The sequence below is a fragment of the Strongylocentrotus purpuratus genome, unplaced genomic scaffold (assembly GCF_000002235.5).
Source record: "Strongylocentrotus purpuratus isolate Spur 01 unplaced genomic scaffold, Spur_5.0 spur5_scaffold_6, whole genome shotgun sequence".
NCBI classification, from domain to species: domain Eukaryota; kingdom Metazoa; phylum Echinodermata; class Echinoidea; order Camarodonta; family Strongylocentrotidae; genus Strongylocentrotus; species Strongylocentrotus purpuratus.
In genome coordinates this window covers 58083436-58143450 of record NW_022145612.1, presented here as the reverse complement: position 1 = coordinate 58143450, position 60015 = coordinate 58083436, and the positions used below count along the sequence as shown (strand labels likewise).

The 60015-nt window shown below is 36.2% G+C and overlaps 3 protein-coding genes across 4 annotated transcripts; all 3 read right to left on the bottom strand.

Moving 5' to 3' along the window:
- Positions 1-2490: 2490 nt before the first annotated feature.
- Positions 2491-6224, bottom strand: LOC115918327 (metalloproteinase inhibitor 1-like). The gene is made up of 4 exons (XM_030973606.1): positions 5884-6224; positions 5238-5459; positions 4650-4774; positions 2491-4321 (listed from the first exon to the last, which is right to left on the bottom strand). The coding sequence occupies exons 1-4, from the start codon at positions 6023-6025 to the stop codon at positions 3764-3766; spliced, it is 1047 nt and encodes a 348-aa protein (XP_030829466.1). The 5' UTR covers positions 6026-6224; the 3' UTR covers positions 2491-3763.
- A 23896-nt stretch (positions 6225-30120) lies between these two features.
- On the bottom strand, positions 30121-34271 carry LOC115929936 (uncharacterized protein K02A2.6-like). Its single transcript, XM_031000093.1, has 2 exons — positions 34062-34271; positions 30121-33618 (listed from the first exon to the last, which is right to left on the bottom strand). The coding sequence occupies exons 1-2, from the start codon at positions 34269-34271 to the stop codon at positions 30121-30123; spliced, it is 3708 nt and encodes a 1235-aa protein (XP_030855953.1).
- A 3014-nt stretch (positions 34272-37285) lies between these two features.
- Positions 37286-53341, bottom strand: LOC100889149 (metalloproteinase inhibitor 3). 2 transcript variants are annotated; one of them, XM_011675275.2, is made up of 4 exons: positions 52847-53341; positions 42531-42773; positions 40431-40558; positions 37286-39244 (listed from the first exon to the last, which is right to left on the bottom strand). In XM_011675275.2, the coding sequence occupies exons 1-4, from the start codon at positions 52923-52925 to the stop codon at positions 39032-39034; spliced, it is 663 nt and encodes a 220-aa protein (XP_011673577.1). In that variant the 5' UTR covers positions 52926-53341; the 3' UTR covers positions 37286-39031. The 2 variants fall into 2 exon arrangements, with proteins under 2 accessions (XP_011673577.1, XP_003725523.1); XM_003725475.3 differs by having other exon boundaries at positions 52851-53340.
- Positions 53342-60015: the final 6674 nt, after the last annotated feature.

Genomic DNA, 60015 nt, shown 5'->3' with positions numbered 1-60015 from the left:
ATTTATAAAGTTGCACAAGTTGCCATTATGTTCTTATAAAATCAAAGAAATTGGTAATTTATCACATGAAATAATAAATATCTTAGATAACCACCATCATGGTACTTTTGACATATATATTTTGTGTGTATATTGCATAGAGTTTAACTACAAACTTGCACTTTTTCTCAATTGATGCACCATCTTGCTATGGTTACTACAGCACTGGCTAGAATAGTTCTGTGAGATAGACAGACACACAAATAGAGATAACAAGAGAGAGAGAGAGAGAGAGAGAGAGAGGGGGGGTGCAGAGGAGGTAATATTTGTGCTGAATGTTTACATGTAAACATGATCAGGATGCCATGCTTTTCCTATGTTTCCAGCACTTGTAACCACAGGATCCCTTGGCTTTCCTGTCCTATTCACACCAGACCAGGCTAGTCAAACGTCTACCAAGGCAAAGCATTGACTTATCGATCAGCTACCTCCCTGCTTCTACCATCAGGGAATGATGCCCACTCAAAATACTATTTTTAAGAATACAACGAAAACTATATTTCCAAGATTTTGTAATCATTTCATGGGTTGGAAAATTGTTTTAACAGATATTCAGTCATGTTGATAATGAGTATACCATCTATTATTTTAGGCAGTGTGCAGGCTTGCTATTAAGCTATAATATTATCGGGCAAGATGCTGTGATTGGCCAGTGATGTCATAGCTTAGGCTCCGCCTCTCTCAGCATGAAAAGGACCCTCCCACTATCGGAGGAATCACATCCCACTCCATATTTCTGTTTTTGATACTTTTTTTTTTACTTTCCTACATCTGTGTCTATTCTTATTTCCCTCTGTCTGTAGTCGTTTCTCTCTGTCTGTTTTTCCTCCATATCTGTTTTTTTGTATGTTACCAACTAACTTTAGATTTGACTCATCCTCTTTACATGCTGCTGTCTACTTTCCTATTTCTGTGTCTCTCCCCCCCCCCCCCCTGTTTTCGTTTCTTTCCTTCAAATTTCCCTGACTTCCTCCCTTGCTTTTCCTTCTTTATCTGACTGTATCTTCTTCAACTATCTATCTATCTCTTGTGCTCTCTTCCTTTCCTGTCCCCCTTTCTCTCTCTCTCTCTCTCTCTCTCTCTCTCCCCTTCTCTCTCTTTTTTCTCTCCCTCACTCAGTACATTTTCTATTCATCATCTTTGTTTTCTTTCTTTCTTTTTTCCAGGCTCCAATTGTACCTTGTATGTTCTTCCTGCTCCCTTTCTTATATTTCTCTCCATCTTTTATATCTCACTCTTTGTTTCATTAAAGGGCAAGTCCATTCCAAAAAAAAACTTACTTTCAATAGAAGCTGAAAATTCAGACAAACCAATCAAAACAAGTTTGAGCAAAATCAGATGACTAGTGAATCTTCAATGACACAAAAAACTTTGGAAATCACAAGACAAAATGGCAACATACCCATGAGTCTGTAACACCATTGCCTCACTATCCACCAATCGTTTTCTTTATATTGATAATATAAATTTCCCATGTTCCCCCTAAGAATCTTATTTCTTCACAACAGCATCCAAGTTATATTTATAGTAATATGTTTTTGTGTGGATGCACTATTTATAGAGCATTTTTTCATTTAAATCATGACAGATTTGAATTTTGATAAACTATTTATATAAAAATCAATAATTATGAATATACAATATTCAGAAAATAGTATCAATTCTTTGATATTCATAAATCATATAACCTGGGCAAAAGCCTGGGGAAATCAAGTTTTGGGGATAAAAATGGAAATTAATGGGATTAAAATATGTAAAGCAATTGATCAAGAGTGAGGCCATAACGTCACTAACTGAAAACCTAAAAAAAAATAATACAAAAATTCTAATATTGGAGCGCTTTGAGCATCTTGCAGGGTGGATATGTACGCTATATTAATATCCAATATTATTATTGGTAGTAGTAGTTATCCAATTTTACTCTGTTTGTTTTCTTTCTGTTTCTCTTGCTTTTTTGTAAAAGCAGATTGTTTTTGGATTGGACTTGGCCTTTAATAGTTTTCATCTGTATATCTCCTCTCTCTATAAATATATATCTCTCTCTATTTCTTTCTATCACTCTCTCCTGATATACTCTTCTTTTACCTGTCTTTCTTTCATTTCCTTTTATATTTATCTCTCATCTCTCTTTCCCTCATCCTCTTTTCTCTCTCTCCCTCTCTCTCTGTTTTGTTCTTCAAGTTCTTATCTTCTATTGTACCAGAATTCTTCATGACCCCTCTGTCTTCCTCTTTTTTTTCCTTCTTTCTCTCTCTCTCTCTCTCTCTCTCTCTCTCTTTTTTCTCTTTTTTTTGCTCTCTCTCTCTTTCTTTCTCTCTTTCACTTTGACATTGCTCATAATTTAGCCTTTCTATTTCTCGGCAAATTCAAGAGGTGTTTTCTCTGCAATTAGTTCACAGAATATATTGTCCCTAACTTTTGCAAATAAAGGAAAGCCCTGCACATAAATGATTTGCATTTCAAAACAAAAAAAATGTACATTTAATCACCTAATTGTATGATGGTTTTGTGAATTAAACCAACATATTACATACAGCTGCCAGTTGGTGAAGTCATAATGATCATAAATAGAACACAGATAAAGAAATATATGAAAAGTTCATGTCCAATGTTTCATTTGGTTAAGAATAACCAATATTTACAGTTTCACTCAAGTTTGAAAGAACACATTGTGTAAATAAACAAAGAAAGACACAAAGTATCGACCCTGAATATCATAGCTAGAGTTACAACATATCTTACAACATACCATTCTCAAACTGATACATATGACAAAGTCATGTGGTATTTGAATAGTGGTTATAACAACATATGAAGCATTCTAAAAATATACAGGTATCAGTGAAAAATCCTGTTTATCTAGTCTCCATTCTCAAAAGATTCATTCTTCCTTTTTTCTGCCATAACACTTTCAAAAGTCATTTAGATGTTAATGTAATATAAAAAATTTTAACAAATAATGTAAACAATTATAACAATTATATTATTTTGTATGCATAATTTTTCAATTTGTATAATATTATTGTTATAAATCCATTAAATATATATAATGTGCATTATAAAGTATCAATGGTGCACAAAATGGATAGATCATATTTACAGATAGTAATCATTAAAAAATGCCTTGTTGCAGTTGTCCTGCTATTTCAGCTTCTTATACTAGGTTTACATAATGTTCCCCGGCAGCCATGACAATCACAGGATTTTTAAACTGTTAAAAAATTTGCCACGGCAGTCAGTCCGGATGAGAAACCTAGTAGCCCGAAGTTAACGCAACAAAACGTGACTGTAGGTAATACAAAAAACTTGGCAAGACCTAACAAACCTTGAATACAGAGAAAAAATGGCCCAAATCCCATGGCGCACTACGTTTCGGACAAACGTGGCCGCCGGGAACTAAACGTAAACCTAGCATCAACATTGTAGAAATGTCTCTCTTTGAAAGTCGTATCAATGTAATCTAATTCCCTTATCATATTTTACACATTAGAATTACTCATATTGGGGGAAAATCATTTAAAGTTGGTAATTGATAATTTTCTTCTAAAATAGCGGTCTACCTGATCCAGATTGCTCATTCTAAGATCATGCTCAGAGCAGAATCCTTGAAATGTCAAATTCCTAGACAAATCCAATCGATAGCAACCACTTGATAAAAGATGCTACCAAGAGTTCCCAGGTCTGGTACCATTTGATCTGTTTATTTCAGAGAAGCTCTTCCTATTTAATCTTCATGGAGCAGAGCTGATAGGACATTGGCAACCGTTGGAGAACCTGTTGCAGGAACCTCCTGGATCATGTTGGGATGAACAGTCCTGGGGATCTCCTGCAGTGAGTTGGGTTGGACAGTGCGCACTTCAGACATTTCTGGAACCACAGTGCGTACAGCATCAGGAATAAACTCTCTGACTGTATCCCCTGAGTTGCAGGGTGGCATCTTCCTGGTGGCTTTCTTGCACTTGTACTTGAGTTTCCTGGTTGTGAGGGTCTTGCATTGCTCAGGGCAGGTCCAGGCAGCGAGTCCATTCTCGCCAAACTGCATCAGCTGCCAGTTGTACTCTCTCTGGCGGAAGCAGTTATCGTAGGCCTTTCCTCCCTCCCAAGTGCAGACTCCATTCTCCTGACGCATGCAGTAGGCATGCTCTGTCTCGCAGTCTTCGCTACCGTAGGTCATGGAAGCAAGGGGGTTGAAGAAGCACTGCTGACGACTCCACAGACCAGAGCTCATGGAATCAACCATCTCTTTGCCTCCATAGAAAAGCTGGATTGATGTCCCAAATACCTGAAGAATGAATGCATTTATAGAGAAAACATTGGTTTAAATTCACGTAAAATATTTGTTCATATATATCTTTGCTCAAATTTAGAAAACTGTGATTATGATACAAAATGATAATTTAGTCAATCAAATTCCTTCTGGAATATTTATTGGTATTAATATACCATTTCGAGTAAATTAATTGCATGAAAAAAAATCTAAGGTGAATAGATTAAAAAAATCATCCCATTTTTATTTTTATTTGAAAATGATTACTTCCAACAAGAAAATCCATTTAATAAGCTCCCCTCTTAGATGTTATATTATCCAAAGTAAAGATTCTAAATCTTACCGTGCAGCTTTTGCACTGTGACTGGTAGAAACCTCTCACTCCTCTCCTCTGAGATGCGGAAATCTCAGACCACTTCTCAACGATGCCACAAGTTGTCACCTGCTTCTTGTCTCCTTTCATATTCCCTAAAAATGATGGAAAAGAGATGGCAATGATTATAATTCATGATATGAAACCCATCCAACTCAGCCTAATACAAAACAAATCAGTAGAATTAAGGATGTAATATGGAAACAAAAAGCTTGTCTTATGCATTTTTCTTTTTCACCCCTTTTTTGTACCAAGTAGTCAAGAGCATAAATCTAAAATTAGGTTGAATAAAGATATTTGTATGTCCATTTCAAGTAAAAAAAAAAATAAAGTATAAGTTCAGATTCCATACTTTGTATTGTGGTTTTAGTCCTATAAGATTCATCATTGAAATTACTTGTCCGATAATCCTTTACACAAACGAAAAGTTGGTTGAATATTTTTTAAAGTAAAACTTGTATGTTGTGCATCTCCTCTTTAAATCAAAACATTATCAGAGAATTCTGATAAAAATTAGTTAATGTTTTTTTTCCAATAAAATCTCTTCTCTGAACTTACCACTGATGAGGTATCTGATGCCCATCTCCAACTTATCAATGTTACAAACATTCTTGGGTGAGTAGATGAAGACTGTTTTCCCTTCTTTCCCTAGGCTCCCCTCTCCTTTAAAGACATTCTCCACTTTGACCCTGTATTGGACATCATAGGCTTGGGATGAGTAGAGTACAGGCTGGTTATTGATGTCAACATACTGCATCGATATCGTCCTCACCTTGTATACTGTAGATAAAGACAAAAAAGAAAAAGAAATGTTAGCATTTGACTGAGTGAAATTTGGTGTAATTTACCCAAATTAGTATCATCTTGGTGTTTTTTATTTAAATAAATCATTAGTGCACTGCAGAAAAAACATTTCTGTAAACAGTTATTTTGAAATCATGAAATAGTAATGTCTTTCTCAAAATCTGAATCTATTGTGAATTCACTCCCGTTATTTTTTGTAACTAAACAGAGCTATTATTTTTTAACAAATAGACAAAAAACAAAAAACAATATGAGATTAACTCTAATGAATGCACAAAAAGAAAAAGAAAAGAAACACCATTCAAACAAAAGAGAGAAATCTTAAATATAGCAAATTTTGTCGAATAAAATTCTTAAAACCTCATATTATTTTGTTTACTTTAAAAGGAAATGAACTTACCAAATGCTGACTGACAGAACTTTTGTTGTGGATGAGTGATGGGGCAAGTGGCACAACTGGCAGAAACCATGGCGATATTTACAAGCCCCAAGAGCAAAACGACAGAGCTCACAAAAACGCTTGATGAAGCTAAAGAAGCCATAATTATTAAATCGTTGAGAAAAATATGCTAGATCCAAGTTTTTAAGAAGTGACCTTGTTGAAGTACAATGCTGTGAGATGCTTAGAGCTGAATTGATCTGCTACCCTGATGACAAAAGTCCTTTATAGCCTCTTGTAAAAGTTGCGTGAGTAATGTTACTTCTGAATGAGTTTTCACTCTTGTGCTGAAAGCTGGTTGGCTGCTCCTAGCAAACTGTTGACCAACTGCAGACATGCTCCTCTATTTATCCTCATTTTCCAGTCACTGAGTTTGCCGTTCAACCACTGACACACCCTCCCCGTCTGTGTCCTCACCACAGACAGTTTTACCCTTTGGAGTATGCTCGAAGCGGTGCGTATGTATGTACTTCCTGCAGAGGGAGGGAAGACCGTTGAACGACCTTGTAATGTGTGGGCTGTGCTGTGTATAGACAGAGTCCATGGTCAAGGAGTAAAGCTATATCCCTATCTCTCCACCAAATCTGTCTCTTTCTCTCCGCATTGCTAACGAATGTTCCTTACGGATTGCCAAAAATCCCTCTCAGGCATCAAGAGAATTCCTGTAAAATGCACCGCCTACGATCCTATGGCAAGCAGTGGAGGAAGAGGGTGTACAAATTGTAATTAAAGGTTATGATCAGTATTATTACTTAAATTTTCAGAAATAGTCTTTATGTTTAGGAAAAAACATAGGCTTTGCTTTTTGGATGGATCTTAAAGTCTGCATGCCAAGACTAGTAGCATAATGTTCTGAAAGTCAAGAGAGGGTCCACCGACAACAAGCGGAAATGCTGGTGTAGTATGTGTACCTTTCCTGTGACAGCGATTCACACATGCTTTTAGCAAGACAAATAATTCTAACCAAAACGTGAACCAATAACATGAACAAGGTAGTCGGAATGTCGGGTCTGGTTGCTTACGATTGTCTGGTCCTAATCTGTGTATTTTTAGTGTCTTGGAGGATATTCGTGACTGGATGCTGACCCTCTCAATTTAATACGGAGGTCACAATGGATCTTGGTAGAACTATATTAGGAGAAGATGGAGCTCCAATGTCTAGTCCTGGTTTAGGGGTCTTGCAGGTGTTATCAATTGTCTCAAGCAAAAAAAGGAGACGGAAAATAAATATGCCAGTTTTGCAAATTGGTATTGAATAACTATTTATGATATGATTAGAATAGGTCTGGGAGATAAACAGACATGGATGATTTTATTTTCAAACTTCAAAGAATTGACAAGCAATTTGTAATTGCAGTTGTCTAGACACTTTAAAAGTTTACTATCTAATGTTTACAATTCTCCAAAACATGCTCTACCTGCCTGCTAAAAATGCTTTTGGATGCATTCCAACCATGTGGAAATCGGCCAGGAAAATTTAATTTTGATTCTGCGGTTACTTTCTTGCACAGTTCCTTCCAGTTTGTAACCCAAGGAAACAGTAAAAAGCTGCTCTAAAACGTTGGGGTATGATGAAATATTCATTCAAAGTTTTCTTTTTTAATCAGCTGAAATTTTTAACTTGAAAACATTACATTTTAGGTGATTATATGGCATCATTCCTCAAGTTTCATATTCAGAACATGAAATCCAAATTCAAAGAAATACCAAAAAACAACTAATTTCAGCTTTAAATCATTTCAGTAATATTGTTTTGATGACTACTACTTTCTGAAAATTTACTAAGAATACTAATTTCTGAAGAGTTTGAGAGAGAGAGAGAGAGAGAGAGAGAGAGAGATGAAGACGTAATTTGGATCATTTTGATTTTCTTTTTTTTTTCTTCTTTTTTTTCTTTTATGAAAGTAAAGATGATTGATCAAATATTCAAAGACATCAAGACAAACGAGCATTACTAAGCAATTTTAGTTTTACCTTTGATCTTTTATCCTTAGCCCTTTTAATCCTCCAATAAAAAATAACCTAATATAGGAATAAGTTTTCATAATCCATGGAATGTGGAAGTATAAGGTCCGTGCATAAACAAACAACATGTGGTTGCAGGACATGCCCTTTTGGGTTTCATTTTTGCTGATGACAGGAAGCCAAAACTAACCTTAACCAGAAGAAACAACATTCTCCATTAGCAAAGATCTCTACAAATAGTCTCCATGGCCAGAATAACCTCAGATCACCTTAAAGAGTTGTCATTTGTGGCTTGAATTAATAACTGCAAGGAAGGAATGTGGACTTGAAGAAACATTTTTGTAACCCTGGCTGTGGTTTTATAACTTTGCTAGAGCCTTGTTGAGACAGCTCTAGTGTATCTGAGGTCTGCCCTTAGCCTTTGTCATGGACAGAGGCTAATTGGGATTTATGGCATCTCCCCGCGTTCTCGGAGGGGAGGATGGTCTACTCATACGTGCAGAAGTAAAATCACGGTTGCTAGGGCGACCAATGTCATCTTTTGGATACTGTTGGCAAAATATATTTTGGATGTGATTTTGCAAAATTACAAAATCACCAAGAAAAACAAACACCTAGGTGAAATTACTTCAGAATTCTCCAAATACTAATTCTTTGGCCTTTGGAGTATTGTAGTCATTTTGTATCTGTCAAATAGATGAAGAAAACAAATGAAAAAAGTAGAAAGTTAATATCTTAATATATACTTTGTGATAATCAGATTCCTTTAAACTTTCTTCTGTGGCTTTTAAACAATGACTCAATCACTTTCTTTTCATAGTAAAAATAGATATTTCCTTCAAGCAAAGTTAGTGTTATTTATCTATTGAAAAATTGCAAGTTTCCAATATTATATTGACTCTCTCTCTCTCTATCTCTTCCAACATCCCTTTGATAACTGCACATTTTGTCATCCTCTCTCTCATCCACTCCCATTTGTCACATCGATGGATTGTTGATGGGGCTTCTCATCTATTTTAAGCCACAAAAGTTCATGTTATATAAAATATCCCTAGTGCAACTCTTCATTGTGCCTTTTTCACGGTGCTTTCAGTTTTGAAAATCCGAAGCACATAATTCCCCCTTGTCTTTCTGATCATAAAAGTTCTTTGTTTTATGTATTGTTTTGTTCCGGTCCCTCCTGACTCAATGATAAAGATGGCTCCATTCCAAACACTATGATGTGACACAGATGTTCATTAAAGGTTAAGGAGCCCTGACCATAATGCAGGAAGGTTATAATAGTCACATTCATTGCCGAATCACGTCATCAGAGAATGTTCCAACATCTCGATCATCCCCTCTTGACGATAGTATGTGATTATTATGCAAGACAGCATGGCTCAGTGGAAGATTTAGGGTTATGAGCACCCTACCCCCCCCCCCCCTTTAAAACCCATGAAGCATAGCTTGGATGTTCACCAAAGAAAAATATGCCCCTTATTTATGGTCTTGATGCCCCCCTTTCAAATGTTTGACCCCAAATGTTATCCTTTCTCATTTCTCTAAACATATAAATAAATGTATATACAATAACTTTAATTTAGGGAGAAATAAGGTACTTAATTTTACATACAATTTATTTTTTTAATCTGACAATAATGAAACCAGATTTACTTTCTATTGATGGCTCATATTACAAGAAGGGTTCTGAAAAATTGTGTCATAATTTTCAATAATTTAGGACTACAAAGCACAGTAATCATGTTTTACTCTAATTCATTATTCTCTAGAAGAGACATATATTCGTGTGGAGGGGAAATATACCCTTGTATGATTATTTAATTCAGCGATTTTTATGATGAAAAATACCCAATCATTTCAAAATTGATAGATAAGCATATTTGAGAAATATAGCTACAGATCTTTTATGGAAAGCTAGCCGACAGTGAGACTGAGACATGATTAATGTGCGGATGTGCGCAATCTATCGCTATATTGACGCGCCTTTGACATCGGGATAAAAGAGATATTTGCTAACATCTTGAAAAGCCACATTCCTTCCATAAAGTAGTACTAGAATAAAATCAAGAAGTCATGTGGCAGGTAGAGACATTTTTTCTCAAAACGGTTTATCCATTCTAATGCTTTTTTTCGAAGTAAAGCACTGTTTATTTATCACTTGTTGTGAGTCAAGGAGACATTGATTGATTAGTTGGAGTGAAAAGAGGTTATGATAATATTAAGGTTTAAAGTGCCATTGTGATGAAGTGAATCATGATTCTATATGTGTGCTTTGGTCATTAATTTGTGACTAAAGTGAATGGTTATTGACCCTAAAGAGATATCACATCTATTGCAGAATCATTTATAATTCTTCCCCAAGTAAAATTATATTTTTGTATTTATCTAAAAAGATTGAATTGTCAAAACTTGTGAATAATGAATTATCGTGTTCACAAACTTTCATGATTGATTGTGTTTTGAGGACATTGCCAAGAAAAGGGTGTAGGCTTGTGTAAAGAAAAGATTTGGTATCAAGAAGTCATTGTGTTTCAGGGGTCAAACAGTCAAAATTGTTATTTAGAGAAACAGTTGCTAAATTCTCCAGCAAGCCATTCATAATTTGGCTCTTTTTTTGTAAGAGAGAAGGAAAAATAAACTTTCTGAAGACGAACTTGTTAATTGCCAGCCAGGTCAGGTCAGACATTCTTGGCATTGTTGCTGTATTAAAACGTCCAAGCATTGTCTTTAAAAAGTGCATGGTCGTAAAAGAAACCCTCCACTTCCCCTTGACTTTTAGAGTTGCTTGGGGATTATAAAAGAAACAGAGAAATTGCCAAATACCAACTCTGAAAAATATTCTTTTGAATAATTGTCTGGAGGATACAGTTTATTTCCTTAATTTCTTTAAGGATGGAGACGGTAATATACATACCTTGTGAAGTGAAAGAGAATGCATTAACATATTTTGCATTCCCTGAATTCCAACTGATGTTTAAAATCATATTTTCATAGCAGGTGTTTAGAGATTGGTAAAACATTGTGTAACCACATGGACGTTGAAATATTCCATGTTATTTCATGAAATTAATTACAACACTATCAATTCAGATGAAAGGGGGGAAAAGTGTGAAATACAAATAATCCTATAAATGTCACATCATTAATACAATGATTTATGATGAATTTTTTAAAAAAAGCCATAGTCTTATATGTTTTACATTATGTAGGGCAATGTCAATTTATAATTTTTTTTATTATGTGTCTAGAAAAGCTGCAAAAACATAAACTATGCTTAATTTTATTTCAAATAAATAATTATCATGTTACCTATGGTAGGCCTACATTTGATTTATTTCTTTTGTTGTAAGATTTGTTTTCATATCCATCAGTTTTTCATTGACCTCAGTGATTTACTTAGAAGTCATTTAGCAATTAACATTAAATGTTAAAACAAATGACAGAAAATGTATTTGAAATGATTTAGTTAATAAGCACATTTTGTTAATTACCAAGAAGGTTTTTTCTTTAGTGGATAACAAAAATGTATTGAGGATTAGCTATTTGTTTGAAGACACACAATCAAATACCAGAAAATATACATATCAAAATCCAAATTATGTATTGATTCTAGATGAATATTCAAATAGAAGTTGAATGGCCGATCAATGAAGCAACCAAGGAAGTAAGTTTTTCAACCTTGAAAATGTTGATTTTTTTTCCATGAAACTTTGGAAGAGTGGGAGAGGGGGTGGCTGATTATACCCCTGCCTGATTATTAGTCACCTAGGGAAGGCGGCAAACAAGCCTTTTCACCGGTCACCTAACTCTCTGATCGGCGACACGGCAGGAAGTCAGTCCATGAAAGCCAAAGACAAAGCCAAATACTGACCTCTCTCTCTCTCTCTCTCTCTCCATGCTTCCAGACCAGTCTGGGAAACTGGACAACAGCTCGGGCTACTTTTAGATATGAAACACGTTAAAAATACCACAGACGTGATAAGATAGAATTGGTGGACAGAAATCAAATTATTTGCTTTTTATCTGCTTCCCTTGTTTTGCATGCTGATTGTCTTGTCCGGGAGACTACAAATAACTCACAGCATGCTGAATTTCCCCCGTTGAGATGGAGTAAAGAGATAAGTTGTGCGTGCGACGGTAAGAAAGTGATCCCTACATTGGTTAATTCAGTCGGATCGGTTAGTAGGTAATACGTGGGCTATGTCTGGGTTGCTCATAGAGGGTTTTCCTTTTAATCTTGTAAGACGCATCCTCTATGATGAGAGGTGCTTTAATCATGAGGTATCCTGAAGGTATGTGACTTCTGACATAGCGGCATGCAAGGTTTTCCTTTACTATCAATCATGAATCAATCGCATGACTAAAACAACAAACATATGGCTTCCCATTCCTGCCCACCTAAATGAGAAGAGCCCAAAATCCCCAAATGATCACTTTCATTTTTTAGTGTTTATGAAAAAGTACAATAATGATATGATATTTTTGTTCTTTGTTTTAGTGTGCTTTTTACAGTGCTTTATTATCCATACAAATGAACACAGGCAAAGTATATACTATTTAGGGAATGTAACTTCATAAAGCTGCAAATTTATGCTTTTATGATTTTTGTTTGTTATTCTTTGTGACAAAGTTGAGACACAATAATTTATGCCAGCCTCTGTTTAAAAAAAAAAGGACATTTATGATGTCTCTTATGTCTGGACCTCTTGATTTATCAGTAGTTTCATTTCTGCTACCTCAAGGTTAAAAAACGATAAAACAAAAAAGACAAAAGTCTCCCCAAATTTCCTTAATAAGTCATTGACAGGTACTAATAGAGGATGTTGATGACAATGTTCCTTATCAATGCTACTCTTAGTGGTAGTAAAGATAACATAAATCTTTCATCCAGGAAGCGGGTTACATGGATTTAGTCCTGAAAACACAAAAACTATCCATGAATGAGAGAGATTTATAAACATTGTGGTCGGGTGTTATGATCATGTTTTACTCATGGAAAAAGCACAATCCCTTGTCTTACACTGCCCTTTTGCTTCGGAGCACATTAGTATAATCTGCAGCTATTAATTTGAATTCCATAATTCATTTCATATGATTTCTATCGATTGCTATTATAAGCAGGGAGATTTAAGAAAGACCAATCTAATTCATCATTAACAGTGTAAAATTGGTTATGTCAGTCAGCTACATGATATCTGTTCACTAAAGGTCATTTTGATAAAAAAAAAAAAAAATATGGGTGTAAACATAGTTACTGATAACATTGGTTTTATAAAGTGCCTGCATGGTGACATGATAACACAATGCATAACAAAAAACATGTCATTTTACAAAGAAATGGGTAAAAAGTGTTGCTTAGTTTCTTTCAATTAAATACAAATACAGAAACTGTTGAGCAGAGTAGCAATAACATTTTTGTTTTACCAGTGTGTTAGAAACATAATGTTGTTTAATTTGTTCCTTTTAAATAAACACATTCTGTCCAAAAAGGGGAAATAATCTTTCCTGTATCATCACTGGTAACTAAAGTCAGCTGACGTCACAAATGTGTAGCGGACTAGTCATGCTGTCCTTGAGAATAACCTGGAAAAAATGCCCAGGTCCAAATCAACTTTCACAAAAGCAAAAATTCCTCTTCTTTATTAGGTCCTTTGGACATTCTTACCCCGGAAATTTTATGGGCACAGGGACAAGTATTGAGATTGAATTATGGATATGCAGCCAGTTTAAGAAGTCGCTGTCCGTGGTTTTGGTTCTGTGACGTCACACCTACGTCACTCCCACGCTAGCCGATTTGGATTAGGACGTCAGTAATTCATATGGCCCAGAGTAGCAATTTTGGGTGAAAATCCTGCTATTTCCGCAAGAGATTTTCCTAGATTTGTCAAGCAGGTGTCAAGTTCAAAGCAGGTTCATGTGTATGTCTGAGGATTCGGGACAAGGATTAGGAATAACCTAGAAAGTCTATTTTGAAATTGTTGTTTCTTCTTTCTGGACTAGGTGGAGTTTAATGTTGCAAAAATATAGGATTGAAATTTGTCTGAATGTAATCCAGACAAATTAAATTAAAGCATTTTTCAGTGCAATCTCTGAGCCATCTATCTATTTGATTATCCCTTAAGCAAAGTCTGACTCCAAATGCACACGGGGGGGGGGGGGGGGGTTTACTACAACAGTTCTTACAATTATTGTCAGCATGCTAAAATGAGTGTCAGATTGTGAGAGTTATATGAAAAGGAAATATCTAAGATTTCTGTCTGCACTGAAATTAACTTATTTTATATTAGTTGTGAAGTTGAAAATTCTCCAGATTGTCTGATATTCTTGGCCTCATTTTTCCACTTCATGTCCAAAAAAGAAAGAAAAGTGAACTGGTATTGAAGTGTATATCTGATATTAACTTTCAATTGAACTCAAATGAAGTGGTCAAAATAATTTTTTTCTTCTTTTTTTCTTCTCTCAGTATGAGCGATTCCGAAAAATAATGAGAGATTGAGAGATTTAATTAAAAAGGTGTTTTGTTGTAATCTAGCTACTTGACCTTAAGAAAAGTCTGACACAAAACATAAAACTTCATTAACTACTGAAATGGGTATGGTGTCAAAAAGGTGAGCCATTTTCATGAGCGGCTTGAGCATTTGAATGCTTAAATACAAAATATTCCCTCCTATTCCACTCTAATGGAGGAGCACAATGTCTCCTGTAATTACAATTGGCACCAGACCTGGAATAAGAGTATCGTATGAAGTGTGAAATAATTTTCATTACGATCAACTTCTGTTAACAACTGAATTTGTTGATATCCACAGGCCATCAGAACGCAGGTCAAGTCAAGATTTTTTTTCTCCCAAGTGCCTTGGAGTTCTTACACCATGTTTACACGGGACCACCAAAGTTTCAAACTTTTAGTTTGCGAAACTTTGAAGTTATAAACAATAATTCACTAAGAACGACAAGGGATCATACCAGAATGACATAATGAGTATTCAAAGTTTAAAACTGCAAGCAGGGTAAGCAGTCACTTGTTATCATTTTATCATCATTTTATCATCATAGTTATCATGCAAACCATAATATCACTCTAAGTTTATAACTTTTAGTACCCGGTAAACTAAAAGTTTCATAACCACAAGTAGATCCACACGATCAGTAACTACAAGATAACTTGAAGTTTAAAACCATGACCTAAACTTAAACTTAAAAGCTGTCAAGTGAACCTTACTATATAGTGGGAAGGGGGTCAAGCAGAAGAATTTGTTAATGAATCTTTAAAGAGACCACCTGGAACTTAAGAAATTTGATAATGAACACAAAATGTCAGATTTGTGCACAGGGGCCATTTTTCAGTTGTTTGGGATAGTTTGAGAAACAGCAGGCATAAGCAATCAGGTCTTGTGTCATTTGAAAATTGCTGAAGGATAAAAACAGGGCATGAAGAAATATGATTCTTTCTTTCTTCTTTCTCAATAATCATGAACTTTAAGTGACCTTCTATATACCATTTCAGTTGAAGGTAACCTTGTCACTGTAGCTACTCAAGATTATATTAAAATATATTAAAATGATGGTGAGTTATTGTGAAACTATTTGGAGTGCTTGGTTGTAACTGAACAGGAAACCAGTGGATGAATATTAATACACAGATCAACATCAACATGAAATGTTAAATTTCATTCTTTATTGTGTGTTTTCCCTCTTTTTCATTCCCATCACCTCTTTCTCTTTCTTTGCATTTTGCAACTTGCATCCATTTTCTCTCTTTCTCTTTCTCTCTCCCCCCCCCCCCCCAGATCTCTCTGGAGAATGTGCACACAATGTGTGCAGCAAGCCTGAATCTGACCAGGATAATAATATTTATAAAACAATAGAGGTCATCTCAGATTGTTCTTGTCGTTTGTCTTCTTCTTCTTCTTCTTAATATTGCAACTTCTACTACCTACTTACATACAAATGCAATTACTTCTGCTTTCTTCCAAAGTTGTTATTGTTGTTGTTGCAGTTGATGTTTCTCTGTTCTCCTTACAACTTTTCTACTCTCTGTCAGTCTATGTTTTATCATGGGAACCATGCAGGATGGTCATTGTCTGACCTTTATAGTAAGAGGATGCCACTGATTATTTCAAATTGTTTACAAACTAATTTTTATGAATGATGCATCAGAATATACTTCCATATTCACCCTCCAGTCCAGTATGATTTTGTAAAAAAATTATTGCATTGTTTGTAAGTTGAAAATGCAAGTAATCTTTAGGCAGACTTCTAGCTGTCACACTTAATTGTAATAAACAGAACTGCAGGGGTCTTTGTGGCTTTTTAACTATTTGAGCAATTATGATTTAGTTGGTGACAGAAGATCCTTTTGTTTCCAGTTACACCATTATGGTGGTCTATATTCTTTTCCTTTCATTTTCAAATAGCAGCTGGAATTCTGAAAACCTGAATACAAACAAATTGAATACATAAATTAGAAAAGCATATTTAGAAAACAATTTTAAAAACAATTAAAATATAAATTACCAAACATATCTACATATTAAATTGTTGGTTTTGATTAGTTAAGCTAATGATTTATTCAACAACAAAAAAATCATAATGGTGTAAAATTTGATTAAATCCTTTGCTTTTCAAAGGTATAACTCATTAGGTGTGCTAGCTGTCACCTGGTTTTCTACCCACACTTTTAGGGGTGGGTGCCGGAAGGGGCCCAGCATGTACCCTAAATGAAAGAAGCATCTTCCCCCTTCCACCCGCTGAGACCAGGGCGTTGTGACGTGAGAGGTGAAAGGAATAGCCTCCCTGGTATCTTTTCTTATGAAAGAGAGGCTAATGAAAGGATGAAGATAAGGAAAGGGATGGATATATTTTCCTGTTGTTTCCTTTTTTATAATAATATTAAGTAGCTTAACTCTTTTCTTACAAGATCTGGATTGATCAAGTAATAAGCCTACAGGATTGAGAAAATTCATTTATCAACAGTTTCATGACAATGTGCATCCAATAATGACTATTATGCTTCTTCCTCAGCAAAAAGATAAAAACCATTAGCAATATGTTTAACTAGAGAAACTGAATCTATCCCTAAAAAAACCTATTAAATCTGATGCAAATAAAAGTGCTGCACAATTATGTTTTTAAAGTGGGGTGCTTTATTCCTATGGATCAATTTAAAAGGATGTGGCAGCTCAAAAGTGAAAAGCAAAGTGCAAACTCTGAGGAAAGATGGAGGTGCTCAAGCCTCCTGAGCCCATCCCTCCTACTGGCACTTGCACAGATAGGTGTTAATGACCTTGTTAGCTTTCTTGTATCCATAAACCAAAGGTATTCCATTCATCAAACCAGCAGGAGCATCCGAACCTTACCCTGGCATTCTGGTTCTACCTGTGGATATAGCCTGGGATGTGACGTTAGATACCAAAGCATCCTGTCTAGTATTTCTCATGATTTCAGCTTCAATTAGCCAAGATTCTCAGGTGTTTATTTCAGGAAAAACAAGATTGAAATTTGCTGGTGATACATTTCATGCTGAGGCCTACAATGACTATATACAAAGGTTATAGTTTTCTGAAACCAGATGATTGTGAGATGTTTTACTTCTTTTGTTACGTTTATACTGGTGACCTACATTCTGAAATTTGTTGTCTTTACTTTGTTCTATAACTTTAACAAACAAAGATACAAGGATGACAATTTAACAAAAAATTCAATCTTTGTCATTGTACAATTACTACTGTAGTAGGGAAATACAATTATGGCTGGTTTAACAATCGTTTTATCAACTTGTTACAATACTTCTTCATATTTGAAAACATCCTCTTAAATGAAGAGATATGCTTACTTACAAAATTATTCCTATATTAACAGAACTGGGTCACAACTATTGTTTTACATGTTTTTATTTCAATGTTATTCATTTTAATCTTTTGTCTCTGAACAATAAAAGATTATTTCAACAGTGAGATGGATCACATGAGACTTTATTTTATTGTATTCTAGACAGTAAAAAAAAGAATGAATCATGAAATAAATTTTGATAGCTCATCAACAATTTACGTCCCACCCATTTCTCTCAAAGTCATATGTGTCATTTATTGATAACCTGCTCAAACAATTATACAGTGGTTAAGGCCCACGTGCGCTCCGTGGTGGTTTGCTAGAGACCATTCAACCAGCAGGACAGGTCTAAGTGAAAGTCACCCCCTAAGGTCTCTGGACCAGTGGGTTTCCTGACGTAAAATAGTAATTAAGGGATGAACTTGAGGTTTTAATGGTTTTGAGGTAAACTAGTGTGGTGTTAGCCTGCAGAGTGAGTGTGTTTGCTCAATGTCAGAAAGTGAAATCATGCTTTGCATTGTTGTCAAGTTGTTTTTGAAAATGAGAGAAATGGTAGGAATGTGGGGTTTTGATAGTAGAATCAAGATTCTTTGTTGAAGTATTATTGTGTTATTACATGAAAGAATTAAGCTTTCATAAAACCTTTTCCAATCGAAGCCACACATATATATATATATATAAGATTGATAATCAAATTGTTTGTGCTATCTGCCATGTTTGAAATCATCTTTTCATGGATTTGTTCCTCTTTACTTAGAATTGCATACTTTAACAAGTATTAATATAGGTCATTATATTTCCATGATAGATGCTGTTTTTTGCTTTATACGATGATAGTCAAGACAGACTTAATTTCAAATCAATTTATCTGATTTGTTTTCCATTTTGATAATGAAACAAGCAAACTACAACAGTGACCCCAAAAGGCTTTGATGTTTCTCTCTTCTCTCTCTCTCTCTCTCTCTCTCTCTCTCTCTCTCTCTCTCTCTCTCTCTCTCTCTCTCTCTCTCTCTCTCTCTTCTTCTTCTTCTTCTTCTTCTTCTTCTTCTTCTTCTTCTTCTTCTTCTTCTTCTTCTTCTTCTTCTTCTTCTTCTTCTTCTTCTTCTTCTTCTTCTTCTTCTTCTTCTTCTTCTTCTTCTTCTTCTTCTTCTTCTTCTTCTTCTTCTTCTTCTTCTTCTTCTTCTTCTTCTTCTTCTTCTTCTTCTTCTTCTTCTTCTTCTTCTTCTTCTTAGGATGTACCTTCAACCGTTTTCAATTTGCTCTTGATGTGGCCTCATTTTCAGGAGAATGAAAGACGGGACAGTTGAAGTCAAGCGAATCTGAGACAAAAAGCATTGCTCCATATAGATTAGAGTGTCAAGGTGTTAGTTCCTATCTAGGCAACCAAGCGGAATAAAGAGGTTTCCCAGTGGAAACACAATAATGAAATCTATTAGGAAATGGGTCGCATAAAAAAAGAATTTATTAATTAAACTAAGGTCAGCTTGCTCGTAAAATCCTAATTGTTTCCTAAAGGAAATTATTTGTGCTTCGGGCAAATATTGTGAATCACTGGATTTCATCTCTTTCAGTTACGCTTCGGCTAATAATCAAGTCAGTGATAACGTAATTTAAATTCTAGATGAGGTGAAGATATATATGTTTATTAAGCTTTGTTCAAAGAAGAAATTGAACATGTGAATACTAAGCCTGATAAAACTCAAACTAGAGTTCATTGAAAATTCATGTTATAACGGAAACAAATTGTATCCAACTTTTCGGAAGAAATGTTGAAGTGATACAAAGGTTACTTCCTTTTGAAGTAAAATACCAAAGACAAATTTTGCTTTACTTGACAGAGTAAAGAATGAACATATATGGTGTGGGGTATAAGGGCTCGTCAAGTGGGCCTTTTGAGGTGACTACACGTTTTGTTTAGAATCGTAGGAAGAGCGAAATCACGTACTCGACATCAACGCGAGACAAACAGGAAGGTGTATCCTACCAGATATGAAGGAAATGCATTCAGGAAACCGCTTCTCACCTCTCTCGTCCACCCCAAATTTTAATGTAAAAATCAGATTTTTGGTCCCCAAAAAGATACCAATATGTGTTGTTTAGAACTGTCATGAAGTAAACAGGAAGGAGAACGTGCAAGATGAAATTGTCTGATGAGAGCCTGAAGGGCATTACTTCCTATCGTTTTACATAGGGATAATGCCTTTCTAACTCCCAAAGGAATGTAGTAAAGGAAGGAGCACAGTCTGATTACCCAACCAATATTTGGTATACTTGTCAAGGTTTTTGCATCTTTCTTCTTTTTCTTTCTGAAAATATGTTTTGAAGCATTTTATATATTTGCTTATTTTGTATTTATTTGTTTTCTCATTTGCTACTTCCTCCATCAATTATTTCTCAGCCTCCTCAATCTTTTCTCTCTCTCTCTCTCTCTCTCTCTCTCTCTCTCAAATTTTCTCTCTCTTTTGTGTATTTTTAAAATTTTCTGAATTTCTTTCATTCTCCCTTTTTATTATTGGTATAAGAGAATAGAATATGCTCATATTTTTTTTATTTTTTTTTTTTTAATTATTAGTTTGTGTGTCTTTAGATAGTATTGGTCTAAACCGGAATATCGTTTTACTGATAGCCAATGACAGTATTGAACATATACATAGGCCATTAAATATCTTTTTTTAACAATATACCATGATTTTCAAGTACTTTACAGAGATTCTAGTTATTCTCATAAATGATGACGGACACAGGTCAAGATCAGTAACAATCATTGGTCATCAGCACTTCAATAATTAATAATACTTAAATAAAAAATGAAAAATGAGCACCTGTAGAAAGCTTGTTTTACATTGTGTCCATCATAGGCCTATGTCCAAAATTAAAATGGGAATTAGGTGATAGATTTGATTCCTCGGTATCTATTATAATTTTAGTCTTTCAGAAGTGACATGTAGGTCACCTGTGCACTCTCAGACATGTTGAAAGGGGGAGGGGGAAGGGGGGCGCAGCTAGGGGTGAGCCTAGGGACCAAAGGGGAGACGGCCTATTAGCAGAGATGACACAATCGCTACCTGAGAGGCATTGAGTCTTCCCCCATGAGGCATTATTCCAGAAAATCAGTTCACCTTTTTTAAACTTCTCAGAATTTTGGGATTGGAAATGAAGAAAAGTGTGAAGGGGTGTCTCCATCTATGTCTGATGTCTGTGACATACATCAAAGAAAGTTCTAGTCATTTGTTATACACGATTGCAACTATTTTTTAATAGTGCAATATCATTACCATATTGTATGTCCAATAGAAATCTTGTTCAGATTACATTATACCTCATTGTCATGTTCGCACATAAAATAATAATAAATCAAAAATGAACATTTCAATGGGTGGCCCACAAAGTCATTGAAATTCAAGGGGGTTGACTTGTGTAAAGTAGTTGCAATCATGTTTATTTTTCATTTCAATATTGATAGGGTTTGGTAATAGACTGAAAGCTGAAAATGTAGCCTTTAAGTCCGTTATTCCACATTTTCTTAAATATTAAACTGATATGGTTATTTGAAAATACACTCAAACAAATTAATACATTGTCTAATATAATTATGAAATATCAACTTAATGACAATATCACCTTTTTGCCCCATTAAGTTCAATGTTGTTTGTCTCCTTGATAATATTTGAGCATTTTGAATAATATAATTATTGTGTTTGACAATTTTTTGTTCATAAATATATTAAAAAAATAATATATGTTAACCTTTGTGCTTCTATTATTAATCTGCTTGAAATGGATTCATCTTTATAATAATGAAAAACATGGACCACCTGCATTTGAGAATTAATCCAGTTATCTATTTTAATACAACCACACATAAACAAAGGCTCTGTTCAAATCTAAAACAAATTAAAAGTTTGAAAAATAGACCATTTGGGTCCCACCTAGAATCATAACCAAAGAGCACTAGAAGTAAGCGAGCTACTTTTCATCAAAGGGAGCTGAGGGGTACAGGGGAGACAGCCAATTACAAGTCTTTCTCCGAAAGTGAGAGATGGATTCTCACGAGATGTGGAGAGGATGATGAGTTGGGTAAGATTAAGAATAAAGAAGAATATTGTTATTAACTGATAGCAGATAATTCTTAGCTGATGTGAATATATTTGCTGAAACTGTCGTCTTTAAAAAAAAAATTATTCAGTTCATAGAATACTTTGTAATATTAGAACAGAGTGTATAATATGAATATTTGCACACCATGATAATTATCACCAATGTTTCTTGTCCTCTTATAGGCTGTTAACCATCTTAGAATTTCAGATTAGATAGAGATTTGTTTACATGAATGTGGCAGAATGAGGATGTTTGATCTTAAAACTGCTACAGAGTGCCTTCCTGTATAAACATAAGATCTTAAAAGCAAATTGGTATATTTTGCAGTGTAAGATTTAAAACCCCTAAATTTAAAGACATTTTGTAATGGGTACTTTAATATTTTGACAATGCATGAGTTGACCTTTGTTCCTCTAATAGAAATGGAGGAGGGGAAAACACAGGTGCGTGTTAGTGGAAGAAGCTTTGTAAACCATATCTGGTTTATGGAAATAAAACAATTGCCCATGTGGGTTGGTCTTACAACAGAGGGGGTCCTCTTGGGGATAAGACGGAAGGAGGCACTTAGGAGTGAGGTGGGCAAAGTTTCACTTTGTGCCAGAAACTGTGGATTTGGGACTAGATCTTTCCTTGAATCGGATTAACCAGAAAGTTCAGTGGAATTATACAATTGTCAAACAAATATAGATTATGACAATGCCACTTCCATTTGGATGCTTTCTATATTATAATATTACTAGTATTTGGGTAATACTTTGGAATTTTGATATTTTTTTTTCTCTCTCGATTATTTTATTCATTTATTTGTTGGTGTTGTGTGTTTTTTTGTACATAAAACAATAAAACATTGTTGTGGAGTTTAAATGATTTGTCAAAATGATTTGCACAATAATGATTATCAAAATAAATTACTTTATGATCAACATTGATTATGCTGTAGTGGGTACTCAGCTTGATGAAGAACTTTCATAAAATTGACAAAGTCCTTGTCTGAAAAGTGACATTACATTTTTTGTTGGCATTTTACATTTTATGGAAGTTGCAATTTGTTGCCAAACCGGCAGGCTCATGCATTCAGGTACTATTCTTCTTATTGTCCCCATCATTGTTATATTGGCAGGATATGATGTTGGTTTTAAAATCTTTTCTTGTGTGATGGCCATGTTCATCTTGCCTTTTTTTCTTCCCATATTACAAATCATGTTGTCAAATAATAATGAAAGAGCCAAGTCCAAATGGGAATTCTGGAAGTGTGAATCCTTTTTAATCAATGCCATTGTCTTGTATGATTAAACCCTTGTGCTAAGGAGTGTTAAGACAAGAATATACTTGTCTGTCTTGACTCAACTTCTCCAATCAGGGATGAAGAGACAAGTAGAGGAAACAGAGGAGGAAGCAGGTGGGACTTAGCGATGAGAGAAGGGGGTAGGAAGGCATGAGTATTGGTCACAAAGGGGTGGAAGAAATGCAAATAATAAAGAATAGATCGAGGAAGGAATTCATCAAGAAGTCCATAAAAATGGCCTTGTATTGCTTAAAATAACTTCCAAATTGTCTTCAAGTCTGTGGTCATGTCCTTAGTCCTTCGTTGCTAATTGTTGATATCTTACTTTAAAAATACAGCAAATGTGCATGTTATTGAAAAAAATTAAAGGAGGCATACTAAGGGCGTGTTTATGCTTAACTTTTTCTGGCCAGAATCAGGCTTCTGTTAGGCGTTTAGTTTAAAACACGGTTGCGTCCTTTTGTAGAATCACTGAAAAACGGCATTCACGATCACCGATCGTAAACTCACAAAAAGATGCGTTTACAATTTGTAAACGCGTTTAAATGGGGTCAACGCACTGACCTCTAGTGGGTCTACATAGCATGCACAGTACAGGTTTGCGAATCCAGCTGCAATGCCAATTAGGGCCACCCAGGGAGAATTGCCTGGAGGAGCCAGAGAAGTGAGCATAAACAGTACATCGTGGAACTGCGATTACGATGAGCGTTTACGATGAGCGTTACAAATCGCTCATTCTGCCTTCAAAATTTAAGCTTAAACGCACCCTAAGAGACTACAAAGTTGCATGCAAAATTTGAAGGCCTGGGCAGCAGCTTTCAAATTAAAGGTAATACAAAGTTTTGGTATGGGGTCATGAATTTGGTTCAAATGAACATATTGGAAGCATATACGATCCTACAATATTCAGTGATCGTTGTCGCGGTCGAAATCGACTCTAAAGTTATGAAATTGTAAAGAATAAACACTTTATGTTGAATAGCTCCCTCTCAAGGTCAAGATATTAATTAAGCTATTAAACAATGTTTATTGACTAAAATTGACAGATTAGCTATTCTTGTTCGGAAATTATATACCACAACTACATACTCTGAGATTTTCATGGTCGCAGCTACCATTGTACGGCCGTAGGAGCTATTTGAAATTTATCAAAATTTACCGGGAGCACCGGTAAATCTTTATATTCAATTTTTCTCGAAAGCAGAAGGGTTTTAGGGGCTAAAATTTCTGGTGTTTTTAATACATACATACATACATTTTAATCCAAATATATTAAAATTGGAAAGAATCACTATCCACCCATTTTTCAAAATTTCCCAAAACTTTGTAATACCTTTAACTTGTTCAAACCTTTTATTCTGAACATAATACTGAATTGCTCATGTGACGAATTAGGAGCTGGTTCCATTTTCAATTCTAGTGAGTTCAATATCTAACTCTAAAAATCACAGCAAATGTGTATTTTATGGAAAATAATTATAGGAGGCAGATTAAAAAACCACAAAGTTGCATGCAAAGTTTTAAGGCCTGGGCTGCAGCTTTTCAATTAACTTGTCCAACTCCATCACTACTGTAAAAGAAATTGAACTGTTCATTTGACATGTTGGGAGCTGCATGTTCCATTTTTATTTCTGGTGGGTTAATTTGATGAAGGAGTAACCAGACCTTCTTGGATTGATTATCAGTTTTCTTGCACACAGTCACATTCATAGGTTAAAACAATGGTTAAATTAGTTTCCAGTTACAGAAAGTCAAAATAAATGATGCAACACAAATGATGAGAATTTTGATGGTAATGCATTATGGGCTATCATTTTTAGGTGAAATGTTTATCTGTGTCATGTTTGATGTGTCATTGCAATGTTCAAACATTTTTTTTAAATGCCAGAGAAGACTATTGAAAATATTTGAGTTGATTTTTGTTCTTTGGAAATGTATGGAAAGCAAAGATTTTATTTGCTGCCTCTGAATGATAGAATCTAAGGAAATCAAGAATCATTCAGTTTTGTTATTTAAAGTGTTCTAAGGAAACAGTAAAATAGCTGCCACACATTATATTCTGGATAATATTACTGTAAACATTTTGGTCAGATACTTTCAACTGGTAAGGCTATACAAACACATTATCATTATCGTCATTGTTATATTATTTTAGAGTCCATTTATTTTTGAGCAAAAGACCAGAGGGGACCAGACGCTGATGGCTGAAGACTGCTTTCAATTTAGAGATGATGACAAAGGACTTGGTCATTAACCATCACAGGAGGAGTTGATTTGTCTTGGGATGAGGAAGGAAACGCTCACAAAAGACTTTGATATGAAAGGATATTTACCCTTTGATGATTGGGATGAATGAACTAAGGAAGGTTTGAAAGAAATGACATGGTCCAAGAAAGTCTCAGGATTTTTATTTTGGCACATGTATATATCATGAAATTCATCCTTTTCACCATTGACAAACAAAAATCTTTCCATTACATTACTGGTTCCATTCCTTACAGTATTGAACCTTCTTCTTTCTTGTTTCCCCCTCTTTCAAACCCTAAATTTTCATCTTTCATCTGGTCAACCCCTTCTTTTAATTCACATCTTTATTGATTTTTCTTTAATTGTATTTTATTCTTATGTAGAATTATCTTTAAAAATATATAACTATGTACCATCTCAGAGCCCCTGCCATGATGGAGGGGGTGGAGTATTATTCCAAGAATTGATGGAGGGGCTTTCAACTCCTTATAACCTCTCCAATAAATCATTGGCAAAAGTTCCAAATTTTTGTGTCAGCCAATGTTTCTAACCACCAACATAATTTTTTGGAAACAGTTACCCAAAGGTGTGAAGTCGATTTGGAAGATTATTAAAAGCTGTTATATTTGAAGAATCTTTGCACTTGGTAGTTAGGTAGGTGAACTCACTCATATTATGACATGCTTCTGGTCATGTTCACACAAGTGACTAAACTGCAATCAGCATTTTTATTTATAAAGTTAAAAAAGTTTTAGTAACATCTGAACATTGAAATTATAAAATTCAAATGCACCTTCTCATGTTTATAAATGGAACTTTATTTAGGGTACTTTCAGGCAAAACAATTCAAATAGGCTTATAGGCATCCAGAATATTGATTTGTTTTTACTTTATTGTTAGCATGGATATATGATCATACAGATTTAGTAAGACTGCAATATCCATGTTAGGGTAGTGTTATCTGAATGTAGTCTGTGCATAATTGTTGTAGATATTACAAAGAATATGACATCGGAATTAAATTTAATCTGGATTAAATCTAATACTGGGGAGGGAAATATGAAAAAGTGAGAACAAGGTTTTGTTGTAAGGGAGGGAACATAGGAAGTGGCTCCCAGACATAGGGCAATCATTACAGAGGATGAGTTTCTTAAAGTTTGAGCAGAGGAACAATCGGCTAGGGAGATCAACACAAATTAACTCAAACTGTCCAATTTTCTGACTGAAATCAGTCACAAGTGTGTCAAAGAGTCAGCTCTAGGAGTTTTCTATATATATAGAAGATGGTGCACTTGTGCTATGACTTATTTAATCCAAGTTTACTTTTTCTTGCTTCAAAGTCTGACTTGAGTAAATTTTGGGTCTGATCTGCTTCTAGAAGTTTTCAGTTATTTGTTTTCCCTTTTCTTTTTTAAAGAAATTTAATGTGAACAGCAAACTGCTAAAGATAATTATTATTATGATATATTATTTTGATTATGTAAGATATACTGTGTAAATGTACAGTGTATTGCAATACTAATACTGTTTCATTTTGAACAAGTTGCCATGGATTACCTAAATAGCAAAAGGTTGGTCTCTTTTCTCTATCTATAAATCCATAATCAAATCTATGTTAAATTAAATGCATTTTAAGACAAATGTCCACCTTGCACTTCTCACTACTATACGCCCAAAATGTAACTGGTGTCATACACAGTATATGTTTATATCGTGATGACAGGTTAAACAGACTTTTCAATAGTGCCTTGATCAATATATGGCTATCATCCAAGTATACTTGTCATCAGTAATGTGGAAAAAAAGAAAGGAGTATCTAAGATATCTTCCTGGAAATTTCTTTATCAGACAGTCTGCAGGCTGGTCAGTGACTGCACAATCACACAAGATGTAAACCTCCCAGATTGGACAGTTGGGGTGAACATTGAACATACATCAGATCAGTATTCAGTTACATAAAATGATCAAAGTGTTGCTGTATGATTGTAACCTCTTAAGGGCATCGTTTAACAATGTTAAATCTGAGATGCACGGCCCTACCTGTTATCAGTGTCTGTGGTATGGTGTTATACTGAAGCCCTAAAAAAATTGTGCTTCAAAATGATCAAAAAGTGCCTCAAAAAAGTAAAAACCTTTGAGTGATCAGTTTTTGCCATACTTGTTTTCCCCAATAAACTGTAGTGTTATGAAAACCGTTTGGCAAATGCAAAATTTGATTTCGATTTTCAGTCATAAATATCATGATAATCAGACAGGCGATCGGCTTGTAAAAGTCATGGGGTTCCTGACTGACCTGAAGGTTTATAATTATCATTGCAGCATGAGCTAAATCAAGGATTTTTTTTAAAGGATCAAAGACAAAGTTACCGGATCCCTTTAAGGCAGATTTTTGTTTCCTGATAGTTGCTTCCCTATGTTTTATTGGTCAGATTGGTTTTATTGGTCAGATTGATTTTATGGGTCTGCAAGATTTAAAATCAAAAGTCTAGACTCTTATGACACATCCTTGATTTCTCTTTATTGTTTTCCAGAAATATCTTTACTCTGAAGTTTTGTCACCATGTGCACCAATTTGTAAACCTGGGAGATTTAAGACAATACTTGAGAGGGCAGGCTTGTATCAGTTTGTAACAGAGGAAGTAGAAAAGAAAGAACGAGTCAAAATTGAAATTATTGTGACAGCCAGGTCATTAGAGATTATTCAATATCAAGAGTGCATAAAATACTTATAGTTTCAGTAATTATTCAATATTAAAAAATGAGGCATAACAAACAAATTACTTATTGTAAATTTATCAGCTGTTTCTTCTTTAACAGACATATGAGAGGTTTTGCGAAGAAATCTGAGGTTTATCACATCTCTTACGTATTTTCCTTGGTCGGGCGAGGCCATTGAACCAATTGGCAATTTCCAACATTACATAACCCCTCCAAACTTGATGCTAAATGTGTAATGTTCATTCCCCTCCCACCTTCATTTCTTGATCTGTTTTTATCCATTGAAGGTGAGGAAATTACCCAAAATTACCTCAAATGGCATGGAGTGACCGCTCATTTAGTCTGGACAGTAGAGATTAAGGAAATATCCTCAAGTGGTTCTTCTCTGATTGATCTGTGGTAAACCCCTGACGTAGGAAGGTGTCCTTCTGTCCTTTCCTGTATGCCTGCCTGGCAGGGAAGGAGGCAGGGAAGCTGGGGTTACTCAATGAGTCCTTGCTGGTAGAGGGGTTTGTGAGATGTCAGTTAGATGCCTTCACCCACCCATCCCATCCAATCCAAACTGTATGCCAACCATAAGATGGCGAGTCCATATCCACATCCACTCCTGGATCTTTTTGTCAATTAAAGGTCTTGAAATTATTTTAAATTGATTGAAGAGATTAATGAAATGTTGAGAGGGGTTCTTCTTTGAATGACCTCTAATGAACCCTTGACTTAAGTAGGTGTCCTCTGGTCCTTTCCTGCATAGCATCTGCCAGGGGAAGGCCAGGGGAAGGAGGCAGAGAAGGTTGGATCACCCTGTGGTTCTTGCCAGTAGTTGGTGCGGAGTGGACGCCTGAGGGGTGTCAGAAAGAGCTACAGTTTTAGTTACAAGCACCAAAAAGCTATCTTGACATTTTTCTCATTTCTATGTTATGCATGAACTTAAAAAAATTAATTAGGTCTGCATCATTCATAGAAGAACAAAATTTTGTGAAAAACATTGTGCTATTAATTTATCCATATGATTCTATTCATCCTGTTTGATTGTACATGTCACATATTAAGTGCAAACAAACTAACAAAGTAGTTGAATTCCATAAATCATAGTCTGGTGTTTATTCCCCGCACTGGGTATCAAGTCACGCGTATCGCATATACATCGCGCACATGCGATCTGACCTCCTGAGGTCACAGGTGTCACATTTGCATAATCTGATACATATTCATTATCATGACATCCCTCCTTTGCCAGAATGAAACTTTATCCTGGTCTATTTTTATACTATAGTTTCACTGAAAATTCTTGTAATATTTCTTTTGTTCTTGTGTTTCAGCCATATGTGAATTACTGAAATAAACATGCTTTGGTGCATTTGCTTTTGTTTGTTTCTTTTTTTTTTTCTTTTTTTTTTTTTTAAAACAACTTCTAACAAACAACAAATTTATCTGGTCGATAAACTTTTCCCAAATGTTTTATCTTCCAAACAACTTTGTTGAACAACATAAAACATAACATGCAATATAATATCTTTCATGCAATATCTTTCATGCATCCAGTCTGTGGTCCAAATAAAAGTTCAACTGTTCACTGGATACTATTTGAGTTCTAGTTTTGAGTTCGTGTAAATCATCTGTTATCTCCAAGCGTTCATACGACTAGCTGAAGCTGAAGTTTCTGGAAATACTCTCTTCGATGATTGAATCCATTTTTGAAAACTGATCGATGCTCCAACTCAACTTGTGTTTTTCGCAACACCTATCACATACAATAAGGGCAGCGTTCGGCGTACACCCTTTTACATTGATTAATGTATGTGTAATATTGAAACATATGTATCAGAACTTATTATTTTAGCACATAACACAACTTCCTCGTACGCTTGGTTTCCATGGTGATTTCTCCAACATGTCGATTTCACAAATATGGGCAGCGCAAGGCGTACACCCTTTAAATCATAACTTGGCTTCAACCAATGATTTCCAAACATTTCTCCTTGGCACATGTAGTTTCCGATATCACTGTCGCTATTTTACAAAGAGCTCATTCCCACCATATTGATCTGGAATCACACGAAATCATCATATCGCTTAGGGAATCTTCTCTGGCGTTGTGGTCTACTAGCTGCCATAGGAACGTTGGTGTTTGTTGTCTCTGCTTGGGTATCACCATCTTGATGTCTCTGGTCACCGCCTGATGTGTTGCTCGCTGCCTCTGAGTCTGGATCTCTGGTCACCGCCTCAGGAGTACTGGTCTCCGCCTCAGGATTATCGTCCGACCCTTCAGGAATACCGGTCACCGCCTCAGGATTGCCATCTGTCCTCTCGGGATTGGCAGCTTCGTTATGAGTGTCTCGGGACATGTATCTTTTTACACTTGATACATTCCTATTATACAGGACTCCGTCAGGAGATTTCACAGTTACCATACTTCCTGTTCTTGCTGTCACTGTGTATGGCTGGCTAAAGTATGGCGTGTCTAGTTTCCTCCTTTCATCACGTCTTACTATCACCTTATCTCCTGGCACTATGTCAGAATGTACGGCTCCCCTCTTCAGATCTGCATAGTGTTTTGCACCACTTTTCATTTGGAGGTCCCTGTCTCTGAGTTCCTGATCCTCACTAATGTCCTGGATTTGTGGTAGTTTAGTTCGGATCTTTCTCCCGAACAACACTTCTGCCGGGCTTTTTCCCGTTGTCGAATGAGTACTAGCCCGGTAGACTGCGACGTAAGTCAGCAAGGCCTCCTTCCAATCCTTGCCTTCTGCCTGTGCAATTCGAAGCCTTTTCACTATACTCTGGTTCTGTCTTTCGACCTCGCCGTTGGCTTGGGGCCATTTAGGAGTCACCCGATGGTGGTGAATTCCTGTAATGTTCATGTACTCTGCGAAAACTTCTGAGATGAACTGGGGTCCATTGTCTGAGTATAACGTCACAGGTAACCCATGTCTGCCAAAGATTTCAGCCAGGGCTTTGACTGTCTTCTCTGCAGTGGTTGATTTCATGATTGCATACTCGTAGTATCTGCTATAATAATCAACTACCACAAGTATAGATTCTCCTGTCGGAAGTGGTCCTAGGAAATCAACAGCTACATCCACCCAAGGTCCTGTTGGCAACATAGTACTTCGAATTGGTTCTGGTGGATTACCCCTGCTTGTGATTTGGCAACCATGACACGTCTTGACGAATTTCTCTGCATCTTTCTCACATCCTGGCCACCATACCTTGGTTCTCAAATTCTGTTTGGTGCCAACAATGCCCAGGTGTCCTTCGTGAGCTAATGACACCATCTTTGGCCTCTGTGCCTGTGGAATCACCAATCTGCTACCTCTCAGCACACACTGACCAATTATACAGAGTTCATCCTTGATGGGAATGTATGCTTTATATGGACAATCATCCCATTGTCCACTGTGAATACACTCTCTGATAACTTCGAGTTCAGGATCATGTTCAGATTCTCTTTCGACTTCCTTCGTTGTCACCGCACCTGGCGTTGACTGGACTGCCACAAAACGCACAAAGCTCTCTGCTTCTGTTTCCAACACAGAAGTTTCTCTCGGTTGATCATCCTTCAGCAATCTTGACAATGGATCTGCTATGTTGGACTTTCCTGCGATGTGGACTACCCTGTACTTGTACTGTTGAAGCCTCAGAACCCACCGCTCTATTCTCGCACATGGCTTAGATCTCGGTGAATAAATGACTTCAAGCGGTTTGTGATCAGTCACTAGATCAAACTCTATTCCATACAGGTACGCATGGAATCTTTCACAAGCCCACACAAGTCCAAGGGCTTCTTTCTCCGTCTGAGAGTATCTCCTTTCAACGTTACTTAACGAGCGGCTGGCATATGCTACTATCCTCGGGCCATCAGCATGCACCTGCACCAGCACTGCTCCTAAGCCAACTGGGCTGGCATCCGCTATGACCTTTGTCGGTGCATTCAGATCATAGTAGCCCAGGGTCTCTGCACTCATCAAGCTTTCCTTTAGCGACTTAAACGCTTGTCGCTGTTCATGACCGAATTGAAATGGCGTGTCCTTTCTGGTCAGCTTTCTCAGTGGATCTGCCAATGTAGCAAAGTTCGGAATGAACTTTGCGCAGTAGTTGACTAGCCCCAAGAAACTTCTCATCTCAGTTGCAGTCTGGGGTTCACGGGCCTCTGCAATTGCTTTCACCTTGGCCAATCCTGGGTTGAGTCCCTCGCTAGTCAGTCTGTGCCCCATGAAGTCCAACTCAGAGACACCAAACTTACACTTTTCTGCATTTGCAGTAAGTCCTGCGTCCCGCAGTCTGCCAAGCACCTGCTTCAACCTCTTGTCATGCTCTTTCTGGGTCGATGCATGCACAATGATGTCATCTGATATGTTCGCAGCTCCTTCTATCCCAGCTATCACTCTGTGTATCTCATATTGATAAATCTCTGGAGCAGCATTGATTCCGAACAACAGTCTCTTATAGCGGAACAACCCACAATGAGTGACAAAGGTTGTCACCTCTCTAGACTCCGGATGTAACTCCAGTTGGTGGTACCCCCACTTCAGGTCTATTTTCGAAAAGACCTTGCTAATCGACAGCTCCTGTAGGACTTCCTCAATAGTGGGAATGGGGTGACGTTCTCTTATGATTGCTTCGTTCACTCTACGCATATCGATACACAGTCTGATTTCATCATTTCTCTTTGGAACTATGACAACTGGGCTAACCCATGGCGTGGAGCGTTCAACTGGCTCAATGATGTCGAGATCGATCAATTCCGCAATCTTCATCTCGACCTTTTTTCTCAGTCCAAATGGAGTCCTTCGCACAGGCTGGGCCACTGGCTTCACCGTTTCATCCACTGCTAACCGCACCTGTCGGCCCTTCAACTTCCCTACCCCTTTGAAGACTGCTTCAAACTCATGCTTTAAACCTGCATAGCTCTGTACCGCATTTACATGTACAATTCCCACCTGGAGCACTCCCAGCTCTCTAGACGTATGTTTGCTCAGTAAAGGTTCTCCCTTTTCTTTGATGACAACAAACTCTGCAGTCGACTTCATCTTGCCAACTTCTACGGTGGCTGTGAAACATCCAATGGTCGTTAATGGTATATGTGATGTGTATGGATAAAGCCTCTTGGTACTCTTAGTAGATTTGCAGATGATTTTGTCCTTCTTCAGTTTCTCCCACAATATCTGATCTATTACATTGCAATCACTTCCCGAATCTACTATCACTGGGACTGTGACACCTCCAATGATTATTGGGACTTTCTCATGATCACCATTCACAGCAAATTGATAGTACCTCTGCTCCTCACGGCCACGGCTGTTGTCATCATCACTATCATTTCTGGGTTCACCTTCCACTTGGCGAACTCTATTCTTATACTTCTTTCCATCTCTGGACTTCCCATCTCTGAATTTTCCTCTCGCCTCACTTGTGCTCTTGGCCTTACTTTTGCACATCGTCGCAAAGTGGTTTTGGCATTCCGACAGATCTTTCCTTTGGCTGGACATGATGCATCCTTCCCAAAATGTCCTTTGTTCCCACATCGGTAGCATTCCAAATTCTTTTTTCTGTCATTCTCATACGATACTTGGTTCACTTGAACTTGTCCACCAGCTCTAGGCCTTTCTCTCTCTCTCAATGACATGGAGTTAAATTGACCTTCAACAGCTTCTAGAGCAGCAGCCATGGACAATGCATCATTTAACTTAAGCTCACCTCCTTTCTCCAGCATTCTCCTGCGAAGTTTATCAGCTCTGCAGTACTGAACTACTTGGTCAAGAATTTGGTTTTCTACATCCCCAGCTACGAAATTGCATCCAATAGCAACCTGTCGTAATTTGGTAACAAATTGGGCAACCGTTTCACCATCTTCCTGCTTTGTTTTCCTGAACAAATGTCTTTGAAACGTAGCATTAGGTTTGACAACATAATGAGCATTTAGGGCATCTGTGGCTTTTTGATACTCATTCCTCTCCCCTTTATTTGGAAGTGTTTTGAAAGTCTCCCTTACCACAGGCCCCGCAGTGTACAGCAACAGTGCTCTCCGTTGAGCCTCCTGGGCCGGCGTACATCCGTCCAGAAACAGGCCGCGACTATCGGCGTAGGCCTCGAACTCTTCAAGCCAAGCTTTCCACTTGCCGCTGACAATACTTGCACCACCCGTCGGATCGAAGTGTGGAACTCCTCGAAGCGCTAACAATTCCGCTCCAGCGAATGCCATGTTGAAACTTTTCCAGCTCGTAGCCACAGATTCAACATCCAAGAAACATTAATCCTCGTCGCCAATGTCACATATTAAGTGCAAACAAACTAACAAAGTAGTTGAATTCCATAAATCATAGTCTGGTGTTTATTCCCCGCACTGGGTATCAAGTCACGCGTATCGCATATACATCGCGCACATGCGATCTGACCTCCTGAGGTCACAGGTGTCACATTTGCATAATCTGATACATATTCATTATCATGACAGTACATTCTTTTCTTTTTACGTGCATACTTTTCCCCATTATATTTACATGTATATCATGTCTATCTTTTCAATCTTACAAGACTCGGTCTATTCATAAAATACCTCATAACTTAAAGTTAAACAACTGGTAAAACAATAGGCAAGATATACAATTTCCCCAAAGTACTTTATTTTAAAGAGCTACTGTTGTTAATATATAGTTTATCACACTACTGGCTGTACTGTATAGCTTTGAAATTCTTAGTTTTTGTTTTGTTACGTTTTTCCTTGTTTATTCATTAAAAAATCTTCCTTGCTATTTGATGTAACTTTTGGTACCTTGAACAATAACTTCTCCTAATTCATTTAATTGTCTGGGTCATGGTAATTGGTTTTCAGCTGCTTTTCATTTTTAGGACTTTAATGACGTATACAATTTGAACATCAAGCACGCACAGACCAACGATACTCTCTTGTCATGGCTTCCCTTTCTCGTTCTCCCTCCCTCCCTCTCTCTCTCTCTCTCTCTCTCTCTCTCTCCATCTCTCTCTCTCTCTCTCCATCTCTCTCTCTCTCAATCTCTATCGCTCTCTCTCTCTCTCTCTCTGTTTCAACTTTTTTTCCTCCAATGTGGGGATATTTTCTTGTCTCTCATCTCTCTTATTCTGAAGTTTCCATATTTTCCCAGCTTCTCAAAGGTTTGTGGGAGAAATGGAAAAAATCAACATATTTTATGTGTATAACTTGAAAATTGCTTTTATATGTGGACCTTTCAACATCCATTTAGTAGATCATAATTTTCAGACTCACTCTGGTTTCTATGGCCCATTAAAAATGCTTTTATAACTTCAGACCATGTCACAGTCAGACTCCTATAAAAGTGTAAATCTAACAATATGTAGAACTTGAAAAACTTTTATGACATCTTCCATTAAAACATTTTTGTTCATGCACTTGTACCAAAACGTGGTTGCGTATCAATCAGTTAACATTCCAGCATCTGTTGCTCATAAAAAATATTTATATTTTGTTGAATGACTGAACACTCAGGGTTTTATGAGCCATGCAGTAGCTTGAATGCCTGCCAGTGAAACACCCAATTTACAAGGCTATTGATTCAGTGGACACTAGATGGCGCTGTTTACTTACCAGGTCTTAACTTTGAGCCAATCATGGAGGAGCACTAAGAAATGTGTATCAAAATATAGAACTATGTTGTAGATTGAATAAATTCTAGCAATTTTCTTTTCTTTTTGAAATATTCATGACAAACCTCATATAATATTTTATTTTTGTGAACCATACTAAATCTTTAAATTGCAAATTACTTGTTTGGGCAACAATCAAACATGTCAATATTTTATTATTTTTTTTAATTTTTCTAAAAGCCATTTTATTCACTTTGTCATTGATATAATGAACCTTTCCAGTTTCATTTTTATTTATTCATTATAAACCTTATCTGTAACATGAACTGAACTTATGTTTGAATTCAGTGTTATATTCCATGATTGTTTAATATGATATAATGTAATGAATCTGATCAATGCTTAACTTTGATCAGTGCTTTGATTTTTCTTTTCAAACCAAAAGAGGGCAGCAGACCATGAGTTGGAAAGGTGTTGTTGAAGTATGAGCCAGAGCAGGACTAGATATCGACCAACAAATTATAATATTAGGCACTGGCCCTATTTCTCACTCTCTCTCTCTCTTGTTATTGCATTTCGATTCCACATTCTTAACAAGATGAAGTTTTGTTAGACTATTAATAAGGGGTACATTTATTTGTTAATGTCTTAGCCAGTTAAATTAGTGAGGAATTCTGAATCTTTAGACAATAGAATCTCAGAGACGAATTTTATTTGTTGTTTTTGGATAAGTAGATATTTTGTTCTAATGGTGACACTATAGTTTCACACTGATTCAGTTAATCTTGTGGTCATGTGAATACTCAAATGTGCCCTCTATTGATAACATCCCTATAGGAATGATGGTGAGCTTTGCTTCGCACCAGACCCATTGGTTATAAAAAAAAAAATTTTAAATAACTAATGTACCTGAGTGCCAATCATTTTGTTTAATTAGATTAAGCAGCATTGGGCTTTTTATTGATGTCTTTTGAGAGCTTTACACTTTTCTTTTTCCTCTTCTTTCTTTCATCCTGTTCCATGTTATACATTACTCTCCTTTATGCTCTGTTCTTATATTCCCTGTCCTTATATGTGAATTAACTTTCTTACTATGTTTTTCTTTAATACTACATTCTTAATGTTTCTTTTGCCAATCTTCTTTTGTTCTGTTATTCTTGTCATGTCCTATTTGTTGTCTCTTATGTTTAAAACAGTATTATTGTTGCTTGTATCACAACATTCTCTGTTTCCATTCCGCATATTTTTGTATTCTCTCTGTTTATTTTTGTTACACATTTGTATTTCTGTCTATGTACTTACTGTATATCCCTCCCCTCTCTCTGTTTCTCCTCTCTCTCTTTATCTCTCTCTTCAACTCTTTCTCTATTTCCCTTACTATCTCCCTCTTTCTCTCACTTCATTCCCTTGTACATATCCATCTCTCCTCTCCCTTTCTCTCTCCCTTTCCCTCTCTTTCTCTCTCTCTTTCTTTCTCTTTTGCTTTCTCCTTCTCTCTCACTCTTCTCTTCCACCCTTTCTCTCTCTCTCTTAACATCTTTTTGTATGATTCTTGGATTTACTTTTTTGTTCAGAATTTATAACACTTAGCATTGTGCATTCACTACAATATTTATAATATCAGTCTATGAAATGAGAACCAAGTAGATGTTTATTCAACCATTTATTTACAAAATATATAAACACTGTGCAAAAATGTGCACTTTCCTATTTACATTGTATACATCTGTACAGCAGTCAGATAAAGAAAATAATATTTAGTACATATTTACACATTTCCATTTGCAAAACAAGCAAAAATAGTGCAGAAGAAATAGCCAGGAAATGTTAATGATGGTCATTTTTTTTCTTAGAAATATAGAACTTTTCTCTTGTAGTCCTGCCTGTAGTATATCTGAATACATTCTTTATAAAAAAGGGCAAACACATTGTTTTTACTTATTTGAATCTTATTTGATTAAACACATATCATTTACACTACATAATTATGGTTACCTTTTTAAGAGGAACAAAAAATCAATATGAAGTTATTTGCTTTTTCGTTTCCATTCATGAACAATACATTTTGAAGTCTGATGCATCGATTAATACACTTGGATAAGTTAACATTAACACGTCCCTTGGAGATGACTTCAAGCTGTCGGTCCCCTGGTTGCTTAGTTACAAGCATACACATGCTTTCTTAGCTACCAGGTGAAACAAACAAACCAACAGACCAAAACAAATATAATCTTAGAAGAAACATGATTATCAATATTGTAGTGTTGTTTAATGTGTTTTGCATATTCTGCTATTGCCATAAAACATTCAATTAAATTTTCAGTACACTAAAAGGTAGATTTTTTTAAACGTTTAATTTTCTTTAAAAGATGACAGGAGTGAACTACACAACTTTGAATTGTAATAAATGAAAAGTTATTAATGATTTCAATAAGGTGCTATTGATCCATTGTCTAGATCAAATGGAAGAATAGCAGAAGAATGACTGAAGCTGATCTGCAGAATTGTATAAATTTCGATTTTCTTTTTTTCCTCTTTTAATAATTTGATGGAAAAGGTTGAAACAACTCTAGTAGCTGAGCTTACAATATTTACTTTTTGAAAGAAAGGTTTTACTGCAAGAAAAAAAAAAGCCTAAAATGCATGATACACATGGATTTTGTTTAAATACCGGTACACCTCTTATTAAATTATGGTATGAATCTAAGCATACATAATGCCTTGCTTGCTCTTGAAAGGGCTACATTGTGGAATAAACATTTGCTAAAAGCTCAAGCTACATGGATATAAATGCTAAGGATATACTTTATTTCAGTTTCAATACTGGAATGGTCAAACATTTTGTGGTTAACTAGGAATATACGATTTGGTTTCAATTCAATATAGGATTTCATTTACTTATATGTTGACTTTAGTGCAAATGTAAAAACTTAAATGTTAAAAAAACCTTTAGATAATTCCAAGAAGTTATAGTCTGTTATTTATTTTTATTCAAATCATACAATTTTATCTGAATCAAACATGAGAAGGAGATGTGTATGTTAAATTCTGCTTATTTTTGTTATTATAGCAGTATGTGGGTAACAGTATTTAATTTTACATTTTCAAATCTAAACATTGATCACACACTTAACAGCACAATTAGATTTTTCATTAACATCAATCTTATACAGGCCAGGGCATCAAACACGGGGAAAATAAAATCTAATTGCATAACCCGGCCGCTCAACTTGCCTTTATTTTCCTCCTTCAAATTTATTCTTTTCCTGTGCATTTTCATAACTGCTTTGATCTCTTACAGCAAGTACAATATCACAACATAGATCGACTTTTCACTCATAGTAGACAGTGTTCTTCTGTGTTTTGTAGTCCTGTATAATGTTATTTCACTCTGTTATGTTGTGATAATGCGCGATTCCTGTAGCACCCCTTGAAGCCAAATGAATTGAACCAGCCACAATTTCCATTCCCCAGCCTGATACATCTCGAATGTTTGGCCTCACAATGGTTATCTCCATAGCCAATCCTTGCAACATCCCACATGCATGATGTGGGACTACGCTGCTTGCAGCTCCCACTGAAACACAGGTTGATCTGAGTTGGAAAGAGAAGGAGATGAGACAGGATTAAATATTATTTGAAAAGTTAGCTCTAAATGAAAGGATGACAGATCAATTCAATTGATTACTATAGGCCTGTTATCAGTGATAGTACTAGACAGTTCAAGAACAGAAATGATAACACTTGATTAATGCTCAGGTACTATTTATTAATGTAATTTGTCATCTCTTCCATCCTACTTCATCCAAATAGTTGTTGTTATCTCTGTATCTTTCCTAATAATAAGCAAATAACTACCGTTGGTGAAGGTGATGGGACAAACTATCACTTCCGAGGCGATCTGGATGTAGCTTTCTTTCCGAAGCGAAGCTGAGGAAAGATAGCGTATACATTCTGATCGACGAGGAAGTGATAGTTTGCCATCGCCTGAAACCAAAAGGTGATTATTTGCTTTATACTCCACATCTAAAAACAATATAACTACAACAAGAAAAGGACGTGTATGCGTCTACATGAAAGACACCAGGCCCAAATTCACACCAAAAAGGTTAAAAGTTTAACCCAACCCTTTGAGGGTACGGTGCGCGCATGTGTTTGCTTTAATTGCGCTCATTGGAATTGCGCGCTTAATTACGCCTATTTTAGTGCGCTTTTGGATAATCTTCAGTGAAAGTGCGTCGCCCTTTGTAGATAGTACCTCTATCTTCAGTAAAAGTGCGTTGCCCTTTGTAGATAGTAGTACTATCTACAAAGGGCAACGAACTTTTTGCTTCTCCCATCAATGATGGGCGAACTATCTTTGATCACGTGATTTACTTATGACCAATCGTAGAGCAAGATTCTTAGTATGTGGAATATAATAATAATTATCCTTGCTTATATAGCGCCTAACACTTACTTTATCAGAAGTCTCTAAGCGCTCTACAATAATGCAGCATAATTACCCTGGCTCTAATACATAAATCTCTCTTTTTGTTTATTCTATTCCTCCCTTTACTCCCTTTGTACTTGACCAAGCCCAACAATGGTCTGTAGGTATACCCCAATCCCCTTTTAGCCAATGCGTGACCCTCCTACCCACGTACTCCAACTGACCACACCATTCAGGAATTGCATTGTCAGTTGAGATATACCATTCGTTTTTTAGCTTGTTCAATTCATACCTCGCCCTCCTCCCCAAACCATCTACAGTACACCTTTCCATTTTCCAGTTTCTTACCTCACATGTGTTGCAGTATTGCCTGTAGAGGTACCTTACTCCCTGTTTCTGCATTTTGGTGAGATCTGAGTACTCGATCACCCAATCACATGTTCCAATGTTATACAGTCCTGTTTCGTCATGGTTACCTGAGAAGAATTGAGATAAACAAGAAACATTTTAACCAATTATTGGTGTTCATTTCACTGTGTGTTTAGAAAAACATGTATGATTTGTGCTTATGCTTTTATCCTGTCATATTTTTTCAAATGAGAAATCAAAATGGTGTTGTGGTCCAGTGGATATATTACTAGATGGTTAGTAGAGGTTATACAGGTGTCGTTTTCGAGTGGTTCAAGCACTTGACTTGAAATGCAAAGGTTGTGGGTTTGATCCCGACATTGCATTGATTTGCTTTAGCAAGGCATTAATCTACATTTCCCACTCCATACCCAGGAGAGGAATGGGGACTTGGTAGGATGACGAAAACCTTTGTGTAAGCAATTGCAATGTGCCTTTACGGTTACCATATGGTAGGCATACTCCCTAGGAAGTGGAGATGGTGCACATTGTGCATGACTGAATCTGATGACTGGGGAAATAATATCTGTGAAGCACTTAGAGATGGATATTTTTTATATTTATCTTTCTAAATATCCAGATTATTATTATGAGTAGTAGTAGTAGTAGTGTGGCAGCTCTAGCGTGCTTTGAAAAGTCATTAATATACATTTATCACTCTTGACCCATGGGCAGCTTATAAGCCATATGTTCCTTAAGCATCTCCTTGTATTAGATGTGTGATATTACTGTAGCTACATCCTATATGACATTAGGATGCGCTTTTCAGGTTCAGTTGCAAACATAGTCCATGGAACAATGGATGATAGAATCGTGCGATGTATGTGCAACGATGTTGCCCCCTAATTTTTAGTCTCTCATTAGTTAATACTTTGATCAGTCCTTGCGTTGGAATTGTCAGGACGATTTAGAATCAATCCATCTAAAAATAAAACAATACAACACGATTTGAGTGTCAACCGTATCGTGAACAGCTGACACATGCATTCATTTCCTGCTCAAAATTCATCCTACCCCAAATTTTAAGGAGGTGTGTTTTCATTACCATCATATTAGAGGGCAATGTTTTTGTTTTGAGTTTTAAAAAAATGTAAGAAGTGAACTTTACTTTGCAGTGTGTATGATCCCTATATTTCCCATTGATGCTTCGCTCACTCCTGACATTGTAAACCAAATTTAAAAAAGATACTGCAGCAAAAGAAATGATTTTATGTGTTTACAAATGGAGGAGGGGAGGCCTAAAGTCTCTGTTTTAAGATGTGGAAATGTGAAGCCCACAATGATTAGGTCATTTTATTTTGCAGTAATACATCTTTGTTATGTGTGTAAACAAGTCTCTATGTTGAAAGGTAATTATCAATCATTTAAAGTCTTTGGATTAAGTTGCCTCTAAGCATGCACATAGTAGGTATTCTCACATAGCTGGAAATCTCTGTAGGGATTCATTTTTTTGTCAGTGGAAACTAATCACCACCCTTCCAAACTGAATTGGTGTGATTCGTTACACATGCTAACATGATGTGTAAGATATGAGATCACAGAGGCTCTGAGGTGATAATTGATCAGAAAATGTGTGACAGTCTCGTCAAGTTATTTCTGTCTTTTGTAGAAGGCACCATGTAGTGTCCAATTATATGGTGAGATAAATAGCCATAACCTTTTGTGCTGTCTCATTTTTTTGTCAACTACCTTATGAAGCATTAAATTAGCAATACAAAATGTTGACATATTCTCAGTTGCAAGTTAGAAGACTAGTTTTGAATTGAATAAAAACTTGAGTGTAAAATGAATTAAATCTTTTCAGCTGCTAGGGAGAAAACTAGCTTTGAAGTGAATAAAAAAAAAACTCTCGTGTTGGACTCCAAGTAAACTAATTTCTTTGATGAAATTCAGTTCTCTAGAAAAACATAGGTTTTCAAAAATTGTTGAGACTCTCAATTTTTATTTGGAGCACTGAGGCACTGTGTCAAAGGTCAGGGCTTTGTGATTTTAACAGGGCGACTCCGAGAAAGGTGTTGATGACATCATGATGAAACCTACCTGTGAAAATGTAGACGTGGCCTTTCCTTAGCCTTTTCAAGGCACATTCCTTGTCTCTCCTCATCATCATGACCTCAACGTGTCGCTGAAGACCCATCACGCCCTCCCCCTTGTAGATTCTCTCCACCTTCACCACGTAAGCTGTCGTGCCCTCGTCGATGTCCACCGGCGCGACGTCCATCGTCGTCCTTCCGTTATCTCGGTCGGAGTGTGCAACCTTGCCAATGATTCTACCGCGGACCACTGAATAGAATAGGATGAAGAAAACAAAAGGAAAAAAATGACAGATTTTCTGGGAATTTATCGACAACAATGAAGCCCAATTTTGACTTTCATGCTCTTTGGTTGGTTTAAATTGTTATTATAATATATATTTTACATGCCATGTGATTATTATGTCATATTTGTCAATATTTGTAAATATAACCCACTTTTACATTGTTTTAAAGATTTGTTAAAGATTTTAGATACTTTTACAAATGTCTTCATACATTTATTTCTTCTATCCTATATTTCAAAACAATAAGTACTGGTAACATGAAATAGTGAAGTGACAGAATTTAAAAGATTGTGATGTGATGAGTTTTCCACAGGAATGATTTTGTAAACATGACAATCAAACAAATGAGAAGGCTCTCCATTGTGAAAAGTGGAGGGTGGTGTTCCACCCCCCCCCCCCCCTCTAATCCTCATTTAGTGTGGAACGGTCTGAACCTCTAGCATAAAAGGGGAACAATTCAGACAATTCAGAAAGATTACTATTAAGAAAAAACCTCTGGCTTTTATTTAATATATTAATGAGTATATAAATAGACAAACAGATGATGTGTTGCCTCAACTACGTCATAACTTCCTCATACAAAATTCTGATATGTGGGTTCAAAGAGGGTTTGGGGGGCTAATTTGCCCTTTTCCAGACCTTAAAGGTCACAAGTTGAAGGATGAGAGACATCGGGGAAAGGGGTCCCATGTTCAAGGCAGAAAGGAGAGGGGAGAGAGAGAGAGAGAGGGGGGAGAGAGAGAGAGAGGGGGGGGGAGAGAGAGAGAGAGATGGGGTAAGAGGTTGCAAAAAAAATTATTAAGATTAGAAATCTGATGTGCAATGGATTTTTAAATTTTCATCACTTGAATCTGTGAATGACTTCCTCAGGGTTGTAAAGTGACTAGATAGGAGATATTATATACCTTCTTCAGTCGACCTACTCGCACAAGAATTTTAATCCTTGAAAATAGTTGTTTGCAACAAGTGTTTTGTATTCATACCGCCCTAATCAAATTCTACTAACCATGTTTGTTATGCTTGCAAAACATTTGTATTTATATTAACCAGCATGTGAAACTTCTTGGCAGATCTAATTGATTAAATATAAGATTACTGAAATTATTCACTTTGATAGCTATTTTTTAAGTATTCAATCTTTCTCGGCCAGACTTCCACCTTTCAGTAACATAAAATGCCAACCAGTATTTGTATCAAGGTATTATAAATAGTTCATGGTGCTAAACAGCCAACATGAAGTGATCATAAAATAGAGCACAGATGTTCATTTTCCTGCCTGAAACCATGACTGGTTAAATCCCTAAGAGACAGGATTTGATCTTGAATGTGAAGGGGATTATAATGGGGGCGATCATGTACCCCATTCAAGGGCTTAGTAATGCTGGATGCCTCTAGAGCCAAAAATACTTGCACTTTATCCCTCAAGATTAAGTGAGGAGATAAAGAAAATGTTAAAACACTTTGCTTCTTGATCCTGATACATTGAAAATCTTTAAATTCTTTCCTGCCCCTTTTTGTGGGGGATAGATAATCCAATCTCCCCCTTCCTCAATGATGTGCGTTAAAATCATCATATTTCATTATCTCTCTCAACCATATAACAGACGGTAACAAGAGACACTGCTTAAGAGATACAAACAAATTCAACTGGGAGATAAGATTTGAAGAAACATTTGTGATCAAGATCAGAACAATGGGGATAGAGAGAGAGAGAGAGAGATTGCATGGCAGGAAATACTAGAGACAGAACTAATTTAGTTTTTGTCAATTTACATAATTTGCCTAATTAATTTCTGTAGGTGCGTTTCCCTTGTTCCATGGATTGATGGAAGTTTATATAAATGCTAAATCTTGCAGGTCCTTATGTGGTTTTCTTATCCTTTACACAGATGGAGATGTAACATTTATTGTTTGTGTTTGTATGCGTAGTATACAATTTGTTCTCAAATGTGACTTTAATAGTTGTGCATATTATGTTTCAAAAGTATGCTTATTGATCTGAAAGGAATTTAGATGATTATTGCTGGTACAAAACAAAACTTTAATGATAATGATAGTCACATTTGTATCATGTCATGTTTCCAAAAGCTTTAATTTGTTTTTCAAATTGAGATTGATGTTAATTTTATTTCTGCAGTCATTGCATTCAATTCCTCTGTCTGTCTGTCTCTGTTTCTCTCTCTCTGTCCCCCTCTCTCTTTCTCTCTCTCTCTCTCCCTCCCCCTCTCTCTCTCTCTCTCTTTCTTTTTCTCTCTTTCTCTTTCTCTCTCCCTCTCCTTTCTCCCTCCCTCCCATGTCAGTTGGTCTCTCTCATTTCATCTTTTCTTTTCATTCTTCGTTCATCTTCTCCTATTGTTTCTACCTCATCTTCATCATCACATACACATTTCAATCTCAAGATTGTGTTGAATGTGTAGTGATTGACACTTGCTAATATGCTATAAGTGATATGGCTTCATATTTTAACCATCTTTCTCCCTGATTAAACATGGAGATGCAAATATTTTAAATGTTCATCTAATCTAGTTGCTTATCACTGCAACTTGATATGTTTATCATTAAGTATCTGCAAAAATATTCTCAAAATGATGATAGCAAATTCCATTTATGTCTGATTGAACCGATACCATTGTGAAATGCATATTTAATGGGTATGTTTTTCCACATGAGTAATAGTCGGCTGTATTTTATGATTTCAATGATCCAATATATAGACTTTAAATCCTGTGATAATGCCCGGTATTCATCATAATATATTAAAAGGCTCCTGACCTTCTACAAAAAAACAATGGAAAATAAAAAATCTCTTTAATCTCTTGCATTCCATTTGTTCATCAATAGGATAATTGAGTGAATATGATCCATCAGAAACTTCTACCCAACTTCATATACCAGGCACCCTCCCTAGCTCCCTGCACCCATCCACCACTCTATCAGTACCCAAAACATGTTCCTCCTCCATTAGAGAGACATCCTGTTGTACCCATGGTGGACGTACCATCTGTCCTGGGCTCACAATTAGGTCTAATTTTAGAGTTCCTGTCCATGCTTAGGAGCACGCCAACCCACCCCTCACAGATAAAACAGAATACAAATAGAATTATTATAGCTTTGCATCTGTTATTATGAAATATAGATGATATAGATAGCTCAATGTCATCTCTAGTTCTTGGGATCATCTTGCCCAGAGCAAGTAAAATATACCAGATTGCAAAGATTTTTAGTTTTACTAGCCATTTTGGCAAGCATATACTTTTAAAGATGAATTTAGGCAAATTAATTTGTATTTGTGCAAATTCTGCACAGATTCTGTTGTCTCTACTCTGTAGTCACAAACAACTTTGAAATGGTATTTGAAAAGGACTTTCATCATTGGAAGTAAACCAAATTTGTAATAGTGGAGAAAATGTCTATCCACATGAATGATTTTTGGTTAAATTTAGTTAGACCAGAACCTACTGCATTTACTACCCCAATGATTAATTTTCTTAATTTCTACTTATTTAAATAAATCTTGTTAGTAGAATTCTCTGGGATTTGTTTAGGCTCATCACATTCCCCAATACATCAATGTAAATCTTTCATTTAATCATGTATTGTATTCATTCTCACTTGGCAATGCTATGGAGCATCTTGCCAAAAAATCATTTTTGAAATATTTTGTTTTCCTTGCTTTTTCTTTTGGCCTGGGTTTGCTCAGGCACAAATGCAAGGGCAAGTTGTCTCATTTTGTGCACCTTTTTTGCAGCCAAGTACCTGTCGAAAAATAACCTCTTCAAAAACAACAGTGCATGGAATGACTAATCCATTCTTTGGGCAACTGACATTAGGAATCAAATCATATCAGTAACGAGAGAAAAATAAAAAGGGGGCTGGGGTAATAGGATGAGTCATGGAGGGGTACCTCCAGGGGTTCACTTCCGGTAGAACATGCACCCCTCTCCTGACTGCCTCGCTTGCTCCTAGACTGTTTAATCTTGTCTATATCTCAGAGGTTTTTTGCGTTGGCGGAGAGCGGTTTATTTCAAGTGGATGATTAAGTTTGTTTGGGTTGAGTATGATGTTGCATTGGCCTGTGTAACATATGCAAACATAACATGAAAGCATATATCCCAACCAGCAAAGTAATATCATGCACTTTTTGCTTTGGTAATATATTTTCCCCCGATATTATGACACAAATTATTTGTACCATATGATTTCATTTAAATTATATCTAGAGGTCTTAATTAAGAATGGAAAAAAATTAGGCATAGATCAAAAGGCATGACTAGAAGATTTTCAATAGCGGCATTGCACGAAAAGAAATTCCCCAGAGGGATTTTGTTTATAAATTATAATGATATTATAGTATGGTTCAAAAGAAACAAATTTAAAACAGAAGGATATATTATCATTAGCCCAACACTTTAGCCAGCATATTATTTATCTAAAAAGTGCATTGGCTTGCAGAGGGAGATTTAATCCAACGTTGTCAAAGCTAATAGGGGTAAAATGCAGACTACATACGGATGTTTTGCACACAACTTCAGAATACTTGGGTAGGGGCCAATAGAATGCATCGTAGCCCTGTACTCCTATTGTAAATAGATGATGGGCCAGACGAACACATGTCACAACAACAACCTGTCATTCAAGTCTTGTTTTACATAAATATAATAATCTATATGCTTTTTTTTTTTTTTTTTTTCTTTGGCATAAAGAAATAATCTTCTTCTTGCCCTTGATTTTTTGAAGTTTTGGAAAAGTTCCAGCCCCCCCCCCCCCCAAGAAAAAAGATATATAAATAAATAAATTAACTCATGAAGGTTTAATCATTTATTGTACTACTTATAGATATTGTGTTATATGGCAAGAGATGGCATTGTAAGTTAAGCATATAATGCAACCCATTGTATGAAATTCACCTGTGTATACATTTTAGCAGATGTTAGATAAAATACAATTCGAGTGAAAGCAATAGAAACATTTATCATTCATTGATGATAATTTTAAGAGCCAGTAGGATATTAACACAAACTTTTTTATGTACAACTATTTCCTTTCTGGCTCTTAACAGAACATTCATGAAGCATATTTAAGTTTTAATTAAACTCTGCTTTAATATGTTTTAGATCTCATGAATATCAACATAAATGCCTTTAAATAAACATAGATAATAAACCCTCTAGGGTTAAATCGTTGATCCTTTTTAAATTGTTTCATCTACACTATTTGTCAAGGAGCTTACAATGATTTCACTCTTCCTAAACATTAATGTATCTTAGAACTTATTTGTATTATTCATGCCAAAAGTAGCAAAAGGAAAGAAGGTACGGCTGTTTGAATCATTCATGACTAGCTGCTTACTAATAGCAGTGACAACATTTTTCCTGTAATCATGATCATACTTCAAATTACTCTGTTTTGGAAACTAAAACTGTTGAGAGTTCCAAGAAATTTAAGACTTCAAATATTTTATTTCCATTCCTGCCACTCAAGTTTTTCAAGTGATGTAGGCTTTAGCAGGGGGAGGGGAGAATTCACAGATCAGAATAGGGCAAGGCCTTTGAGAGGGAGAGCTGGGAAAGTAAAATGCTATTTCCATAATCACGACTTTACTACTAATTAGTAAGTTTGGGCGTCTAAACTGCTGATAGATCCAAGAATGCCCTTCAAACATGAAACAATAACATCCTTTTCATACAAGAGTTAGTATCACATAAATAAACATTGTATAAAGAAACATATGCAATATGAGTGAAAGTGTTGTATTATATCCTGTAAACATGACCTACATATTTGTCTTCTGAGAGTCAAAATGGCATTAACTCATATAAACGTATACATGATTTGATAATTTTTCAGATGGAAAAAAAAAATTCTTTCCCTCATTTGCATTTACTCTATCAATAACTCTGGTTGAAATGCCATTGAAGCATTTGACTGTAGTAAATCCTTTTCCCTTCTAGTTCAGGTGTGTTTGTCTCATCTCATCATTAGCACTAATTGTAGGTCGGGTGATACTAGAAAGGAACTTGCTGCTTTATAGGGCAAGGCCTTAGAGATGGGGAGGGGGAAGACAGGAGATATAGTGGAAATGATTGTGCACGATTTCTTAGGATACCTCTCATATCATACTCCCATCAGCATACAGACAGTTCCAGTGACTTTGGGAAATTTGGAGTTTCGGTTGTGACTTTATGACGTATTGTTCATGTTTAAACGTTATATTCAGAAAAGATAGGAACTTAAGGGAAATTTGTGTTGTTGTGATGACTCATGAGATTATTTTTATCTTCAGATTCAATATCCAAGTATCTCATTGTATTTTAAGTTCTCACTATTCTTTCTATAAACCTTCCTCTGACTTTCTAATAAATATCTCCTTCTCTCACTTAAAAACCCACTCAATTCCAATCATATGTGTTTGAGTTTAGGGTTAGGATTAGAAGTATTGGATCCAGGGTTGGGAGTATAATGGCTATAGTGTAGGATATTGTCTGCTGAGCGATTGTTGCTGTAACATATGTTGTGAAACTTGTATCCACCTCATGGCACCTACGTAAGGTTGTAGAATGTGCATTTTCAGCATGATTACTAACCATCAATCCTTGTCTATGGATTGGAGTCACATTAACAACTTCCTGGCAGGTGTTGGAAGTTTACCAAAATAAAATCTTACATATTTAATCAAAATTTTGTTTTATATTGAAATAGTCGAATGAGCTTTAAGTGAAATCTATTTATTAACTTGTAGGATAATCCCCACTATCGTAATAGTAGTAGTGAATGGATTTGAAACATATCTTTCAAAGAAGTCATGATTTATTAATTTATGCTTAAGGTTATGCTATAATCTTCTTAACAAACCCCAATGTGTAATTATTTATTCATTCTTTTAATTACTCTTCCTTCCATGTTCTCCCCTTGGAAATATCAAAATCATATTTTCTCTTACCCCTTACCAAAGGCATGCAGGCCATAGTTTTTGCCATGAAGCTTTGTGGCTTGCCTGAATACCAACTTCATATTTTCAAGACCTAATAACGATTTTTCACCGTAAATGTGTATTTTTTCATGACAGTATACTAGATATGCGATATCAAAACTAAAAGTAATTGTAGACCATCTCAGTACTCAAGTATTAGGTTCTGGATGCCTGAATATTCAATCATTTCAAAATTCTCAGGGAGGGCTGCAATCCTGCCTCTTACAATAAATACCTAATGAACAAGATCTACCTTAGGGTTTATGAAATTATAGATTATGTGATAATCTCTTCATATATGCAAATACTGCAATGTTGTCGATGTGCTCCAATTGACATTCTACTTCTTGACATCACTTATTTTACCCTTGTCAGCAAATATGAAAATATGGATTTGATTGTGGCCGCTATTACGGGTTCATGATATTTACTTCCATTTCATGTTAGATTGCTGTTTGCTCGTTCTAGATGTTCACCAATAATTCTCATTGATTTATTTACTGCTGCAGTAGTAAACATTGAATTCCTTCCTCAAAAGTTCAATCAAGTTCAACAAGAGACAAGCAGCTCTCTTTATAGTACCCAGCATGTAGTCATGACCTTGTCACTCTAGTGGTAAACAAACTACATCAACTGCAACTAATTTTATCATGTGCTTCTATAAAAATAGAAAGAAAAAAAATCACAAATTGTGAAAGAAGCTCATTTTTCATGACAAGAATAGCAAACATTCAGTGTTGTAATTCAATAATCTCACAGCATGAACTTTTGCAAATCTGGGCCACTTATGAAATTCGAGCAAGTACCTGGGTCAAAGTATTCGTGAAACAACATTACTTTAACATTCGACCAATAATCCTCACATATCAATCTTGCGCTCGCAGAGACACCTGCTGACATTCATATAACACATGAAATAAAAATATTTCTTTAAAAAAATATATAATGGAGGTTTCACCCTCAAAGGGAGGAGGCTTGATGGTAGAGCAATGGTCTCATAACCAGGAGATCCTAGGTTCAAAACCAAGGAAAAGCATTAGTAACCTTTGGTAAGGCATTTATCCTTATTACCAAGACCCCCAGAGAGGACTTAGAGCTGGTCCCTTTTTGTAGGTCATATTAAGACCAACACATTAATATTCATATTTGGACTGTGGACCAGCAAAAAAATTTGCAAATGCTGAAATAATCAAAGCTTTATGAACTTTATATGATTTCTAAAGGATGTGTTCTAGTTTGCAAATACTGAGGAGATTTTCTGAAGATTTATTCAACCGTACATATCATGTATTATACACAGCTTAAAGGGCATGTTGTTAAATTTGGTCTATTATCACAAGCGAGCGAGGAAATATGATAAACATTGAAAACTACATGAATATTTTGTACATTCATGTGGTTTACTTCCTTTTCAAATTATGATGGAAGCTCTTGACCATAACTTTTTTGTAGATATTTAGAATAGCTGCTTATGCAAGAGTCCATATGTGGTCTCTTGTATGTATGTATGTATGTATGTATGTATGTAGCCCTCTATATCATTGATGTGCTAATTGCTTTGCCCTGATCCACCAGAAAACAAGAGGGGTAATACTGAGGTGCTGATACCAGTCATGTTGCCCCCTTCTTAATCAATTACCTCCTGAGCACTGCCCCTCCCATGTATTTACCCTGGTGTTAGTGGGCCCTTGTCCAAAATTGGTTAATAATTTTTGCTCAGCTTGGTACTTTTTCTCACAGGAAATCGATCATTGCTTGTTGGGATTATCTCTGCGACATCATCAAGAAGGTTTGTGGATGTGAAAGAGAAAACCATAATTAGATTTACTGAAATAAGCAGCCTCTTTCAAACTTATACTGTGGAGCTATGATGATAATTCTGTAAGTAAGTCCAACACATGTACTTTTAATATTGAATGATTATCATATTTTCCCCATTGTTAAAAAACATAGACAGCTTTCAAGCACATGCCCGTGGAAGCTCCCTCACATTATATTTTTACTTGAATTTTCCTTCACAGAACTAAATCACAATTGTCATGATTAACCAACAAGGACACATTCTTCAAAACTCTTATAAAGTTCAGAAGAGGGGATTATTTGTGCACTTATAAGTTTTATGCAGGTCCTTATTTATGATATGACTAATCATATTTGAAGTGATGTTAACCTTTATATGACCTGCTAAACACATATGAGAAGCGTATATCCATATACCCTTCTTCTGACCCCGGCCTGTACAAAGTTTTAAGTAGGAAACAGTATATTGTTGACACACCTATAATTATGTTCAAAATGGGGTATGATATGATGAAACATATAAACAGAACCACCCATTAGATCTAAAAAAAGAAGCTACATTTATGTCTATTCCAACTGATGCACCTATCTTGTGTGAACCAATATTTGTATGTACATCTAAGTCATATCATCATTACATTATATCGTCTGTTTGGAGCCGAAAGGGTATGAACTCTTTGTAAAACTATATTAGTTAACACACTTCTGGCTCCATTAGTATATGTAATAAAATACAAACCAGACACATTAAACTAACATCTAATTGACATAGGGATGAACTTTGCATAGTACAAAGATGAAAATAATTCCTCCTATTTACTAACATGGACATTTTTGTTGTTTTGGTGGATGCCTTATGCAAGTGTATATACCTGGATTTAGTTATAAATCTAAATAGATTACTGTTTTATAGATGAATATCATTCTGTGATAGAAACAAAGAATTCATTCTGAGCACTTGAAATTAATACCGGTATTCAAAATAGTTTGTCACTTGCTATTTAAACATATGCTACTTCTGCAAAGTTTATTTGTATTTGCTTTAGAATGGTCTCAAAGAAATATGGAACAAGACCAATACTTCTATAATTTAGTTTAAACTGATGTGAGGCCTAAATCATATTTAACAAAGGTAAATTTGTAATTCTTGATCCAGCTTCTATTATCAATCTTGACTTCAGATTGAGCTTAAACCGAGCAGCAGGTTGAGATCTTAGTAGAATATGGAACAAATAGTTGTTTGACTTAAATTTAAAGCTGACTTACTTACCAAAACTGGATCTGCAGAACTGTTGCTGTGGATGTTCTGGCATGCACATACATTGTGCCGTTCCTTTGACATCATCACAGAGCGCAAACACCAGAAACCACAAAAACATAAGTGACCGTGCCATCAGTCTACTTAAATCCCTCATCAATTCCATCCCGAGACTCCACAATGCTCCTCAAAAGTTATATCCCCTTTCTGCCCCTGACACCAAAACTATTCAAGTAGTTGCTTCACAGTGAATTAACTGGGATTAATTCCCTAATCCTATGTCCAATAAGATCTCTTATGATGGTCAGCCGTTTAGATAATCCGCTTTGGAATATTTTCGGTAGATGCGTAGTTTAGATCCGAATGGAGTCTGGATCAATGATGATGCAGAAGGAGAAGTAGGAAGAGAGAAACTAGGAGTTGTGCTGGCTGCGAGGCTGGCTTGTGTTTACTACGATCGACTACGTCAAGTTGGCAAGACTTATTGCCAATGAGTGAAGAACATCGGTAAAGCCCCCTTTGTATTTATATGGACTTCCCCTACAGGAAATACTCCAGTGGTGTGTGCTCCCCCTGGAAATACAGGATATGTCTACTTCAAAACTCTTTGTACGCTGATACCAATTATGTCCTGTACCCCCTCCCCCCTCTCCCCCTCTCTCTCTCTCTCTGTCTCTCTCTCTCTCTCTCTCTCTCTCTCTCTCTCTCTCTCTCTCTCTCTCTCTCTTTGTCACATACACACATATCTCCCCATCTTCCTCTTTCTCTCTCATTTCTGTATGTTCTGTTTTTAATAATTTGAGATCTATCCCAATCTTTCTCCCATCCCATCTTTCTTCCCTCTTTCTCTCCTTCTAAGTCTTTCTCTATTCATTTTTCTCTCTTAATTTTCAATGCTTATGATATTTCTATATATGAATCATTATACCAAAATGACAAAATTATAATAATATTAATAATAATAATAAAGCGGTGCTTGAACATTTGATTTTAAGATATTGCATTTGCATTTGAAATGCTTCAAAACCAAGATAGTCTCATGCTGCCAATAATTATCAGAATTAATCAGACTGTTGAAAATACATGTCTGGCATTTGGTGACAATCAACAATATCTAAATAGCGTTTAAGGTAACGTTTTAACTGATTTATTTTATTTGTAAATATATTTCTTTACAACTGCAGTTTAAAATTTGTTTCTTTCTAACTCTTTATCACTTGCTCTTTTTATACATTTTGTGCAAAACTTTGCAAACATCTTTTATCTCTCCAAAACTTTGAATTCAAATAAAGGAAGTAATGTAATTCAATATTTGACATTTTATGAAATGTTTCCTTTTCACTTCCTGCCTCATTTCCTCTGCATTTGTTTGTATTAAAAAGTATTTTGAGCTATATTTAGATCACTCCATGTGCCCCCTTGACTACGTCACATAAAATTTAGATGCACCCCTGGTGGACTGGTAGAGACTCCCTAACAGGAAGTTATTAAGGTGCCATTCAGAGATTACTATCAACGGATCCCAGATTTTGGGGTCAAAATCATTTGATATCAAAGTGGTCATTACTTTATGAACCCTTGCCCTTCTATGTTAATGCTTGTCTCCTTCTCTGCCTCTCTCTCTCTCCTCTCTCTCTCTCTCTCTCTCTCTCTCTCTCTCTCTCTCTCTCTCTCTCCCTCTCTCTCTCTCTCTTTCTTCCTCCTTCTATTTCTCTACCTCCTCCCTCCCCTCCCCTCCTCCCTCCCTTCAGCCTCCTTCCCTTTGCCTCTCTTTATTTGTATACCTTCCAAGTGTTTTTTTGTTCATATATCTCTCCCTTCCCCCTCCCCTATATAATTTTCTTTACCTCTTTCTTTCTTTCTTCCTCTCTCTCTCTCTCTCTGTCTTTCTATCTCTCACTCTCACTCTCACTCTTTCTTTGTATCATTACCGGTACCTGTCTTTCCCTTCCTGACCTGTCTATATTTATTTTTTTCCATTCTCCCTCTTTCTCTATACCACCAATCTGTGCGTTTTTCTTGAACCTTTTCTCTCCTTTTCTCCTTCACCACCATCCTCTGTCATCATAGCTGTTTGTGTTATATTAGCAGTATTGCTAGGCTGATTTGACTTGTAAGGATTTCATGACATATATTAGACTCTATAGATATTTTCTTTAACATTTACCTTTGTTTACAACAATGGCCCAAAAATAGATATTTACTGAAAGCTAAACACCTGTTTTTTTTACCAATGGTTGCTCTTTATAAGTGATTGAAGGCTACTTAGAATAGAAGACATGTGTTCTTGGTTAAAACATAGACGTAATAGAATATCACACTTATGCAGTATTGAGATCACCTCCCCCATGCTGTCTCTCAAAGCCAAACACAATGGGAGAGCTGGAAGGAAGTACCACATTCATTCTGTATGTTGAGAAACAGGCACCAAGCAGGCAGAACAAGTATACATACAAACATTATTTTTCATATCCTGTTTTTCTTTAAATCTTGTTCATCTTGCAAGAAATCATGTAAAACATGACCACACACTCTGAGACTCTATCTCCTTTCTTCTCTATCTCTCTCTCTCTCTCTCTCTCTGCCTCTCTCTGTCTCTTTGTGTGTCTCAAAAACGAATATATTTTGGTTAGCGATAAACAGAGTAGCAAGACTAAAATAAAAGACGCACAATTAAAGAGGATAGGTACAACAATTGTATTCCCCAAAGTTTGGAATTTATAATAACAGCTACTCTAAAAAAAAAGATACTTTATCAAAAAGGTGTCACTTTCTTGGCTGCCATGCCAAGCGCCAGGTGTATGTAAGGTAAATGGAAGAGCCTTGATAACAAGACAGTGACTCATCTACGATACAATACGCATCTTCAGCCACGCTCTACCCAGCAAAACATTCCCGCCAATACTCGCAAGTATTAACGACCACCCTGGATATATTCATTAGCTTATCTGCTACCAAACTGTTTCGAGTTGTATTACTATCGTAGTACGGGTAATGTTTTTTGCAGGGGTAGGGGTTCACATTTGGTATCCAATTTTGAAAGGATATTGTGCAGTTTTATTGTGTTGAAAAGCATGAGAAATGTAGTTTTCTGTGACATGTGCCTTTCTATTAACAAAAAAGGATTTTTCTTTACCTTCTATAGCAAAATGAGACTTATGTTTGAAGTAAAAAAAGACAATCAAGTAGTTCGGGAGCCACTTTTATGGCCAAAACTAACCTGCTGCTAATCTCTGAGACTGGAGATTTTTTTATATGCACATGGAATAGACTTCTATTGTATCCAACTTGCCAATTCATACCCTTAATAAAACATCCCTACTGGAGAGTCAATCATTCTAAAAGTTCTCCAGATACCTGCAATGACACTGTGAGCTGTGAACAACTATGTTTTAGACTGCTCCATTATGGTAAACAAGGGGTTCTGAAGCTCCAGGAACTAGGAGGGAACTTTCATTAATGCATATTGTTTTCTGCAGCCTGCAAATGGTTCAGTAGCTAACATACAAAAGTGTAAGAAAATATTCTTTTATAATCATATAAAGGGTTTAGATATTGTGAAAGTGATTGAACACATAGTTTGTAGCAATGTGCAGTTTAGAAACAATTGATATTGATTTGGAAGGAAAGTGACCAAAGCAAAGTTAGTCACAAGATTTTGTTTCTCTTAACATGAACATCAGCCAATCACAACAGTAATCCAATATGTTTAGTTACATTGGAAGGGTTTATTTATCCAACCATTGCTTTTTTCAATAAAAACTGGGAAGTTTGTTTACTCTTTACATTGAGGTTAAGTTTGATCAGTAAGATCTAGGTGTAGTTCAACATTTGCTCTCTGTTTGAATCCTTTAGGTAGCTGATGATTCATGGCCTAAAGTGTAAGGAAGAGGGCTAGAAGTCAAAGTGATTTTCAATGACTCATGTTCATATTTACGTTTGAAGCAGCTGTCCCATAGGCTCATTAGTGTGAAATGGCCTCTGTGCGATAATTTGCAGTATTTTGTCATGTGCAATTTAGTACTACCAGGTGTTGATTTGCAATCATAGGCCAACAAGTCCCATCTCACAACCTTCCCTTTTACCACCTCTCCCCTATCACGCCCCTCCCCTCTCCCACCCATCTACTCTCCCACCTTTCCCTCTACTATTCATCCTCTCTTCTCTCACCCCTTCCATATCCCACCCTCTCCTCTCCATCCCCTTCCCTCTCACATCCCTCCCCTCTCCTACCCTTCCAAATCCCATCCCTCCCCTTCCCTCTCCCACCCCTCTCACATTCATCCCCTCTATCCACCCCTCCCCTCTCCTACCCCTTCTATATCCCACACTCCCCTTTCCCACTCCTCCTCTCTCTTTTCTCTCCCACGATCCCCTATCCCGCCCATCCCCTCTCCTCTCCTCTCCTCCCCCACCTCTCCCCTCTCCCACCCATCCCCTATCCTACTCTCCTCTCGTACCCACCCCCTTCCCCATCCAACCTTGCACCATAGCCCCCCCCCCCCCAGAAAGTCAGAAGTTGCAAAGCAACTAAAGGTAATTACGACAACAAGAAGATACCTCTGGAGTATTGTTTTTTAAACGCTGGCAGAAATTTCAATGGTTTTTGCAGTGTAAATGCTCACTCTCAAAATAATGGTGAATGTTTATGGGTTTTGGTCTTGTGATTCCCCTCACTTTCGTGCGATCACATGCAAGCTGATCGCATGCAGAGCAGCGACAAATCGCGCATGCGCACTAGCCACCCCCAAATCACAATGAGCAAACAAAAATGTTTTTTAATGTTTTTTTACCCAGTAGTGTAAATTGGCATTAGGCCAAGATGATAACAAACCAGCAACTAAACACCAAAATACCCCTCATCAACCAATTGTTGGAAACAAACTTTTGTCCAATGATGTTTTCTCTGTAGAAAGGAAACTTTACAGAATACCCAGACAAAGGCATTGGTTTTATCCATCTCTCATTGCCCCATTATAATTGGATGTGACAAAGAAACAGCATATGTGACGAACCTGTCTGCCATGAGTATAATTTAAAAACAATGATGACATTTCTCTTGAAAATAATACATTTTTTGTGATTCTTTCACAGAAAGAGTTAAATTATTAAATGCTTCACATCCTAAGTAAACTTTCAGACTTTTACTGAACTTTATTTTTGTGTGTGTTTTCAAATTTTCTAACTCACAAATTACTTACCACAATGACACAACGTCAAAAGCTTTGACTCAAGTTCCAGTGGAATGTTATTAGCAGATCGATTCTTAGAAATTCAGCATTTTGGCTTTTGATGAAATTAACTAAAGCAAAGAAGAGACTAATGATCAGGTTTCCTCATGATGACTACTAAGTCTCGATTTTGTTTCAATCGAGGCATTTGGCTCGGTTTTCTTTATCAATTTATTTGATGCCAGCACCCGTGGGGCCTAGATTACAAACAAAAGGGCGCTGAGGGGTGCCTACCACCCCCTCCTTGTTTTGATGCCGTTTATCATCACCTTGATCATGAGCAAAAATCAGAATACATGACCAGCACTTGCCAGCCCTCTTTATGCGCTTTATTAGACTTAATTAGCTCACGTAGTTCATTTCTGACAGGTACTACGTGAGGAGGGATGAACGCGAATCGATCTCCTCTAGCCAGTGTTGTTTGGAGAATTAAACCAACCACCTGTTTACATGAAAAAGATGATTATTATCAGAATGAGATTACATACCATATTCTTAAAAGACTAAATCCTGCTTCAGAGTGCTGGTTTCACTGTTGAAAGCTGTATTTTCCAGCTTTTTCCCTTTGATCTTCCCAACATAATCATCAGAGGAAATATAGAAGTCATATGAAGACTGATGCTTTAAAACAGTGTATAAAAGAAAATACATTGATTAAGATATTCAAATCATTGTACAACAAAGTACACAATTTCTAAGGAATTCTTTAGCAACCCTAATTATGCCATGTTACAAGTAAAACTTTAACAATTTCTAAGGAATTTTTTGAAAAACATGGAGAAAGGTTGAGACTTCAAAGATTTCTGTTATGTTCTTGTATTCAAAGTTCGTCAAGAACTATCGAATACAGTTTCTCACTCCTAGCCCTGTTCACCCATTAACCTAGTGAATGCTCTCATTCCTATATGCATTCTACACGCTTCTTTGGTTTTAAATCCCTAACAGCATGCATACGCTGGTTACTCATCTCATCACCAGTGAGTTAACTCCTTCACATTTGACAAAATAAAATGAATTTAAATCTCTGGTGTGAAGAGAACGATTTTACAAGGTTTTGGTCTTGAGCCAAGAGGACTCGTAGTAAAGCATTGGACAGGGAGGGAAATTGGCTAATTCCTGCAAACTTGAGTTTGGTGGACCTGAGGGAGATCTGTCAAGGGTAGACCAGATATATTTATTGTTGGATCGTATGCCTCCTAATAAAAAGAGACAATGAATTGTAATGGAATGCCTTGCGGAGCGCTTGTTTCTCAAATGTGCGAGACATGTTCGGCTGAAATTGTTCTGTCATATCCAAGGTCCTTTTTTATGAGAAGAAGGGATCATCTTCATGTGTCAAATTGGAATTATCATCTGTATATTAGATTTTAGAAATTCACTGAGAGTTAGAAGGGAATTAACTGTATTTTGAAGAATATGAGATTGTGTCCCTTCAGCTCTTACGTGAAGATAAATCTTGGATGAAAGGGTGGGATAAAAATCTTTTTCACTCTTGTTCTCTTTTTTTCTTCTCAATCTCTACTCATTGAATGTGAATCATAGAATGTTAAAGAGGGAGCTCTCAATTTATAATTGTGCACATATCAATAATGTAGCTTAAGTATAATGTTATTGATGCATAAAGATGTGCATGGACCAGAAAGTGTATGGTTGCTGAAGATGCTATTACATCTAAAGTGTAACCCGATGTGCAGTTTTGATATTGCTGAGCCTAATCTAGCTGTTAATCCTAATAGTAATAATGCACTCTTTGCCTGTGTATGTTATTACCACTGCTTTAGCTCCGGCATCCACTACCAGTGAACAGTGTATTTTAAGGAATAAATACCAAGTGCCCAATTACTACACCTGTGTTGAGAGTGGAAAATTATGACTAATGTCTTGTTAAAGGCCAAAGGTGCCTTGCCAGGTATTGAACCCACAACCTTCACATCTTCAGTCAAGTA

What these genes read in the sequence shown, in the direction of transcription:
- LOC100889149 (XM_003725475.3), bottom strand. Translation starts at nt 53,004, where the DNA reads ATGGAATTGATGAGGGATTTAAGTAGACTGATGGCACGGTCACTTATG. An exon ending in CCACGTCTACATTTTCACAG is followed by an intron (nt 40,559 to 42,530) that starts GTAGGTTTCATC and finishes AATTCTTCTCAG; the next exon opens with GTAACCATGACGAAACAGGA. An exon ending in AATACTGCAACACATGTGAG is followed by an intron (nt 39,245 to 40,430) that starts GTAAGAAACTGG and finishes TTTCCAACTCAG; the next exon opens with ATCAACCTGTGTTTCAGTGG.
- LOC115929936 (XM_031000093.1), bottom strand. Translation starts at nt 34,271, where the DNA reads ATGGCATTCGCTGGAGCGGAATTGTTAGCGCTTCGAGGAGTTCCACAC. An exon ending in TGTACACTGCGGGGCCTGTG is followed by an intron (nt 33,619 to 34,061) that starts GTAAGGGAGACT and finishes TGAGAATGACAG; the next exon opens with AAAAAAGAATTTGGAATGCT.
- LOC115918327 (XM_030973606.1), bottom strand. Translation starts at nt 6,025, where the DNA reads ATGGCTTCTTTAGCTTCATCAAGCGTTTTTGTGAGCTCTGTCGTTTTG. An exon ending in GTTCTGTCAGTCAGCATTTG is followed by an intron (nt 5,460 to 5,883) that starts GTAAGTTCATTT and finishes CTTTATCTACAG; the next exon opens with TATACAAGGTGAGGACGATA. An exon ending in CATCAGATACCTCATCAGTG is followed by an intron (nt 4,775 to 5,237) that starts GTAAGTTCAGAG and finishes CATCATTTTTAG; the next exon opens with GGAATATGAAAGGAGACAAG.